At 50.0% G+C, this 63,000-nt stretch overlaps 4 protein-coding genes across 6 annotated transcripts; 1 reads left to right on the top strand and 3 right to left on the bottom strand.

Moving 5' to 3' along the window:
- Positions 1 to 16,331: 16,331 nt before the first annotated feature.
- Positions 16,332 to 22,097, bottom strand: LOC115915969 (sushi, nidogen and EGF-like domain-containing protein 1). Its single transcript, XM_030969668.1, is given in 7 exon segments — positions 16,332 to 16,613; positions 17,039 to 17,176; positions 17,324 to 17,536; positions 17,538 to 17,612; positions 18,080 to 18,210; positions 18,551 to 18,638; positions 21,948 to 22,097. Coding segments are annotated over 7 exon segments (1,077 nt in total).
- Positions 22,098 to 28,864: 6,767 nt separating this feature from the next.
- LOC115915968 lies at positions 28,865 to 31,194 on the top strand. 3 transcript variants are annotated; one of them, XM_030969666.1, is made up of 5 exons: positions 28,865 to 28,948; positions 29,036 to 29,079; positions 29,445 to 30,184; positions 30,625 to 30,691; positions 30,808 to 31,194. In XM_030969666.1, the coding sequence occupies exons 1-5, from the start codon at positions 28,940 to 28,942 to the stop codon at positions 30,875 to 30,877; spliced, it is 930 nt and encodes a 309-aa protein (XP_030825526.1). In that variant the 5' UTR covers positions 28,865 to 28,939; the 3' UTR covers positions 30,878 to 31,194. The 3 variants fall into 3 exon arrangements, with proteins under 3 accessions (XP_030825526.1, XP_030825525.1, XP_030825527.1); XM_030969665.1 differs by having other exon boundaries at positions 30,616 to 30,691; XM_030969667.1 differs by lacking the exon at positions 30,625 to 30,691.
- Positions 31,195 to 44,100: 12,906 nt separating this feature from the next.
- Positions 44,101 to 47,787, bottom strand: LOC115915967 (toll-like receptor 13). Its single transcript, XM_030969663.1, has 2 exons — positions 47,766 to 47,787; positions 44,101 to 47,314 (listed from the first exon to the last, which is right to left on the bottom strand). The coding sequence occupies exon 2, from the start codon at positions 47,290 to 47,292 to the stop codon at positions 44,101 to 44,103; it is 3,192 nt and encodes a 1,063-aa protein (XP_030825523.1). The 5' UTR covers positions 47,293 to 47,314; positions 47,766 to 47,787.
- Positions 47,788 to 59,383: 11,596 nt separating this feature from the next.
- LOC115915966 (histone H3-like centromeric protein A) lies at positions 59,384 to 62,859 on the bottom strand (the record flags this gene model as incomplete). The annotated part of the gene is made up of 4 exons (XM_030969662.1): positions 59,384 to 59,650; positions 60,673 to 60,750; positions 62,331 to 62,442; positions 62,785 to 62,859. Coding segments are annotated over 4 exons (532 nt in total), but the record flags the coding sequence as incomplete, so codon positions are not given.
- Positions 62,860 to 63,000: the final 141 nt, after the last annotated feature.

Genomic DNA, 63,000 nt, shown 5'->3' with positions numbered 1-63,000 from the left:
TGAGGACATTCATTTGATGAGAAATGCTGAAGCTCTGACTTTAGTTGCAAAGGTCACTGACTGACAGCTTGCAAAATTGTTAAGTCCAGTAGCAGCAGGAAAAGTGTGCTGTTGCTGTGTCTGTAAATGTCGTGTCCGCTACTGTTGGCATAAAAAGCATGAGCATAAGAAAAGATACCTGCATGGATAGAAAAGAAACAAAGAAGACATTTGTTGTCATTTCTGCACTAAGGAACAAGAAGAAGTAGGAAGCGCTAATTTCAGTGGCTAAGAGAGTATCATCCTTGGGCCAGTTCTCTTCAACATCTTTTGAACAAGCTGGACACAGTACTTGAAGGAATATAAAGCAAGTTTGCCAAAGACACTAAACTGGGAGTAGTTGTGAACTAACTCCTTTGAGGGCACAGAGACCTTGCAGAGAGATGGTGCCAAAGAGGAGACATGGGCAATTTTCGCTGCCCGGAAGTCTATGCACAAATGACAAAAGGGACGGGACTGCTGGGGACGGGACTGCTGGGGACGGCGTCTCAAGCTGTTGTATTTTCCGGCATCAGTCTGATGACATGCTGATGACAATGGGAAGCTGCCAGCAGCTGATGTCCCCAGCAGCAGACAAAGAACTTCATGTTACATCTTCCTTTCCAAGTTTTTTCACCAATCCCACAAAGCAAAAGCATCTTGACAGTGGTTCTATCCAATCGCTAGAAGCACACGTACCTGCGGTTAAAACAATGCTTGCTTCCTTCGAAGAAAAGACCTGCTTGTGAGCCTTAAGATACAATGCACAAAGCTCCATTCTTAAGCTTAGAACTTCCAAACATCCGGCTAGATCTACTTTGCTGTAGCTTTGGCAGTTCTTCTAGACAAGCCATTGATACACAGACCATTGTTCTATTTGCCCTTACTTTTCTACTTCTCATCTCATTTTTCTGCTGACAAACCTTATGACTACTGCTTAGCTTCAATGACAGTTCTGCTGTCTCTGAGGCCTGCCTTTTGCAGCTTTCCCAAAGCCCTCTGTTTTTGAGCATTCCCACAGGCAATCAGCAAGCAGATGGAGCTGAACAAGGGCACGTGCTGGATTCAGCACCGGCCACAGGGCAGTCCTGGTGTGTGTACAGACTAGGGAGCAAGAGGCTGCAGAGAAGCACTGCAGAAAGGGAGCCAGGCTCCTGGCCAATGGCAAGCTGAATGTGCATCAGCAGTGCCCTGGCAGCCAGGAGGGCCAAGCCTGTCCTGGGGTGCATCAGGCACAGCATCGCCAGCTGCGCAAGGGAGGGCATTGTCTTTGTTCTGCTCTGCTCTGCTCTGCTCTGCTCTGCTCTGCTCTAGGGCGACCTCACCGTGGTATTAGAAAGTCCTCAAATGAGGTCTACAAGGACAGGACTCCAAGAAATGGCATGCAGCTGAGTCAGGGAGGTTTAGGTCGGGTATCAGGAAAAAGTTTTTAACCAGAGGATGGCTGGGCACTGGAAGAGTCTCTCCAGGGAGCGGGCACAGCATCACGCCTGTCTGAGTTTTGGACATTGCTCTCAGGCATATGGTGTGATTCTCGAGCATGGTCCCATGCAGCGCCAAGAGTTGGACTTGATGATCCTGATGGGCCCCTTCCAATTCAACTGATTCGACCACTCGATGCTTCTGTCCTGGCCACTCAAGCCTGGTCTCATCAGATTTTGATCTGCTCTTGTTGCTCAGACTTTGTCACTACTGGCTAATGATGTTTCTCACAGAAGACCAAGTGCCTTTTCTCCATTTTCTCAAGACATTGGAACATGCACCCTAGAATCCTGAAAAAGTCTTTTCCTTGAAACAACACTGTCTCCTGCCCAGCAGTCTTTCCAGATCCTAAGGAGAAAGAAGGCAGAATGAGGGGACGTATTACAAGGAAGCATTGCCAAGTTTCTGGTTCTTTAGCTGTAGATTTGTACTTCCACTCTTCTTTTCTATGAAATCCTGCTTTTGTAGAACATCCCATTTTCTAGCAAGACACATTGCTTCAACTGAGCCCATCAGTCTCTGTGAAAATCTATTGTCAAAAGCACAAAACCTATGACTAGGCAGTGACAAGAGAGGGAAAAAAAGTGTATGAGAAGCAGCTGGGTGATACTAAAGTGAGACAAGAAGGAGGACAAGGAGGTGCTCCAGTTGACAGAGCAGAGAATCCCTCACAGTCCCTGGAGGACATCATGGTGAAGCACGTTGTCTCCCAGCAGTCCCTGGAGGAACGCATACCTCCACTGCAGCTCGTGGAGGGCTCCACGCCACAGAAGGTGAACGTGCCTTGAAGGAAGCTGCAGCTTGTGGAGGGAGGGCCAGAAAACCATCCTTGACCTCTTCTTTAGTGGAAGAGTACGTGCAAATGTTCAACAGCTGCTAACTGGAATCTATTCTCTTTCCACTTCTTGTCTTAGCTAAGTAAGAAGACAATCCAAGACTTAGAAGCCTAAATTCTTTCACTTGAGGCTCCCATGCTCTCTGCCATTCCCTTCAAATTTACTTTGCTATGAAGTAAAAGTCATGCTCAAGTTCTTAAGGCTTGATGTTCAGGCTTTTCAGAAAATAGGGAGTGCAAATCACTCTTGTCACTGTCATTTTTTTCATACAACGCAAAAAGTGAAATGACTGTTTTTGAAGGACTTACGGAAATCAAGTGGTAGAGGTGGTGCGACTGAAGAGTAGAATGAATCTGAAAAGAGAATCTCATGGAGCTACCTCAGCTGTGTACAAGTTTTTTACCAGGAACTCAAGACTTTTAAACAGACTTGAAACACAATAGTTATCTCTGGGAATATGTGCGTATGTATAGTACATTCATCTTTCAATCATTCTATCTGTTTTACAGTTATGAGTTAGGCTTTCAATTTGATGTGAAAAGAAATATTTGGGATTCCAATCATTTCCATTTCTGAAGCATTTCAGTTGTTGACAGTTTTTGCTGTCTCCTGAGGGCAGGATAATAGCCTTTGGACCAAGACTGAAACAAACTAGATGGAAAAAATGGTTTTCCTCATTCTTTTCTGTCTATTCTAACAGGCACAGCAGCAAGAGCACTGCTAGGAGTCTGAGTGGTCTTACCACTCCGGGATGACAAACTTGTAGTGGCTATGATTTGATTTGCACACATTTCTGATGCCGGTTGTTAGCTGTTGTGCAGCAAGATCTGGCAACTGTTTTCACAGGAGGACACTCCTCAATTGCTTCACTTGTCTCTGAAGCAGAGAACTGAGCTGGCACTCCATTTCTGAGATCTTGCTTTGCTAGCCCCCAAACCCATTTCCTTCAAATGCATTTTACTCTCAACCAAAGCACTTCATTCCTTCATGATGTCATCTCTTCTTCTTAATGTTCGAGGGATTGTTTTAGAACATATTCCGGGAAGCAGGTAGAACATCTGTCTTAAGTAGTATCCATCACTTGGCTTTGCTTCACGCATCATAACATCTGCAAGGAATGTCATTTCCAATCAATAGATGGGCTGGGGGAACAGCCCACAGCTTTAGCAACCTTTCTCCAATTCATTTTGCTTTAAAATTTAGCTCTTATCATTTCCAGTGTGTCTTTTTGAAAACAATCAACTATTTCTTACCTGTACCACAATGAAGAACAATCAACAGTGGCTGAGCATTGTACAACAATTCCAAGAAGAAGAATGGTCTGAGCCCACAGTACAGCACATGGAGTCTGTCATCAAGCCAGAGTCCTGCCGGCGTTTTCTCAGCCTGGAGAAGAGCAGACTCTGGGCAAATTGTTAGAGCATCTCCCAGGTAGCTGAAGACAGCCTAGCAGAAGGAGGTAGATGAGCTACACAGGGGCGCAGAGTGATAGGAAAAGTGTGGATGGCTTTAAATCCTCAAGAGTATATGTTTCCTTTGGATTTTGGGAAGAAATTCCTTGCCAGGAGGGTTGTGAGAGACTGCAACGTTGTGGGTGACCCATTCCTGGAAGTATTCAAGGCCAGCTTGAATGGGTCCTTGAGCTGAAGGCGGTCTAGTGGAAGGTGTCCCTGCCAATGACGGGGGGGTGAAATTAGGTGAATTGAAGGTCCCTTCCAAACCCAAACATTCTTTCATTCTATGTTAATATTCATTCTGTGCAGTAGCAGTAAGTAGTTGAAGATAGAAAGAACAGACTATTCATTCTGAGAAACTGCTATCCAAGGAGTTGAACTGTTTGGATCTCACATATATGTTCCATTAAGCATTACTACATCTAGTAACAGTCCTAGTGCTTTATCATACATGCAAATATTTTATCATTTTTAAGGTTTCTGACATTTGGGAATTTTCTCTCTCTTTCTTCCTTTCTCCCTTTCTCCCTTTCTCCCTTTTTCTCTTTCTCCCTTTCTCTTTCTTTCTCCCTTTCTTTCTCTCTTTCTCTCTTTTCTTTCTCTTTCTCTCTTTCTTTCTCTCTTAGTTTTTCTCTTTCTCTATTTCTTACTTTTCCCTCCTTCCATCACTTCCTTCCCCCACTTCCTTCCTTCCACTACATCCTTCCTTCTGCCACATCCTTCTGCCACTTCCTTCCTTCCCTCCCTCCACTTTGATGTTAATTTGAAAATTGTCAAATAGTTACAGTAAATTACTCTTCCTTAAATATAATTTTGAAGCTTAGAAATGAAGAAATAACAAAATTGTGTCAAAACAGTGCATTTAAAAGCGTTTTTAAAGTGAGAATTAGCTATTGAAGATTCAAAAATACAAAATTGAAATGATGGAATGGATGGTTTGAAGGGATATTCTTTGTATTTCTGTGATACAAATGAGGATCTCAATTTTTACACCTTCTAAAACACATCTTGAAAGTTCCTACTTTCAGCAACAAAAATATTTCCAAAACAAGGGAATTGATTGATGCAGATGAAAATATCATCTTCCAAATAGTCATCATCAGGTCCAAAGGATTACCCTGCTTTTACACAGTAAGCTTTATGGAGATTTCCATTCTCACACAAACCCAGAAGAATTTTTCAAATTACTAGAAAATCTTTAAAAGCAAATTAACCTTGGAGAAAAAAGATCAAAAAAGAGTAGGAAATTATATATGTCCACACTTGCTACATGTTGGTTACTAAATATTGGCTCTGGTTTGTGGGCGAGTACACTTCCCATTCACACACACAGATACACCTCTTCCCCCTGCACACTGATGTGTGATATTGGGTCTCAAAGAATGGACTATCATTTTCTCTTCAATAGGTTTTGGTTCTCAAAGTCAAGATGTATTTTTCTTGGATCTATTACCTGGATTGTTTACCTAGAAGGTAATGTGCTTGTGTCTACTCACACTGGGAAGGAGGGGACAGGCAGCACGGTGGTTTGAAAACAACTTGCAGCTTAACTAAGAAAGAGGGGTGCTTCTTGAAAAGTGCACCAAATGCAAGGTTCAGGGGCATAATTGGGGGATGTTTGCTCCGCTGACACAGTTTCTCCTTGCGAGACATAGTAGAAAACCTTTACGCTAAGATGCAGGTGATAGGAGACGCAGAAGACGGAGATACAGAACTCTCTGAAGATAAGCACCGGTCCCAGGCATCTTTTGGCAGAAGCCAGGCTCTGGAGTGCACCGCGACCGGCACAATGCTCTGTACATGAAGAAGCTGCTTCTTCACCTCCGGGAGACAGAGAGAGCGGCAGCTTCTGAGAGGCGAAGAACGAAGCCGCACAACACCAACATTGTGTGCGCAGCTTTCAAACTGAGAGAAGATAGTACCTTTCCACTCTCCTGCCTCCTAAACTCACATTACCATTTGTATGGAAGGGGTCCTTGGACAACTTTCTTTTGCTTCCTCCTAGTCCTTATGCAGCCCACTGTGGTAAATCTTACGTTTTCTTTTCGGCTCCAAGATTCAAAGAACTCCATGAACTTCTAGGGAAAGGTCGGGAGATATTTTCTGTGTTGGCATACTTTGTCTTTGCAAGACATAGTGGAAAAGCTTTTTGCTAAGATGTAGGTGACAAGAGACATGAAAGACGAAGATACGGAGCTCTCTGAAACTAAGCGCCTGTCCCGGGCGTCTTTTGGCAGAAGCCGCGCTCCGGAGCACACTGTGACTGGCACAATGCTTTGTGCGTGAAGAAGCTGCTTCTTCACCTCCAGGGAACTGAAAGAAGAAGCACAAGCTTAAGACACGATTGCCACAGTTGTGTACAGGTTTGGGTGCTCCAACTGGGTTAATAGTGCCATTCCTTATGCTGGTCAAGCTTTGACTATGCTTAATAAGTTGGGATGCTGGATGATCAAACAACTAAAGGTAAGGTTAGCTATTTTAAATCAGATGCTCACTGACATAGATACCATTAGACATGGCACACTGCAAAATAGAGCTTCTACTGATTTATTGTTGTTAGCACAAGGGCACGAGTGTGAGGATTTTGAAGAAGTGTGTTGTATGAACCTCTCTGACCATTCTGCAGTCATTCACAGGAAACTCAAACAACGACAAGATAACATGAAGAAATTGACTGGAAATAAGTTGGGTATGCATGAATGGTTTGAGGGATGGGAAAGAACTGGATGGTTGAAAGATCACGCAAAGGGAGCTTTGTTATTACTTGTAGTCATTATTATATTGCTTTGTTTTATTCCATGCGTCACAAAACTGGTGAGCCTCTTGGAACAAAATATGGTGGAAAGGGTCTGTTCGGTGCAAGAAGAAGAAGAAGAAGAGGGAATTGTAGCAATGTATCTGAACCACTTAGACTACAGGGTGCACCAGCCATCCAGCTTGGAACTGTTCTTATCAGAATTTTCTCAGGGCCCTCTGGAATTCATCAAGGTTACTAAGACATAAGTCTTAGTGCTAAAATAAGAAAGAAGCTGAGAAACCAAATTCCAAGACCACAAGAACTGGATAATGGGGGGCAGCAAAGCACCTGGACTGTAACCAAACACATCTTCTGAGAGGTGCACGCAGAATGTGTGGACAAGACAAAGGCACCAATAAGAAATGCGGGACTAGTGTGTGCAGACAGTTAGAATGTGTAAGTGCATCATGTCAACAATCAACGGCTTCTGCTTAATCCTCTTGGTCCGTTGTCCAGGAGTGTAGCAGTTCCTATGGACATGAACAAAGCTCCGTGGAGAATTTGAATGAGAGAATGAGACAGCATTTTTACTTCCTGACTTCTTGACCCCCTGCCCTAGAGCATAACCCTGTAACCCTATAGGTTAGGACTTTAACCCTTTGCCATTGGTTCAAACTCAATCCTTCTAAATCCTATAAAAGGGGCACATTTTAGCCCACTCCTCAGAACATGTGCTGACCGAGATTCCTTCACATACCTCTTCAATAAAGACATCTTCGTGGAACGCTCCGGCCCGTTCTCCTCTCTCTCGTCTGCTGATGCCTCTAGCCCTGGGCTGACAACTGCCTTAGCAAGCAAGCTGAAATCCTGAGCTGTAATCACTATAAGAGCTGATAACTATCCATGCTTGCTGGCAGGCAGCCCTGCGGCCACGGCCGGAGCTGAGCCTGGCTTCAGGCTCCTTGTTCCCCTGGGGACAAGGCTCCCGAGATAATAACGGCCATACCAGAGGCATATTGATACAGGATTCCTGAATTTCCCACAAGGGATACTTACTAAAAGGGCTCCAATTTTAATGATAAGAGTTACTGTCTAGATGATGATTATTGGGAATAGTTCTTTCAAATCCTTCCCTTGCTGACATCAGTAAGTTTCATCTTTTCCTGATTGTACTGGTGGCTATACATTAGTTATGAATAGAAGGGAATGAGTTTTAGGGACATGTTGCAAGGAAATAGATTGGTAGTTCTGCTTCCATTTCCATTGTCTAAGAAGAACTCCGATTAGTTTTGGACTTTTCATAGGCTTCTGACTAGATTAGCATTTGTCTTTGATTTACCCCATAAATTTTAGGCTACTAGGCTTGACCAATGAATTGAAAGGGGAAAGTCACAGAGCTTAGGTGGTTCCCTTTACAGCAACTTCTCAGTAGTAGGGAGATTTCTGTCCTCAGGTTTGTTACTTCAGCTAGCAGATTATGCTCACTCCAAAAGAAGGTGAGAAGTTTGCTTCCCTAAATGGTCCAATAATTCTTCCTGCTTCTTTGTGACTCTTTTGTATGACTGGATTTTGTATTACTGGAATTTGTTACAAAAAGTTGGATTAAATTGCATGCATCCGCTCTTGGGGGAAACAGAGTATTTTGTCAATAGCATCTAGTCTTTTATCAACCTAAGATTGTCTGAATGGACCAGACGCTTAAAACACAGTAATTCCTGCTAGTTCCAATTCCATTTTTAGGCTTGACAAACCGAATGGTAAACCTGCACCAGTAGGGAGGGACATTGAATTGGACTTTCTCCTTTTTAGAGAGAAGCTAATGAAAAAGTTTCACCAGAATCAGAGCAGGCTGTAAAGCAAGAAAAGCGTCATGAAAAGAGGCCAATCCAATCCTCTTAGTATTGCTAGTTGTGATTGGACATGAATGAAATGTGTCAACTCTGTGTTCCTGGGTATCACATCAGTAACAGGTACTTCAGCTGCTGTACTTCTCTCCTAAAGCTAAGAACAGAATCCAAAGAATTGTGATTCCATGGTCACAATTCACCCTGTGATGCTGACAGGTGAAAAAGGAGTGGAAGGTGTATGGGTAAATTAACTTGAATGGCCTATCTAAATCAGCGGCAACTGATTTCCTGAAGGCTTCAACAGGTTAGTTGCCCATGTTTTTATTGGGATTCTACTCTGTTGTAATGTGTTTTTATACTTTGTAATATTTTGAAGAAGTTTTGTTTTGTATCCCCATATTTTTCCCAAAGGGTTTATCCCAGACTGTACCCCCCTCCCTTTACCTGTGTAATCCCTCTCCCTGGATGAGATCATCCTCAAACCCTCACCCTGGCTCTCTGTCAATCACTCAGCATCCTATCCCTTCCATCTAGACGCTTCAGTCAAGGATGTCAAGTGATTAGCCAGAGGCTAGGGGTCAGCCCCCCAAGCCTTGCCCCATATGCTGTCCTAAATGTCTATCCCCCAGTACCCATCCTGTAGGGTCACTTATTGGTTAGTAAAATGTTATCTACTTTCAGTTTCCACCTCCCTTTAAATGTAACCTTGGCACATCTTCCAGGGCTCTCAGCAGCAGGTCCCCTAAGGTGCAGGAGCTCCCCAGAGCCCCTGAATAAAACCTTGGATTAACCCCTGCTAGGAGTTGGCCCTTTATCTTCTGCCGATGCCTCTAGTGTCTCTTCTGCTGCAAAGGCGACTAGCCTAGATGCCCTCAGTACCCTCAGGGCATGGGAGAATGTCTCCCTGCTGTCAGCCATGTCAGGGTCTGCCAACTCGGGACTGGCCAAGGGTTCCTGAGAGGCTCCCCAGAGGGACAGAGACAGCACTCCAAGTCACTTGGCTTTGCCTTGCCTCCAGTACCATGCCTAGTTTTCCTAGCCTACCCTACCCTAGCTTTGCTTGCTTGCCTATGTCTGCCTTGCCTAGCCCTACAAATAACTTCCTGGCTTTGCTTTGCCTTGTCTACCACTCTTTGCCTTGCCTTCCATGCCGGTAAGGCAATGCAAAGCAAGTGTAGGCAATTGTAGGCAAGTCAAGGGAGAGGTGTGCAAGACTGAAGCCGTGAGGGGAAAGCAAATGGAGTGGTAGGTGAGAGAAGTCCCAGAAGTTAGAGGCAAGGCTGGGCATAGGAAGTAATGGTAACAGGAAGGGCTAGGCAAGGCAAAGCCCTGTAGGAAAACTGTAGGCAGGTCAAATGTGGGGCATGGGTATGCAAGGGAATGCAAAGCAAGGGAGAATCAGCAGGGCAAGGCAAGGAAACTGTTGGGTTGCCAAAGCAAGGCAAGTGGCAGGTCCATTCAAAGATTGCTGGTACACAAAAGCAGCCTGGACAGACCGCTCTGTCCAGCCTTGATCTTGCATGGGCCATCTCTAATCTGCACTTAAGACACCTGGGTTGCCAGCTTTCCTTTGTATGCAAAAGAACTGTCATTCTGCTCCTGAAGCCCAAGGGTGAAAGATGAATTTTGTGTCCAAAATTCAAGACATGTAAGGATAGATGTCAGAAGAAAGCTGTCAGGACAGATAGGTGTGCCTGCACGTGACCTCCTCCAGGCTTCATCTCACATGCTCCTGAAACACTGGGGCCTTGAGAAAAAAAAGCCAGTGGAAGCCTGGAGAATCCTAGGAGAAGCAGGCAGGGCAATGCAAGCTGAAGAAATTCCACAAAAAGAGAGGTAGTGAATTCCAGGTCAGGGACTGGTAAGCAAGGTAATGCAAGGCAAGGAAGGGGTTCAAGGGCAAGGCAAGACAAGTGGTGGCTTTGCCAGGCAACAAAAAAGAGAGGGAGGCAAGGCAATAAGAGTCCTAGAAGGAGAAGGAAATGAAAGATTGGAGCTGGACAACTGGGAAGGAAAAGAAGGATAGGTGGGCAAGTCAGTGCAAGAAGTCAGCGCAAGGAGCCAGTGCAAATGCCAGTTGCCGAGGAGCTTATGTAACTGTTCAAGAATTGTAGGGCTGGGCAAGTTCAGGTGCTGAAACTTTAAGTGGTTAAGTCATGCCATACTAAAGTGACAGAGCAAATCAGTTGACCAACTTTCAACTGGACACCTCTGAGAACAGCAGCTTGACAGCAATGACACAGCCTAGCTGTATTTTCAAATCTTCCTAGCTGTATTCCAGAAAGAGAAAATGGACGCCTGCAATGGTTAAGATGTTTGGCATGAGAAAACAGCAAGAAATGTACCACAAAATACTTGAGCCAGATAAAGAGCGTTTTTCTAGTGAGAATTTTGCAGTTGTTCTTTCTTGTCTGTGCCTTTACTTTTCACAGAAGACGGAGGGCGTTTAATTATTATTGTTCTTTTGTTTTCTTTTGTTGGCCTCTCTCTTTCCACCTGCAATTAACAATTTTGCCTTTCTTTACTGGCTTCTTTTTCTTTACTTATAGAAGGTTACATGAGGTCCTCCAACTTTGTCATAAACATTCTCATACAGTGGAAAGAAGTAAAAGGTACATCTAAATGGATAATACAAACCCACAAAAACAGAGGTCTTGGCTGAGTGCCAATATGCACCTAGCCATAATAACCTTTGCTCTATGGTCCTTGTCTCCTATTGTCCTTTATTAATTTTTTTTAAATTTTCACAGGAGAGTGAACATGTTTTTCACAAAGTCACAACACCCATGCTGGACAACCAGGAGGCTCTTAAACAAATACTCTTCATCTTAAGCAAACTGCCTTGGAATGCTGCAATAGTTAATCCCTTCCAACAGTTACAGTGAAATCTGGGTTCCAAATAGGCAATTTTTTCCAGAACAAAAAGCTGCAAAGTGCACACAAAAGTGTGAAGCTGTGATGCCTCTGACTGTGGATCTCCCTATATCCCCTTTGCGAGGAGGCTCCGAGAGCAGTACCAGCAGTCCTGAGGGCCCAGCTCCCTCTGCAGGTGTGTGCCCCAGAGACAGTTCCCAGCCAGGCACCAGAGGCTGCCTGGAACCCGCACAGCAACAAAAGCTTTTTACAAGCCCCCCAAAAAAATTAAATCAACTCTTAATTAAAGTATCTTGAAGGGAACACCATCTGTAACACACCATACAGCATGTTATAAATGATCAGCCAGAAATCCAAATTAATAAATGCGAAAGATTTTATTTTCGCGACCAAAATATGGTCCTCAAAAACCCACAGCCAAAGAGACAGCGTTGAGCCTGGGATCGGCGCTGAGTGAACACAGATCCGACCTCTATCGCATCGGATCTCCCTCTGTTCACGCATGCCGCTTCCAGTGAGGCTGTTTTATACAGTTTTTTATGCCTGAGGCAGAGGTGCCCCCATTTCTTTTGTAATCCTGCATACGCATGAAAGTTTCTTTCACTGTGCAGGGCTGGACAATCGCTGTTTCCTGAGTAGTAGCAAGCGCTGATCATGTCAGGGGAAGTGACGTGTTCAGATGTATGTTTCTTGGTGACTTCAGTTATCTTGATTGATGGTATCTATCAAGTGATGATTGTTATGAACTGAATTTTGTTAAATTTTATATCAGTAGAAAAAAAAACTGAGTTACAACATCTATAAACCAGAGCTGCTGAGGCAGAGCTGCTGGGCAGAGTTACTTGTTATGTTAATTACAAGTCGTTAGAGTTAATAGTTCTCTTTGTATCACTTAACGACCCTAGCCAGGGCAGGGTGATAGCCCTCCTTCTGTATTGGTAAAACCCTGCCTAAGGCAAAGGTGTATCTCTCCCAGTCAGGCAGGGAAAAAGACATCAGAATATCCAGATTTTGAGAACCAGTGTACCATGGGACGTATTGAACTTATAAAAACCCCCCAAAACAACGAGCCAAATATAAAATTAAAGAATTAGAGTGATTTGTGGACGTGAGGAATGGAGTGCTAGACCTGAAGAGACGTTGAGAGACCTTTGTGTCCCTCACCCTGACTGGAGAAGTCGTCTGAGGTATTGACCTGGAGCCAGGAGCCCTGGAAAGCAGAAAAATTGGGGGTCCGCCCCTGCACTGATGTGAGGATTGGGCCCTCGGTTCTGCTCCTTGTGGACAAAGCTGCACACCCTCCTCCTCTGAGCCGCGCTGGGAGAAAGACGGAGACGGCCGCCCCGTCGAGCTTTCTAATCCTGAGTTGATCACTTTAAGAAAGGCGTTAGAAGGAGAAAAGTCTCCTGCCCTGTTGTGGTGTGCGGTGGTGGTGTTCTAAGTTGTATTACAGTCTGTTTTATAAGTTGTAGTTTTGATACTCAAAATGGTTCCAGCATTTCATAAGATGGTTCTGTCCCAGACTCCAGACTCCCTGCACCTGCTCCCTCATGCAGTTATCTGTCCGTCACAGGTTTCCATAGTAACTCCCGCCTTTTTGTATCAATTTTCATGTCCATCTATAATCCCCGTCTTGTTTTTCCCATTATCTCGATTTCCCCTCCCCTGTTACTTTGGCAACCCACCTGCCTGCCCACTCCCCAGCCCCAGAAACTTCCATCCAGGGCAGGAGGTGATTGGTGCAGGCGGGGTTGTCCCTCCTATGTTGTTCCCTCATTTGTTATTGTCTCATGCTCATCATTCTGTTCTGTAATATGATTTGTTTGCTGTGGCGCGCTCCTCCCTTCGGGGAAATCTATAACTGCTCGCCCCTGGGGGCGGATCTGTGGCAGTTCGCTGCAGTTTCCCTACTGATCTGTACGTTCCTCTCCTAAATAAACTCTCCCTGCTGCGACGAACTGCTGCCTCTCTGCCTTGTCCTTGCTGCTTTCGCTAGCTAGCTGCCGCTTCCCTGCCTTCCAGGGGGACGCAGTCCTTCACCCCTGCCGTGAAGGAGCTCCCCTAGCCAGCCGTTCGCCTCAGTCGCCCCCGCCGGAGCGGGGCTGAAGTGGCCACGCGGCTGGCCCAACCAGGCTGTGGCGCGCGTTTTGTGGACGTGCCGGGCTCAGCGACAGGCGCAGCAGCACTGCCCTGTTTTTATTTCAATGATCACCCTTGGGTGTCGCCTGATGGCCCCGGAGGCGGCCGTTCATCGCGCTGGCCACGTCTATTCATGGGTAACCTAGGCACTATTCTCCTGCTGCCTTCAGGAATTTCGAAATTCCGGAGTGGTTATCTGTCCCTGGACTGCTTGTGGTCAGAGACTCATTGGATTTTATAATTTTATAACATACATTCTCTCCTTGAGCATGAATTACTTTATAACATATATTACACTGCACATGGTTTTAAAATAGTTTCCCACTGAGTGTTTGAAAAGGTTTGAACAACTCTCTATCAGCCTTTTTCCTCCCAGCCCAGTTCAGCCCAGCCGCCGAAGCCCGGCCAGGCTCCTCCTGGCCACAACCGGGCTGGGCCGCTCCCCTCGGAGCCCGCTGCGGAGATGGTGCCGGCCCGGCCACACGGACCCGCCTGCGCCGGGGGCCAAGTGCGGCCCGGGCGGCCCAGCTCAGCCCTCGCAGCCGCTCCCGGCCCCCAAGGCACCAACTCTCTTCTCACAGCCCGGCACTCCCCAGGAAGGCTCCAGGGAGGCGCCCGTCAGGCGCTGCTGCGGCACCGGGAATCCCTGCGCTCTCTCGGCAGCGCCCCGAGGCCGCCGCTGTGTCCAGCTCCGCTCCAGGGCAGCGCGGCCGCTCCTCCTGCACAGCGGCCCTGCGGCTTCTGCGGCACCGCTGCGGCCTCGGGCAGCCGCTTCCAGCTCCCACAGCTCGCCCAGGGCCGCCCTTCCCACGGCGGAGCTGTGCCAGCGCTCCAAGCACCGAGAGGGGCTTGAAACCGCCTTGTTTAGGTTGAAAAACCTCAAGAGATCCTTCCGGCCCTCCTTATGGGCCCCCGAGGGACTCCAACCCTGAGGTATTCCCTCGGATCGGGACAAAATGCTGCCCCAGGGGAGGGACTTTGAACTCCCACCTCCGGCTGCTCCCTGCCCTAAAGATCCCGGGAGCTGCCCCGGTGCCGCAGATGGGGGTTTGGGACAGGGAGGCTCCCTCGGGCCCCGGTGCTAATGTTTAGCCCGGAGTCTCTCGCTGTTCCCGACTCCCGCACAGTCCCGGGTGACCGGGTTCCCCCCGCCCTGCGCCACAGGGCCCCGAGCCCATGGTCAGCAAAGGATCAGTGTCCATTCCCGACCCCTTGCGGGGACTCTGGCCATTCCCCACCCCGGCACAACCTGCAGCTCCCACCGCAGCTGCCCCGAGGCGGGCACCGGGGGTTCCGCTATGAGGCCCGGGTGCCTCCGACAGGGATGGAAAAGAGACCGGTTTATGAGGATTCCTCTGCAGACATCTCAGTGAAGGTCACCCTGGCCACCTCCTGAGCCATAAGGCCACAGACAAATTTCAGATACAGATACAGGGGAGGGAGGGAGGGAGGGAGGGAAGCCATGGGATAATCACAGTCCTGAAGACAGTGCCTGGGCTTGGTGTTGATACTATTTTACAGTCAGATAGCTGTGACTGTCTCTGAACATTAATTCTCATGCTCAGTCTATCCTTTCAGGTCTTTCTTGAAGTGGGTTGGAGGCTTTGGGGCTCTTGAGTGGTCACTTCTCCTCCCCACTAGATCAGTCTTTGGTCGACAGATCCTGCCCTTTCCTGCGCTGATGCTGTCTTTAGTTCGTTGTGTCTCCAGGGGCTAGAAAAAGGATGTTAGTGCCAGAAAAGTGGTGCCCTAGCCTCACATGGCCCCTTCCACGGTCACATCATGTTCTTGCTTCTTCACTGACAGTCCTTGGATGGCTCTCGGTGTTTGAGACATCTCCATCAGCCCCCTCTCTTCTGGGCTCCTCCCCATACCAATGATAAGCTGCTCCTAAGTAATCTTGGTGTCAGTTAATAAACAGATCTTTGAAAGTGTAACTAATTTAGAAAGTACTTAACCCCTTTGTCTTCACCAAAGATCTGTAAAAAAGGACAGGACTGGTGTAAAGCAAAATAGGGCTTAATATTGAATCACTTTAGAAATTTCTCTGCACCATCCCTGCACCCTGGACTGAAAAATATTTCTCACTAAAAATCTAGCACTGCATTAGTATCAATGACATCCTGCCCCCAAAAGGATAACTACAGATACTAATAATGAAAAGTTAGGCCACTCCAATATTAAACTAAAACTTACAGTGATTTAATAAAAGCATCCCAAATCTCTGACTCTAACAATAACCCCTAATCTAACTCTAACCTACCCAAACTGTAAGTCCTAGACCTACTCCTAACCAAACCACAGCCCTAACCCTAACCACTAACCCCTAACTGTAACCTCTAACCCTAACTGTAACACAAACCCTTTCCTTTACTCTGCCCTTGGTTTCAGTGTTGCGGTCCTTGGCTGGGCTGGTGGTGTCCAGGTCATGCTACACCTCTGTGCAACCCAGGTGTTGTCCAGGTGGAGTGCTCTATTGCAGCAGGTGTTATCCAGGTGGATCCACACCTGTGTGGAACTCAGGTGTTGTCCAGGTATAACACCATGTAGGAGTGTGTGAGCTAGGTGCTGTCCAGGTGTAGTGCATTTTGCATCAGGTGTTATCCAGACGTATCTATGCCACACATCTTTGTGACTCAGGTGTGTGTCTGTCACATCCATGTCCAACCCAGATGTTGTTGCCTCTCACTGACAATTTCCCTCCTCAGCTAATTCTGTCACCTTCATGGGAACAGATGGGGATGCATACACATTTCAGACATGACATCTGTGTTGCTGCCTACATGCATGTGTGTACACACAGCTGATACAGGTGTTGCTCAGTGGGTATTTATTGCTGTTTCCATCGTAATGCAGCCTTCGTGGGAGCACATCCTTCTGTGGGGGGTGGGGTGAGGGCAGTTAGGCAACCCCCCCTACCCCAAATGTTCCAGGTGTCACCTGCTCATGACCCGCAGACATACACCTGATCCTCTGTGGTCCTGGGGGGGTTGGGGGATACTGAGAGGGTCTTGTGGGGTGGCAACGGACTCCAGGAGGCCTCAGGGGTCTTTGAGAGGGTGCCAGGAGTCTCGGGGGGTCCCTCAGTGGCCTTGAAGTGGTCAACACGGAAAGCCCAGCGCCCCGGGACCCCCAGGTTGCTGCGGTGGCTGAGGCTCTGCACTGCGGGCGTGCGTGACCCTGGCACATTGTAGTAGTGGACATCATCTCCACTGTTGAACCCAGCCTGCAGGAGGGAAGATGAGGGAAGAGGGGGGAACATGAAGGGAGGGGAACAGGGGGATGGGAGAAGGTGGGGGGTAAATTTTGCCCAATTTCCCCGCTGAATTTTACTGTAAATGAGATTCATTTCACTCCAAATACACTTTGTTCCACCTAAAATACCTCTGATTTCAGACCAAATCTCCCTGGTTTCACTACAAATTCCCTTAATTCTACCCCAAATTCCCTTAAATGCTACTTAAAATCCTCCTAATTTCACCCCAATACCTTTAATTCCACCCAAATCTCCTTCATTCCACCCCAAAATGCTTTTCCCCCCTCAAGCCCAGAATCCCTCCTAGCCAAGTGTCCCCCCATCCCTTGGACTGTCCTCATCTGCACAGGGATGTCCCCATGCCCAGTGTCTCCTGTGCCTCTCTGTGTCTCCACCTGTGCAGGGATGCCCCCCAGGCCAGTGTGGGGATCCCCCTGGTTAGCAATGCCAGTTGTCCACTGCAAGTCTCCATAGTTGAGCAGGACAAAGCACGTGACACCATCTGAGGCCAGCACAGCCTGGAAGGTGTTCACCTGCAGAGGGACATTGTCACCATGTTACCATGACCCCCAGCTATGTCTCCATCCCTGTGTCCCCAAACCATCGGTGCCACCATGGTTAGGGACATCATGGTTGAAGGTCAAGATATTTGAGCCCCTCCACCTTGCCCCATATCCCACCTTGTCTGAGGCAGCCCCAAAATAGGCCACACGGTCCCAGGTGGCCACGAATGCCCAGGTCGGCTGTGGGGGTGGGTCCCCAGGTGGCACAGCAGGTGCCAGGTCCTGGGCCAGGCGTGCCAGCAGCTGGGGGTCCCGGCTCTGCCGGTAGAAGACATCTCCTCCCAGACGGGTGTCCACATCAGCCCAGTAAGGTGCCACAAAGGGGCTGGTGGCCTGGCAGTGGGAAGGGCTGGGGGGTGAACTCCGGGACCATTGTCCCAAAGGACACCACACCGTTGTTGTTCACCTGCAGGCAAAGGTCACCCATGGGGCACACCTGCGTGGCACCAACCACAGTGACCCTGCATGGTGGTCCCAGGTAAAGTGTCCCCAGTCACAGGGGTCTCAACTTCAGTCCCTGTCATGGTGGCCTCAACTGTGATGACCCCCAACCTCCAGTCAGTCAATGCAGAAGCTCCCAGTATGAGCCTGGGAGCCCCAGGGTCACCCCAGAATCTACCATTATAGGGCTGGAACCCCAAAACCACCTGAGGCTTCCATAGGTGTCCCCAATGTCTTCAGGGACCTCCATGAGTATCCCTGATGTCCCCAGGGGTCCCCACTCACCAACGTAATCAAGGAGGAGGAGGAAGAAGAGGTGACATCAACTCTGGTGGCTGCATCCAACTTGTCACCCTCCCCTTGGTGTCACCCTCCATCTGTGTTACCCACCAAATGCCACCTCCCCCATGTTCCCCTGGTCACATGACCCACATAGAGTGAGCGGTGGGCACGTCCAAAGAAGGAGAAGTTTTCCTGCAGGAAGATCTCAGGGCTCGTCCCATCATCCTCATGGTGGGTGGCCTCATCCCCCACCCCTGGTCCGAAGGGGTACAGGACCGTACCTGGGGACACACACCTGTCACACACCTGGGACACACACCCAGTGGCACACAGGATGCCACTTGGGGAACACACCCAATGGCACCTCGAACCTCCCAGTGTGGAGTTGGGACCTTCCAGTATGGGCCTGGGGTTCCCCATTTAGGTCAGGGACCCCCAGTGTCACCCCAGAACCTCCCAGTGTGGGCATGGGGCCTGCTGGTAGGAGACTGGGATGTCGCAGTATGGAGCTGGGATATCCCAGTATGGCGCTGAGACCTCCTGATGTGGGACTGGGACCTCCAGAACCTACTAGTATGGGGCTGGCACCTCCCCAGTATAAGCCTGGGACCCCAAACTCACCCAGGGGTCCCACAGGGGTCCCCAACGTCCTCAGGGGTCCCCACTCCTCTGCGTGGCTGAGGAGGAGGAGGATGACGACGGGAGAGACCTTCATATGTCCAGGCCTGGGGGAGTGTGAGGGGATGCCCTATCAACCATGTCCCCAGGTCCCCTGTGACCTCTTCATCTTCCCCATGTCCCCAGTGTCCCCATATCCCCCCATGCCCCTCCATGTCTCCTCCAATGTCCTCAGTGTTCACAGTGTCCCCCCCCATGTCCCCTTGTCCTTCCTATGCCCCTCATGCCCCCCCTCCATGTCCCCCCTCCATATCCCCATGTCTCCCCATGTGCCCCATGTCTCGCGTGTCCTCACTGGTCTCCCGAATTCCCCTGCGTCCACCATGTCCCACATGTGCCCCCATGTCCCATATGGCCCCATATCCCCCATGCCCACCACTGTCCCCACTCACTGCACTCCCATGGTCCCAGTCTGTCCCAGTGCAGTCACTGGAGCCACTTTATGCCCAGGGAGGAGACAGGCTGGGGGGTGGGGGATGACATGGGACACCCCCAGGTGGCACCACCCAGGGCCCCAGGCAGTTCCGTCTCTGCCCAGACTGCAACTGGGGGGGACTGGAATGGACTGGGATGGACTGGGGAGGACACTGAGGTGGGGGCTGGGATGTGCTGGGGGACACTGGGAAGGCTGGAGGGGACACTGGAGGGGGGCATTGAGTGTGACAAGGATGCATTGGGAAGCACTGGGGGCTACAGGAACATTCTCGAAGACACTGAGAATGTTGGAGGGGCACTGGGGAGGGAAACTGGGAGGGACTGAGATGCACTGGGAGGCACTGGGGGATGCTGGGACATACTGGTGGGGGGCACTGCAAGGCTTAAATGGGCACTGGGGGACACTGAGTGACACTGGGATGCAGGAGAAGCAACTGGGAGGGACTGGGACAAACTGGGAGGCATATGGGAACACCATGGGGAATAGTGGAGGAGGACTGGAATGCACTGAGAGGGACTGGGGACAATGGGGGTATACTGGGGCCAGCTGAGGGGGGCTGGAAGAGGCTGGAGGGGTGTCCTGGTTCAGGGCAAATTTGGGAGAGAAAAGCATTATACAGTCAACCCAGGACAGGGGAGTAGGGGGTTATACTGGGAGAGACTGGAGATACCGGGAGGCACATGGGGGGGACTGCGGGGTGGGTATTGGCATGTACTGGGAGGAACTGGGGATACTGGTGAGGGGTCCCCTCCAGGTGTGCCGCAGCACACACCTCCCCTGGTGGACTCGGATGTCCGGGAACCCCCTCCCCTCCCCCTCCCCGGCACCAAACATCCGGGTGCCCCCCCGCCCTTCCCTCCCCGTGGGACTCCGGCGTTGGGAAATATTGACCCACGGGGGGGCGGGGGAAGGGGGGACACGGAACAGCCCACGGCAGGACAGGGTGGAACCAGCCCCCCCCCCCTACTGCCTCCCAGCATATTCCCACACTCCTGTTTTCCCAGAATTCCCAAGATTTTATCCCGCATCACCCGCAAACGGCGTTTTCTGTCGGGTTTTATTTTGGGGGCGAAAGCATAGATCTGGTACTTATAAAAATCCGGGTTTTCCGGATCTGAGGCTGTTTGAGGCTGACGTCAGTGATAGGGCGCAGCTACCCAGATGAAATGTCAATTTTCCACATCACTGAATGGGAAGAAAGGCAAAATCGAGGGGGACTTTTTGGCAGTTTCCCCCGATTTAGGGTCTTTTCCCCCTTTTCTGGACTTGTTAGGCCCATTTTTTAACTCTTTCCCCTCTGTTGTTTGTCTCCCCAGTTTGAGAGGCTCTTCCCCCGTTTTTATTCACTTTTCCCTTGTTTTGGACTCCTCCCTCCCCCACCTTGTCTTGTGCTTCTCTGCCACTCCTCTTCCCCCCTTTGTGGGGGGCTCTTTCTCCCGTTTCTGGTGTCTTTTTTGTCTTTTTCGCTGTTTTTTGTGCTCTTGCTCACTTTTTAATATTTCTTTCCCCCATTTTGGGGTCCTTCACCCATTTTTGGTGTCTTTTCCCATCCCTTTGAGTTTTTATTCTAATTTGGGGGTTCTTCCCACCTTTTTCCTCCCTATTTACTCCTTTTTTGATCTCTTTTCCACTTGTCTCAGTTCTTTTCCTCTATTGGCTCCTTTCCTCATTTACAGGTCTCTTTTCCCATCTTTTGGGGTTATTTCCTGACCACGCCCCCCCACCCCTTCCCGTGCTCTTGCTCCTTTTTTTAGTCTCTTTTCCTGAATTTTGGGGTCCTTTCCCCAGTTTTGGCTCTTCCCCTTCTTTTTGGTCTCCTTTCCCATCTCTTTGGGGCTTTTTTCTCCCTTTTGGGGAACTCCTTTCCCCCTTTTTGGCCTCTTTTCCATCTTTTGAGCCTTCTTTCCCCTTTTTGGGGGGGATTCTTTCCCTCTTTTTTAGGCTATTTTCTCCCCTTTTTTGGCACTGTTCCCCCTAATGCCACCCCCAAGACACCCAAATCCACCTCCCCCAGTGTCCCCCTGGTGTCACCCACCTGGGTGATTGTGGATGTGACAGCCTGGTCACATCCAGATAGAGAGAAAGCTAGATAAGTTTTCCCAGAATTGGTCTGTGGAGCTGTAGGGAGCTGGAGACAAACAATGATAGCCAGATATTAAAACAGCCTGCAGGTGTTTTTTTTCTGTTTTTCTCATAAGATTGTTTACAAATGGATGTCTTGTTAATTATCCAATCAGGTGAAATGTATTGATTAAATGACCAATCAGGTGCCCACCCTACCCTGGGCACCTCCACCGTCACCCCCGCGGCGCCCAGTTCCACCAGAAATCCTAGGGTTTGGCTGATCCGAGGGTCGTGTGTGAGTCCATGATGGTCAACGGTCCCGGGAACTCCGCGGGCAGGGGGTGGGGACCCCGTTGAGCTGGAGAACACCGAATTAAGGGAAAAAAGGGGATTTGGGGTGATACAGGGGTGAAGGGTAGTTGGAGGAATCCAGGTGGAAAAGAAGGAGTTTATGGAAAAATTATGGGATGCATCAAGGCATGGTGGGGGTAGGATGAGTGACAACCCATGTTGGTGCTTCTCTGACATGAAATTGGAAGAATAAAGAGCAATTTTGGTCAAAATTATGGGGTGCGTCAATTTATGGATCTGTCTTAAGCACACAGGCTTCACTGGCAGGAAACTGGGAGCAGAATAGAACAATCTGGGGCAAAATTAAGGTAGGAATGTCCTGTGGTGCTGGTGGGATGGGACAACCCATGTGGACTCGTACCTGGTCTGAAATTAGGGAAAAAAATATTGATTTTTTAAAATTAAAATGAAGGTCAGAAGGACATTTAGGGTGACAACATGCAGTGGTGACAACATTTTTGGGTACCAGCCAGGATGGTGACAACTTACCCAGACCTTCCTGTTCTTCCGCATGGTGATGAGGCCGTGGGGGGTGAAGAGGTGAAGTGCCACTACTGCCGGCTGGTCCCCAACATCCCTGACCTCCCTCAGCAACTGGAACCACACAGGGTCCCAGGGGTCACACGCTGGCCTCCACATAGATGCCGGTGGCTAGGGTGGCCCTGGTGACGCCATCAAAGGTGACGAAGCAAGTGGCAGGGGACAGGGCACAGCGCCCCAGGTGTGTGATGCAGGTGTGGGTGCTGTCATGGAGGCCGCAGGTGTGGCTGAAGGGACAAGTGAAGGGGCAGCACTGGAAGCCCCCAGCCCCCCAGCAGGTGGAGGACTGGGAGCAGGAGGAGGTCAGGATGGTCTCAGTGATCTGTTTTCCATGGATAAAATGTGGAAAGTGAGGAAAAGTGGCCTAAAATGACCAAAAAATGGGGATGAGGTCTCATGTGAGGGAGGGAGGGAGGAAGGGGGCCCATGGCTCCCATATCCCCTATGTGCCTTCATATCCCCAATGGGTGCCTGTGGGGATCACTAACATGTCCCCAGCATGTGGCCATGTCCCCACACACCCCCATGTCCCCCATGGGGGGACTGGGACCTGCTGGGCAACACTGGGAACACGGGTGAAGACAGAGGGAGACACTGGGAAGGACTCTAAATTCCCCCACTAAGAAGCTGGGATGCATTGGGAGGCACTGTGGGGGGAACAGAGACAAATTTGGAGGGATTGGGAAGGCTGTGGGAGAGGTTTGGGGAGGACTCGAATACCTTGGGAGGGACTGTGGACAATACAGGGAATACTGGGGGAGACTGAAAGGGAGGACAGACCCTGAGCTCTCTCAACCCTGGGGTAAAGGGGGATCTGCTGGGGGATGCGTTTGGGGAAAGTGGGACACATGGGGATAAATGGTGATGTGGGGGATGCTGTGCTCTACTGGGAGGGACTGGGGACACTGTGGGAGGCACACTGAAGGCACAGGAACAGACTGGCCCTGTGTGCCGAAAGATGAGTCGACGAGGCAAACGTCCAGTCTGGATGAGCGACAAAGTTTTGAAGGAACTTAGAAATAAAAAAAAGATGTATCATCTTTTAAAGGAGGGACTGATTTCCCAGGAAGTATTAAGGGAGCTGCTAGGGCATGTAGAAAAAAAATCAGGGAAGCCAAAGCTCAGTTTGAACTTAACTTGGCAACTTCTGTTAAAAATAATAAAAAAAGTTTTTACAAATATATTAATGGTAAAAGGAAGGGTACAACCGACCTCTGTTCCTTATTGGATGAGGCAGGCTGTTGTATTGCATCAGGCAACCTAGTAACTAAAGATGAGGAAAAGGCGGAAATGCTTAATCCCTTCTTCGCCTCAGTCTTCAGTGGTTAGACAGCTTGTCCTCAAGACAAGTGTCCTCAGGGGTTGGTAGGTGGTGCCAGGGAGCAGAATGGTCCTCTTCTTATCCAAGAAGAGGCAGTCAGAGAACTGCTAGGACACGTGGATATTTATAAATCAATGGGACCAGGTGGGATCCATCCTAGGGTGATGAGGGAGCTGGCAGATGAGCTTACAAAGCTGCTCTCCATCATTTATCAAGAGTTGTGGCTCACTGACGAGGTTCCAGATGATTGGAAACTGGCCAATGTGACACCCATTTACAAAAAAGGTAGGAAGGATGATCCTCGTAATTACAGGCCAGTTAGCCTGGCCTCAGTACCAGGTGAGATAATGGAGCAGTTCATACTGAGTGCTATCACACAGCACTTACAGGATGGCCAGGTGTCACGGTTTGAGGCTGGCGCAATGCCAGTACCCCCCTGAAAATACATCCTCCCTGGTGTCTGCTGTGAGATGTGATCAGGAATAGAGCAAAGCAGGCTCCAACTTAGGAATAAAGAAGAGAAAACTTTATTAACCTACAACTATATGTAAAAAGAAACACACAGAAAGAATGAAAACCTTCCAAAAACATTTCTCCTCCCCCCACCAAATTTCCAATATATCCATCCCTCAGATCACCAACTCTCAAACCATCACCACCCTTTAGATAATCAATTCTCAGTTAATCAAGGAGTGAGGAGTCCCTCTTGTGCCATAGGCTTCCCCTGGAAACACAGTTGAGACCTTGAGTGTTTCCATGTCATCTATATATATATATATATATATATAATCCATGAATTACATACAGTTATAATACATTATAATATATCATAACATAATATAATTCATATAATATTATGCAACTTTATGCCATATTAAATTGTAAATTATTCTTTAATTGCATTATATAATTATATTTATAGTAATTTATATATATTCTATAATTTATAATTATATCTTAATAACTATAGTTATATATAATAGCAATATAGTGTGCTATATCAATCAATGCACTATTATATGAATAGACAATATATTTCATGTTTTTATAGTTCACATCTTTTGTATCTCCACATAAACTTTAAAATAATTTTATACTGAATTTTCACAGAATTTTTTATTAAAAAATGCAAATCAAGAATAATGATAATAACAACATAATTACACCAGAGTAGATAATACACTGAGTTTTCTATATAATTACAGTGGAGACTATATTATACATTCATATGGAACTATTGTAGTGAATGTATATTATTAATTTATCCACAACATATAAAAATATAAATAAGTATTGATAAGCAATTATTGTCCTATTAATCAATATTATGCTATGAAGTTACACTATTTAATATTATTATTAGCCAATTAAAATAGTACATATTTGGTATAAGATAAAATGTATTTATTAAAAATATATAAAATATCTAAAAATATCTAAAAGGAAAATTAAACAAAAAATATTTTAAAAGGATCAAAAATATTTTCAGAGGTTTTTTTAATGCTACAAAAAACCAAAATAGCCGTTTCTTGCCTCAAAACAGGTTAAAAAGAATGGGTATCTTCTCCTAGTAAAAAGAAAATAAACAAAAGAAAAAGAAAGAATTCTTGAGATTGTCAGGGGAAAAAAACAGGAAAATGAGATAAAAAAATTATTAAAACTTGGTGTATATATAAAAGCCCATCATAAGAGGTTTTTTCATTTAAAAAATAGGCAATTGGGGATGGTAGATTAAAAAAAATAATTCTGGTGATTTTTTCTGAAAAAAATTGAATTTAAGTGTTTTGGGGGGAAAATAGGGAATAATGAGGTTTGACTATGAATAAAAAATAGGATTAAAGGGGCCCTTCTGAAATAATACATGAAAAAGAGTTGCTTTTTTTTAAAAGGGGGATTTTGAAGGAAAATCAAGAGGGAAATGAGCAATTGGGATTTTAAGAATTAGAACAGAGTGAGCTTTTTCTTTAAAAATAGCTGAAACTTAAAACAGAATTCAAGAGGGTTTTTTTCTTAATGAATAAATTTTTAAAATAAAACTAAATACAAAAAAACGAAATGAGAAAATATTAAGGGAATAAAAAAGTTCTTTTAATTTAAAACACTATCTAAAAATTGAGTTGATAAAAGGTTTTAACGAAAATTAGAAAAAAGCCAGGAAAATAAGGAATAAAAGGGTTTTGTTATTTTTCCTTAAGAACCAACTGCTTTTATTAAAAAAGAGCAAATAAAAGGACTTTTTAATTTTCATTTAAAAAAACCTTTTAAAAATAGATCTTTTTTCCCTGGGGAAAAAAATACAATTCCAGCATATAGATCTTGTTGTTTTGTCCTGGTAAAACACTAAAACTAATCACTAGAATTTTAGCTAAAAAAAAACCACCAAAAAAAACCCCCAAAAAACAAACCAAAAAGTAAACAAAAATAACCAGGACAAAGTGCACTCTTTTTTGTTTTCTGTAGAAAGTGAGGGAAAAGGGATTTTTTTCCATGAAAATTAATGAGGCATTAATGAATAAAAGAAGATTATAAAGGCTTTTGGATTAAAAAAATATTTCAAAATGGGATTTTTGGTTAAACATAACAAATCTGTTGCTGAGAGGTTGTTGGAAAAATGCAGAATGAGGGAAGAAGGGAATTTTCAGGCAAAAACAAGCCCAGGGATTCAGGATTTCATCTTCTGTGCTAAAAAGTCTGGAAATAAGTAAAAAATCCAAGAAATTTGGGGATTTTGCATGGAAAACAGGGGTTTTATTTACCACAGAAGGGAAGGAGGAGCCATCAGATCCCATGTTGTGCCACCCCTGTAAAAAACACCAAAAATCACTAAAACCTGTTATTTTGTGGGAAAAATCCATGTGAGCCCGGAGGCTCCAGAAGCCTCAAGTCATCCCCAAATCACCCCAAAATGTCCTTTAATACCCCAAAATGCCTTTTTTCACCCCACGGAAACCTCCTGGGGCTTATTTTGGCCCCCACTGCCCCCAAATCCACCCCAAACTGTAAAAATTTTGTCCAAAATTCCCCAAGTTTGGATCAAAACTGTTTTTCTTCCCAAATTCTCCCACTTTGGGTCAAAATATTTTTTCTCCCAATCGCCCACTTTTGGTCAAAATGGAATTAAACAGAGATTAAATATCCCTCCCTCCATTGTGCTCCCCACCTTGAGGCCACATCAGATTCTCCATCTATATCAGATTCACTCCAAAATCAGATTAATTTTAACTAAAATCACCTGGATTCATGTCAAAATGGGGTCAAAATGCTGACACAGCCCTCCCACCAACCTCTGATGCCCACTCAATAACCCATTTCCACCAAATCCACACTAAAACTTCATGGAAAGAAAGAATTTTTCCCCAACTCCCCCCCCGCCCCCTTCAGTTTCCGTATATGGGCATTTTTTTGCCCAACATCCTCCAAACTTGGATCAAAATGGGGCTCAATATCCAGGAAAAACCTTCACTCACCTTGTCCCACACAAACCCTCCCAAATGCTCAATTTGGCCTCAAAAAGGGGAAGAAAAAAGCCACCAAATTTTGGGCATGATGAGGGAAAAAAACCCTGAAATTTGGAAGAAAAGTGCACAAAAAGGGCAAACCCCTGAGATTTGGGGGAAATAGGCTTTTTTTTTTAATGGGGGAAAAAAGTGTTTGAAACTCAACATTTTAGAAGAAAAATGATGGAACTTTTGTGGAAAAGAGGGAAAAAAGTCCTAAAACTAGGGAAGGGAAAGGGTAAAAAAATCTGAAATTTGGGCAGAAAAAATCCTAAATTTCTGCCTGTCACTAAACAATAAGGAAAACCAGGAATAAACAGGGAATGAAGCCTCCCCACTCTTACCTACTCACTGGCCCCTTGGCTCTTGAATTCCTGGGCTCCTGCAGACGCACAGTGTTTGTTCCAAAGTCACTCCTTTTATACCCAAATAAAAAATACTCAAGCCACAGCCAAACCATGCAGATTTGGGCAGATTCAGCAGAATTTCAGGATGGGGGTGAGGGACATGACCCACAGTTCCAGAGAATTTGGGAGCTGTCAGCTGGATCCTGTCACGGATGGGAAATGATGGCAGTGGAACCCACAGGACCTTTGATAGATGTGAGTGACAGGGATGTCGTGACAGGTGTGGGATCCACAGCAATCATCCCAAATTCCCTGAACTCCCAGAATCGTTGCCCCATGGTAGCCTCTGCCCCGTGACACCAGGGAAAGGACAGACCAAATCCCAACGTTTTTTACCCAAAATTAATGACCCAAGTCCCAGCGGGGAATTCCAGGGTATGGGAAATTCTGGCCCAAATGACTGAAAAAGCTGAAGAAAACACCTGGAGCCAGGAGAGACAATGACAAACGGGGAATTAAAGGGCTTTTGCCTTAAAATGAAGACATAAAAATGGGGAAACCCTGAACTCCACAGAGATGCTCAAAACTGTCCAGAGACAGAGACCCCACCCCCAAAGCCATCCAGGGACTCCCAAAACTACTTGGGGATCCCCCAAAACTACCCAGGGATCCCCTCAGCCCTCTGAACCTCCCAAACCACAAGGTCCCTGGGGGGCCATGGGGGTCCCTGGAAGGGTTTTGGGGCTCCTGATAAGTGACATGGAGAAGAGAAATTTTCAGTTGCCCTGAAGGTGCTGGATTGGAGCTTAAAGACTAACTGGCAAAAAAGCTGAAAGGATGTGAAGGTATGCACAGAGGATCACAAGCACAGCTGGAGCCAGTGGACAATTAGGTAATGAGGAATATAGTGGGGCTTTTGTCAGGCTACGTAACTGGACGTGCCCAAGGAAAACATTCAAGGAAAGGTCACATGTAATATGGAAGCATTCCGTGAATATGACCACCAGAGACCTGTTCATAGTCCCTCCAGGACCATACCCTGTGGCAAAGTTTCACCCCACACATCAGATTAAAGGAGAAATCCTTCAGTGTGTTCTGTGCAGATAAAGAACGCCTTTCTAATGCTTCAAATTGTGTTAGAAAGTTTATTTGCCAGCCAGTTTTGGTATCATTCCCTTGCACGGGCTTACGGATTTAAGGTGAGCTGAGAGAGTCCTGCTGGGCTTTGGGAGGGTTTGGAGTTCCTAGGGGAGATTTGCGGGGTCCATGGGGAGATTGGGGGTCTCTGTCAGCAGGATCCCAGCTCTCTGCCACTTTAACCACCCCGAGGGCCCCCCAAACCACATTGGGACTCCCTCGACCCTCCTGCGCCGCCAAATCCTTTCTAGGATGCCCAGAACCACACCAGCCGTCTTCCACCCCAAACCTTTCCCTGGGAATCCCAAACAACCTCTCTGAGACCCTCAAAACCAGCCCACTGACCCCCAGAACTCCCCGGGCATCTCTCAGCGCCCCCAGACCCGCAAACCCCTCCAGGGACCCCCATTTATACTCCAGGGCCTCCTTCAGCGCCTCCAAAGCCCCCAAACCCCTCCGTGCATGCCCAAAACCTCCCACGGACCCCTCCCCTGCCCTGCCCCGCCGCGCTCAGCGCCGCCGCTTCCCGCCTTCCCCCTCCCCCACCTCCCGCTGGCCGCAGCGCCCGCCCGTCCCTGCCCTGAACCAATCGGTGCCCGAGCTCGGAGCGCTGGGGGAAACCAAACGAGAGCGCGGGCGATGGAGCGGGTGAGGCCTGAGGGCTCCGGAGGGGACCGAGGGGGGTATTTGGGGGGTCGGGAGGGCCCCACGTCACTTCCCGCATATCTCCCGCAGAAGCTCAGCCTGGAGCAGCGAACGGAGCGCCTGGTGCAAAGGAGGTGGGAGAGCAGTCTAGCCTCAAGTGCCCCTCGGGATCCCCAAGTGCCCCCTGGAGGCCCCAGTCTGTTCCCCCGTTCCCTCAGTGTTGTCCCGGACTCCAAGTGCTCCCCAGACCCCCAAATGCCGCCCCAGACCTCTAAGCCCCTGCCAATTCCCTCCCGTGCCCCGGTGATCCCCAGGAACGCCTCGGGGACCCCCAGCTACCCCACCCGATCCCAGGTGATGCCCCAGACCCCCCATCGTGCCCATAAGTGCGTCCCGCAGCCCCTCAAACTTCACCCGAGACCACCAGTCCCGCGGGGTCAGTGCAGGGTCAGCATTTCGGGGGTCCTCGCCCCTCCCAACCTTCTCCTCCCCTCACCAGCCAGGCCCTGCTCAGGCCCCGCCCCCGCGGGCCGGAAGGGGTGAAGCCTCTGCTTGGCTCCGCCCCCTGCAGCTCCACCCTCGATGACCCCCTCGTCCAATGGCGCTTGAGGCGGTGCCAAGGGGAGGAGCCGGCGCTGGACACGCCCCCGGTGGGCAGGGCCCTGCTGGGCTCTGCTGCTCCCCGGGGTTCCCTGCAGGGAGTACCACCGGGGAGGTCATGTGACCCACCTGAGGCGCCATGGCCAATCGGGAGACACTTCTGCAAGCACCAGGGGGCGTCTTCACCCCACGCTGTGTCCCAGGAACCCTTGAAGCAGGATCCATGTAGGAGGCCGCCTGACTCCCACAAGACCCTATGGCCAATGAGGAGCAGCTCTCTGGATACCCTGCAGGGGGCACTATACTCACAGTCACGTGACTCCCACCATGCCCTGAGGCAAATCAGCCGCAGCTGCTGTGCTCCTCTGCACAAGGGGAAGGGGGCACCACCTGGTGGGAAGCAAGACTCCCATGAGCCTTTGCTGCAGGAGCCATTTTGGGGGTCAGATGACTGCCTCGGGGCTCTGTGGTGTGCCCCATATTGGAAGGATGCCCTGCGGCCTGCAAAGGAGGCGCTTCCGGAGCCCCTGCGCCAGGGAGGGCCCGGCTTGAGGTCACGTGACCCCCGTGAGGCCCCACAGCCAATCCGGAGCAGTGCACGTGATGCCCTCCAGGGGGTGCCATGGCAGGAGCCACTGGGTGAGGCACCGGAGCCTTTGAGGGTCATGGGGGCCACTTGAGGGTCACAGGGGTCGCCTGAGCATCATGGGGTCACTTGTGGGTCATGGGGATCACTTGTTGGCCAGGGAGTCACTCAAAGGCTGGGAGCTATTGAGGGTCCCTTTGTGGGGCTGGGGGGCATTTGTGGGTCAGAGGGGTCGCTGGTGGGCCTGGATGCGCCCTTTGGGGCCAGGGGGTCACTGGTGGGCCTAGAGGTGCCCCTGTGGGTAAGGTGGTCATTTGTGGGCCAGGGGCGGTCACTCATGGGGAAGGGGAGGGCAATTGTGGGTCAGGGGGCCACTTGAGGGGCTGAGGGGGCACTTGTGGATTGGGGAGACATTTCTAGCTCAGGAAGTCCCTTGTGGGGCTGGGGGAACACTTGTGGGACTGCCACCCCCTATGACATGCAGCCCCCCCAGGCCCTCTTGGGGACCCCCTCCTCTGGATGCTGCGATGCCACCGCCGGGCCGTAAGAGGACGCCTTCGGTAGGACATCCCTGCCCGCAAATTTCAGGGCTCTGCCCCTGTGCCTCCCTCAGGTCCCCGCCCCTGTGCCTCCCTCAGGTCCCCCTAACTCCCCATTTGCTCTCCTTCTCCCCCAGGGCCATCGAGACCCTCCTGGAATGCCCACCTGGGCACCCCCAACCCATGGTGGGGCCATTAAAGCAATGACACCCCAAAATTGCACCAGGGAGGTGGGGAGACCCCCAAAACTCCCTCCCTTACCTCCCCCACCTTTAGGATTCCCCCAAATCCCCTCTGCCCCGAAATGTCCCCAAGAGCATTTGGGGGCTTCTGGGGGCTCCAAAGCGGCTGTTGGTGGAGTGCTGGGTGTCTCTAGGGGGTCCGTGAGGGTCTGTGGGGTGTTTGGAGGGGCTCTGAGGCTGAGGAAGGGATTTGGGGAGTTTATCAGGAGCGCTGGGAATCGGGAGGGGTTGGGAGGGCACTGTGTGTCTTTAGGGCGTCTAGAAGAGGTCTATGGGATTTTTGGGGCGACTCCAGGAGTGTTGGGGAAAATCTGTGAAAGGTATTGGGGGTCCAGGAAGGGGGTGGGGGGGACCCTTGGGCTTTGGGGCGTCTTTAACGATCCGGAGGTCTGTGGGATGTTTTGGGGGGCCCAGGACAGCGTTGGGGGGTCTGTGGGGACTAGGAAGTCTATAGGGGCGCCTGGGGGTCTTATTGGGCGCATCGGGGCAGGGAACCCCCAAACCCGTGGGAGTGGGGCTCGCCTGTCTTCTTCACCTTCACACGGCCGACGTGGCGCCGGGGGCTTCTGGTGTCCCTCCGCCCCTGAGGGCGCTGTGGGGGTCATGGGGGCGTCACAAGCTCCTCCTGAGCCCCCAAAAATCCCTCGTGCCCCCCCCCCCCCATCACCGCCGCCCATTGGCCGCTGGTTCTGCGCCAGTTTACTCACTTCCTGGACTACATCTCCCGAAAGACCGCGGGGCTCTATAGGACGCCGATAGAGCCGGGACTGCGGTTCCCGTCATGCCCCGCGGCCCAGGAGAGGCCCGTCAGGGCCGGGACCGTCCCCTAAGCGCCGTCCCAGCTGCTCCCCAAGTTCTTCTCTGAACCGTGAGTGCGCCCCGGGGCCCCGTAAGTACCCCCAGTTTCTCTCTCCTGACCCCCAAGTGCCCCTCAGGGTCCCGAAGTTCGCCCGTCCCCTACTTGCCCCAAAAATGCCCCCTGTGTATGCCCTCGGACCCACAAGTGCTCTCCAGCTACCTCCCCGACCCCTAAGTGCCCCTCTAGACCCTTTAATGATCCCGCAAGCACCCCCAGCTGGCCTCCAAGCGCCCCTCGAGTGTCTCCTGGGAATTGGCGTGATGACGACGATGTAGAGAAAAACTCCGACCCTGTCACAGTATCAGCACCAGTTCAGCCTTTTAATAAAAATTTGAATCAAAACTGCAATTGCCGATGTGGGGGATGGACAAGTCCCCCAACTTTTTCGTGCCACTCCCATGGTCCCTCTTGGAGCCAGGGAAATTGTAGGAAAAACATTCCTGCGTGTTGCGCACATCAAAATTTCATGGGAATCGGGAGCAGGGTCTGTGTGGTGAGCTTCCTTGACAGGCACAGATAAATCCTGTCGGATGAAGAATAGGTTGAGAGGGCTTTGGGGACCTGGAGTATACACTCCTGTAGCCCCTCCCAAAACCCCAGAGACCCCCTCCATCCACTACAGACTCCCCGGTAGATCCCAAATACCCTCAGAACCCCCTCAAAATGCTCCATAGCTCTCCCTCCCCAAAGACCCTATAAACCCTCAGGTCCCTCCCAAATTTCCTGAGGCTCTCTAAAATAACCCATAGATCTGCCCACTCCCCCTGCACCCCCCAAAAGGGACTACCCCAGGTGGCCACAACTAGTCACAGACTGCCTGAGCCACTTTTTGGGCTGATATATAAGTATAAATCTAATACAGATATAAAATATAATACCAAAAGGGGCCTCCAGGAGAGCTGGGGAAGGTCTTTGTCAGGGGACAGGATGGAGGGTGAGGGTTTTCACCTGCCAGAGGGCAGGGTTAGATGGAATATCGGGAAGAAATTCCTCCCTGTGAGGATGGTGAGACCCTGGCACAGATTGTCCAGAGAAGCTGCAGCTGCTCCATCCCTGGAAGTGTCCAAGGCCAGGTTGGACAGGGCTTGGAGCAATCAGGGATCGTGGGAGACGTCCCTGCCCATGACAGGGGGTGGATTGAGATGACCTTTGAAGTCCCTTCCAACCCAAACCAGCCTGGGATTCTGAAAGTGGAGGAGGTTTGGGATGGGCGACCTTGGCTGACCCCAGGTGCTTCCCCGGGCTGCTCCATCATTCATGCTTCAGGAGGAGACAGCAAGAGAAAACCTGATGAGAAAACTCCTGGGGAAGATGGGTTGTGGGGGGTGAGTCCCTCAGGTGGAGGGTGCTGGGGCATGATTCATACACAACAGGCATCCCAGTGGGGGACAAGACAGGTTCAGCTTCTTGATCCAGCCTGTCCTGATCCCTCTGCAGAGCCTTTCTGCTCTCCAGCAGATCCTCACTCCCACAGAAGTTGGTGTCATTTGTGAACTTACTTACACTTCCACTTGAACCCCTTGTCCAGATCATCAGTAAAGATGTTAAACAGGACTCGATCTAGCATTGACTGCTGGAGTCACCCCCAAGTAATTGGGTGTTGTGGATAGAGTGGAAGCTTCAGACAAGCCCTGTCTTAGGCTAATATTTTTGGATACAGCTTGAATTAGGTGGCCTGAACTCAAACCACTGTGGCTCACAAGAGTGACAGATCAGGTATATATAAAATGAGATATTTATTGAATAGACAGGAGATAATAGAGAAAAGGTCTTGAACAGAGTCACTTACTACACAGTATAAAACAACAGTACTAGTTGATTACATAAAACGGTGCACAACATTAAGATACCTATATCAAAGCTAGGAAAGAAATACTATAGATTAGGAGTCAATGTAATTTACCACCAAACTGGCAAGAGTTTGCAAAGTGAGTCCTTTCACTCAACCCTTGAGAGAGTAACCACAAAACCAGCATCCCAGCTTTGAGGGAAAAGCCCCATACATTTCCAGGGAATGTGCAGAAGACTTCTACTTCATGAAAGTTTGGTGTAGCTTTAATAGATTGTAAAGTTTCTGTCAGAAATTCCAGCTTATCTTTGCACAATCTTGCTTCCACAGCCAGATATTTATATTCAGGTAGAAGTGTCACTTCCATGGCACCCAAATAACCACGAGACAAGTGGTGGTTAGTGATTTATTTCACCAGTTAGCAAGCTCTTGTGGCAGGGAACATGTCCTGCTAGACTAGCCCCAGCTGGATGTAGTTCCGTTCCCCACCACTCTCTGGGCTTGGGCATCAGCCAGTTTTTCATCCAGCAAACAGTTCTCCTGTCCAGTCCATGAGCCGCCAGCTTCTCCAGTGTCAAAGGCTTTACTGATGTCTATAAATATACATCCACCACCCTTCCCTCATCTACTGAGTGGGTCATTCTGTCATAGGACCTGCCTTTCCTAAACATGCACTGTCTGGGCCTGATCCCCTGGTTGTCCTGCACATGCTGTAGGATAGCACCCAGAATGATCTGCTCCATGGCCTTCCCCAGTGCAGGGGTTAAGCTGACACGACACGCGGAAAGCCTCTAAAACTCTAAAAGACAAAGTGAGTTAGAAAGTAGTTATGGTTTTTTTTTGGCCGGGCACATGCGGGATACTTCCACAAAGGCGTGTGCATCTACTCACTCAGCATTTTTTTTATCCTCTAAAATGTTACATATACATTAGGTTTTGCAATAAATTTTTGCATATTCATTTCCTGGCTCCATCTTGTCCTGCTCTGTATGCTAATTAACTTATCAGTCCCTTGCACCTGCGTATTTGTCTCTGGTGGTCATCTTGGGGGTCGCAGGGGGATGAAATGAGTGGTCTTCATCAGATTTGACCTTCTCACCCTGTCTTCTAGTGCATACTTACTGATCCTTTGGTTACATTCCAAGCCATAAGGTTGGTTTGATTTGGTTTGGGGGTCAGAGGAGCATTGTTGTCTTGATAGTCTTGTGACTTTGTCCTGTTTTGATGAACATCATCCTTCCCTTATCACACATCCTTGCATTCTTTTGTATTGCTCTCACACGGACACCGTCTTCCATTTACAGGCAGTTAGCACAGTAAAATGCAGAAAATATTAAGCAATATATATAATCGAAATATCTATTTCTAATCAATACTGCTCTAATTCCTAACATCATGTCTCAGATAGACCTGAAGCTCCCTGAATCCTCCTTCCAATCCTTCTCATAGAAGGGCGTCACATTTGCTAATTTTGAGTCAACAGGAACTCTTTCAGTTTACTAGAGCTGCTGAGAAATGAGTGAAATAGGCTTGGCTAGCTCCTTCTCCAGCTCCCTCAGGTGCATCTCATTTGTGCCCAGGGACTTGTGTGTGTGTGTCTCATTGGCAGAGCAGGTCACTGACTATTTCCTCCAGTCAGTGGATTCAGGGGCTTCACTCAGCTCCCTGTCACCAACTTCCAGCCCTGGGAGCTGAGCATCCTAGGACAACTGGGTTTGGTATTAAAGACTGAGCCTTTTCCTCCTCCCTGACACAGCACTGCCCTCTGCACCCAGCAAAGGATGGAGACTTCCCTGAACCCTCCTTTTGCTGCCAAGGGATTTACAGAAACTTTTCTTGCTAACTTCAATCACACTGGCCAAATTAAGTTCCAGTTTGGCTTTGGCCCTTCTAATTTTCTTGCTATATCATCTCACAAAATCCTTGTAATCTTCTAAGGTTTCTGCCTCTCCTTCCAGAGGTGACATATGCTCTTTTTTGCCCTGAGCTTCTGCCTAAGTTCTCTCTTTAACAAGACCAGTAATTTTCCCACACTGGCTTGTCTTATAGCACATGGGCACAGCTCCTGGAGCTTTAAAATTTCCTTTTTAAAAAATCTCTACCTTTCCTGGATTCCTTTTCCCTTCAGAACTGACTCCCAAGGGAATCTGTCAATCGATCTCCTAAAAAGGACAAAATGTGCCCTCCAGCAGTCCAAGGGGGCAGTTCTGCTGCTCCCTCCTTTCTACCCCCACAGTGGAAAACTCATTTTGTGGTTGCTCTGCCCAAGACACTCTTAATTACCACATCACACACCACTGGTGGAATCACAGAATCAGAGAATGATATAGGTTGGAAGGGACCTTAAAGAGCCTCTACTTCCAACCCTCCTGCCATGGCCAGGGACACATTCCACTAGATGAAGCTGCTGCAAGCCCTGTCCAAACTGGCCTTGGACACTTCAGTGATGGGGCAGCCACAGCTTCTCTGGGTAACCTGTGCCAGGACCTCACTACCCTCACAGGGAAGATTTTTTTCTAGAAGCTGATCTAAACCTGCTCTCTGTCAGGGGGAGCCATTCCACTGCATCCTGTCACTCCAGGCCCATCACCAAGATCCATGGCTGACACCAGTCCTGGAGCAGCTCCATGGAGATCCATTACTACAAGTGGTTGCTGTGGGCATGAACTGAAGCCTGTAGTAGATCCTGTTGCCATGGCAACCACTTGCTGTGTCATTCAGAGGGTCAGTTACCACAGCATTGGCCCAAGAAAAAATTTGGACCAAGTCTTGGCCCAGTTGTGATCCTGGAGTGCTGTGTGTTGGAGACTGAAATATTATAGTTTATGGCTCAAACATCTTCATGAAAAGCTTTTGCCTATTATAGTAAAACTGTTTTACAAAAGCTGCAGAGAACTGTTTTACAAAACCTTGCCCAGAATGGGGCCCTGATTCAGGGCCTACACTGCTTGCTGATAAAGATAAGAGAAAGTGACAACTCAAGGCTGAGGACATTAACAGAGCACAAGCCTAATGCCTTCTGAGTGGAGACTGCAGCCCCAGGGCTATCAGCTGCCAGACTCCAACAGACCCTCACATCAAAGTGGGGAAGGGGGGGGCGAGGACAGAGGTTTAGGGTGTGTGATGAAAAAGTCTCTGGTGAGAGGCAGTGAACACCCATCGTCTGCTGTGCAGAGGAGCTAAGTTGTGGGGCCCCTTCACCTTGGGAGAAGCTGCATCTGCATGAAGAACAGAGGAGTGTCATGGCCCATCAAAGGCCCCCTCCTGTTGGGCATCCGGTCAGGGGTCTGATGGCTTGACCTGGATGCCCAACCTTCCCAGAGAGAGGTCCTGCAAGAGACAACTTCCTAGGGGTCTCGGGCAGTCCTTCAGCCACAGGGTAATCTCAGCAAGGGGCAGACACCTCACCTCATAGCACGGATTTCAGCTCTGCCTTGTGAGGTGTACCCTGGCCAACACAGGGACAAAGAGACAGGAGTGCCGTATAGCAGTTCCACAGAGGTAGCCTTTATTCCAGCACCCTGCAAAGGAAGCTAGAAATGACAGCTCCCTCATGAACAGGGCAGAAACTGGGGGTTCTGTGGGGAAGAGCAGGGGTGGTACAGAGGGGGAAAAACAATCTATCCCAATCAATCTACATGGTATTCCCACCTGAGACACTTTAATCCTGGCAGCCCCATCCCACTGTCCGTTGTGATGCTCTTCGCTGGCTGGCTTTTGGATACGTGAGCATCCACAGGATGGACTTTCACAGCCAACTTCTCTACCCAGGCATCAGTGTATCGCAGCAATGGGCCTCCACCAGGTAATAATTAGCATTGACTCCATCATTCACAGAAGGCTGATCAATCTCTTTATTCCATTATTATTATAAAGAAACCCATTGCTTTTATAGACAGTTACAATATACCCAGACCTAATTGGTCCTCCAATCCAAACACCATCACTATTGACTAATTAAGAAACTACCCTTTGGTAAACAAATCTCCATAACACATGCCACATGTTCACAACAACAAGTGCAGCAAGTTAAGATAAGAATTGTTTCTCATTCTTTTCTCTGATCTTCTCACAGACTTTTCCCAGAAAAGCCTGGGAAAGTTGTCTGTTGCTCTCTGTGACCAGAGAGCTGCTGCCACAGCAATGTCTTGCCACAATTCAATAACCCAGATGGGTTTCCCTCTGTGCTGCCAATTGGTCTTTTTCCATTGTCCAGCCACCTCCTCAGAGCATTTGCTATTATGCATGAGTCAGTGACCATTTCTCTTATTCTGGACAGCTTTCAGCTCTGCAACCTGACTTGATCCACCTTGTCCCTCGGTAACTTCTGCAACTCACCACATAGGACTTCATGAGGCTGCCTTGTCTTTCCTGATGTATCCCTACAATATCCTCTCCTGAGGTAAGGTCTGCAAAGGATGCATGGGGCCACTGGGCCAGTCACAATGTGGTTTTACCCCTCATTCCCAGTCAGGATCACTTCAGCTTCCAATACAGTCAGCTGTTAGGATTCCTCTGTCATCCCAGAAATAGAGATGGATTCTACCCCTTCAGATATTGATGGCATCTGGGTACATCAGGTTCTGATGTCAAATAAAGCCTTGTACTCTTGTGGTCCTGCTGTATCTCCAATAGATCCAATGGTCCTTTTCCTCCACCTTGATGGAGCCAGGGCCCCTCTAGCTCTGATCATGGTACTTATTGTTCACTTGTAAATATGACCTGGAGGTCCTTTCAAGAGGATCAGAAGTAACATCAGCCCTTCTATTCTGTCTGAGGACTTGCCCCGTGGAAACTGGAGAAGATTTATACTTGATGAGTTTTCTGTGGTGGTGTTCTTCCTCTCAGCTCACCTGTGAGAAACAACTGCTCACTTTGAAAATTCAAAAAGGTTTATTAAACCTTAACAAAAATACAACAAAGGACTACATAAGAAAAAAGTTGCAGTGTTGGGAATTGCCCGCGTGCATACCACGTGGCTGGTTCCTCTTCAAGATGGATGCTCAGTCTTTTATACCCCTGGAGGTTGCATCAGTCAGCCCTGGCCCCTCCCAAAGTCTGTCAGTCAGCTCTTCTTTGTCATTTATTGGTGGAGACTGCTTTCTTGAAACTTGATTGGAGATCAGGTGTTGCCATGTTGCACCCCCTAAGCAGCAAGCTTTTCCATTCCCAACTGCTGCAGGTAAGGGACACATGTTCCCACCTTTTTACCTGGCCTAGACAACCCAGGCTGTCTGATGGTCACAACATGGCGGGGGGAGGGAACTATGGGGAGAATAGAGGACATCTAAACTAAAATAACATAACTATACATCACTAAATCTTTTCTTAATATTCACACAATAGTTATCTCTTAATTGTGAGAGCCAATCGTCTCATTATCCATCTATAATGTCACCCATGCTGCTGGGGCAGAGATGGATTTTCAATCCCGCTTCCTCATGTCCTCTCCATGGTCACACAGTTAAAACCACAGGTTACTGCATAGTGTGTCTCCCCTCTCCTGAGCAGGATTTTGCCTGCTCCCAGTAGCAGAGACTCTGGTACATACCAGCAGGGCATGGGACATTTCCTCTCTAGTTTGCTTGAGTCTTTCAAATCTGTCTTCAGTGTTGGACATTTTTTCCACAGCCAACGCATAGGTCGGTAGGGAGAAGAAACATGATCTTCATATTGCCAAAGCTGGGTGGAAGCTGTTGTTGCATTAGTCAAAGGCACAGGACCACGATCAGACTAAGAACGATTTATTGCTTAGATAACATCAGTCTCAAAGGCCCTGAGATTTGTAAGACAGCAAGCAGTTGGCCAAAGTCTAAGATGGTCACAAGTTCTTTGTTGCAAGACAGTATATAACTTTCTAATCCAATGGACAGTCGCCAGAGTATGTTTGTTTTTCTAACCTATCCCCTTTACTTCTCTCTACTGCAATGCGGATACTTTTGTCCAATAAGGTCTTATTACATATACACACATATGTCTCCATTACCGTATCTAAACTTTTAGCTTATTCTATACAATCACATTACTATATTATTGCACTATAAAACCCTTCATCATCTTATCTAATACAGTTTCTTACTTAAAGCATATTCTTGCTTATAACTATAGAAGCATAAGTTTATGATTTTTCTATTCAATGTCTGTGTACCTTGCTTTCACATCAATCTAGACTTCTTAGGCTGTAAATAAGCCCTCTTGAGTCTGTGAAGATTTCTATCTTTCCAATTCCCACAGTGGGTAGTCACCTGAAGCACTGTTTGCTTTCCTTCTTTCATCAACATCAGTGCCAGTGATGGTATACAACAATGGTAGGCTTCATACAAACTTCTGCCACATGGATTGTGTACCCTGGACCTCATCCGGATATTCCTCCTGTTGTGAGGACCCTGCTTTGTCTTCATCCCTCACTGAGCAAACTGATTTGGTCTGGGATTTCTTGTGTATAGGGACAACTGCTCCCAGCATATGTTGTGCCTGTGGTTCAGCTGCAACTGGATTGCCCACAGTGCCTGTAGCTCTGCCTTCCTCCTCCTCTCCCTGAGGGTGCTGTCTAGTGATGAACAGTGGCTGGTAAATAGTAGCCAGGGCCCAGCACATTGCATAACTTTGTGCCTCTCTGGAGTCACTGCAGCATTTTTCTTTCATAAATTTTATCACTTTACCATGGTCCTGTAGTTACCAGGGGTGAACTTCCAAACCACTGGAGCAGAGAAATCCTCCAAACACTGGCCCTTGTCCTCCCATATTTCATACCACTCCTGACTATTCTCCCTCAGGGAAGATCTCTGAATGGTCTTTACGAAAATTTCTTTTCTAATTTTAAACATGGTATGGGCCACATGGTATGGAAATTGCTTCACGCTGTGTTGCAGTGTGAAGCAATTTCATGTTTTAGCTATCCCAGTTCCTCCCAGGTATGGCAATACCTTCTCCCTTCCCCTCTCCCTGCCTCCTGCTGAGAGCTGTCCGTCAATCTCAGTAGGCCAGCAAGGCCGTCATCTGATAGGTGAAGTTCAAAAGATGCCTCTCAGCCCTGGGGACAATTGGGCCATCCAGGTGTCATTTGTCCCCTGAGCCTTCCCTCCCTCCTACCTGGTTGGTGACACACCGATCCCTTCCCTCCCCCTGCCCCCGGGCTTAAAAGCACACTGAGACCATGCAGTCGGGATTCTGTGGGGCTGTTACCAAGATTCAGAGATCTGTGACCCTGGAATAAACTCTGGATTAAACCCTCCGCAGAATCCGTCTCCTTTTCATCTTCACCTCACCCAAAGCTGTTCCATCAGAGGTAAAACCTGAGTTCCTACATGTCTGGACTTGTTCCAAGTGCCAGCTGCAATTTCCAGCTAGCCAAAAGGTGTCTCTGAGGTGAAACACCACAGCTGCCGCCTTTGGTCAAGCAGCTAGGGCCAGACGAGCCCAGGCATGTTCCATCTGGTAATATTGGGATATTATTCCGATAACACTGAGGAGACCTGGCAGACACAGCAACAAGAACAGGCTGGGAACTATTATTAATGGACTATTAATGGACTCCGCTCTAAGCAAGGGCAGGAGAGAAGCACTGAATACTTATCCCAAATGACCCTCACTGCCCTTGATGTTACCATGTCATAAACTGATATCCCAGAGTACAGCAACAAAGCAATCCTGATCCCTCTCCCTGCTCTGAAAAAGAACGTATGGTAGTACATACAAGGCATACAGGGTTAGGTACCACACCCACATGAACAGACCAAGAAACATTGTGACCACTGGCTCTGCACATAATGCAACAAAGGCTTAGATCGCATTTGTTTTCAAACAGCTCTAGACAGGTCTGTTGTTATCTCAACCCTTTGTGCCTCACATTGGGCAGCAATTAAGGCTGTCATGTTTTAAGAATAGTATTCCATACTTTAATGCTTATACTGAAACCACGCTGGCTCTTACTTCTCTGACCCCTCCAGCTGGAAGCACAAAAGGCAAAGATCACAGTTTAACATAAGAACGATTTACTGGAAACAGCAATGAAATAAGAAAACAGTGATGGAAACAATATTAATGACAACAGCTCATTAATAGACCATAATAAAACAAAGAATCTACACAGAAAGTCTGTGACAATACCAACTGTTTCTCCTCAAAGAAGGAGCCCCTTCCTCTCAGAAGCGAGGGAAAGAGTCCTTTTCCCTTACCCCTGGCAAATAGGATGGTATTGAATAACCTCCTAGAAATGCCCACAGCAACACCCCTCAGCTACTGCAAAAAAAAAACAAACCAAAAAACTCTATTTTAGCAACTCTGTCCTGGCTGAAACTAGAATGGCCATGCCGGCGGGGAGATTTCAAAGGGGTGTGGGAAGATGGATGCAAACAAGAGGAATGAGAAGCTCTGAAAGCAGAAATACCTCATGGGGAGTGACGAGAGAATGGGGCTATAAGCTTGCTTGGGGAAGGTTCAAGGGTAGACTCCTTAGACATCATAGCAGTGCTGGTTTGGCAACTCCTTTGTCTCTGCTGCATTGAAGAGGCTGAAACAGGGAGAAAAACTGCCCTAAAGGGGAGCAGGGAGGGTGATAAGCTTTGCCTCATCCCAGCCCAGCCTGGGAGTGACTCCTGGCACAGGGGCTGCTTCAAGAAGCTCCCCTTCCCTCCTCTTCCCCTCCACTCTTCTCTCTCCTGTCCTGGGGATACAGGGGGTGCGAAGATCCCAGGATGCCACCTGCACAGCTCCTGGCTAGCAGCAGATGTGACCCCAAGTTGTTACAGAGCCTGCAGAGCTGCAGGATGCCTCAGCCCGAGTGCCTGGGGCTGCTTATATTGGGGTGTCTAGGTGCCGCATCAGGGATGCTGATCTCTGTGTCCATTCTCTCCCAGCCCACATCACCAGAGCAGATCCTAGAGATATTGGCCAAGGGCAATAGAAACCAGTGAGCATCACACCAAGGCCAATGCCACCTCCTCCCACTCCCATGCCATCCTCCAGGTGAGTGCTTCTGGCTGTGGTATTGCTCCAATCAGTGCTGCAAATGAAGCTAGGAAGCTGCTGAGATAACATCCCAGAGCTGTCCTACTCAGCGCTGAGCTGGGAATTACATACCCCAGGACTCTTGACTGTCAAAGTGCTCCCCAGTTTCTTGGTGCAAACTTGCCAAGTAGATTTAAATTCCAGCCATGTACTTTCCTGAATTTGCAGGGCTGTTACATTTGCCTGGGCAGATGGAAGCTCTGGCTGTCACTTCAGCCTGTACCTAGTGCCTCATCCATTGCTACTAGTAGGGGAGTAATCCAGGTGTCTGGATGCTTTTCCAGAGCCTTGGAAACCCAACCAGCTGTACCATCCTCCACCACTAAACATGGGAGTTGCTGATTCTTTTCCATAACTCTGTCCCTTCCTTCCAGATCCTTTCCCTGGCTTTGCTCCTTGTATCATGTCCAAGTGTTTGGCTCATCCTCACAGCATGCCAGGTTCCTCTCCTAATCCTGCCCCATCTTCCAGTGTGATCCACTTACCCATTCCATGGGAAACACAGAGCCCTGGTCTACTTGCTCCAACCAACCTCCCCAGGGGCATGTGGAGCCATGGCTTCAGCCATCTCTGTCCTCGCAGATCCAGGTGGAGCAGTGGGACCAACCCCACTCTTGGCTTTGCTGGGAATCTGTGTGTGGCCAAGGTGAACCTGACTTACCCGGCAGACTTGGAGTGAGCCTAGGTCACCAAGGACTGCAGAGAGGGGCTGTGGGAGGGACCAGCATCAATTGCTCACTGCTGGCCCTTGACAGCATGATCCACCCACCAGAGGTAAGGGAAGGCTGTTCCCGGCCTGGCACTGCTGAGCTCTGGCTGTTTGGGTTCAGGCCTGGGAGGCACCTCCCCGAGCACCCCAGGGCTGATAAGCTGAGCAGAGCTTTGGTCTCTCGGGGCAGAGCAGGCAGAGCCACATCCTGCTCTGGAGCAGCAGCTGATGCTCTTGCGAAAGGGCTTCCCTGGGCAGCACAACCCAGTGATTGCAGCCATAAGCCCATGGTGCCGGCAGCTCGGACACCTGCAGCATCCTCTGGTTTGCCAGCCAAGCCAGGTACATCCTGCTGCTGGTGAGGATCAGGCGGGAGCGACGCAGGGACCTGCCTAGGGCTCGGGAGCTGCTGAGTTGGGGATCAGGACAGTGTGTGGCGGGATGGATTGGTGGGTGCCTCACGTAGGCCGCCGGAATTTCCCAGCCGTGGGGGTGCCGCTAGAGGCAGAAGCAGCTGCAGCAGTGTGTGTGCCCAGGATGACCAGCAGCAGACTGAGCTGCAGCAGCGTGTGCCCAGGTTGACCCAGATGTACAAGAGCTGCAGCTCCCACGTGCCAGGAAAAGGAACTGAATGATGAAGCATTTGCTGCATCTGAACATTGAGGTCCATCTTGCTTTCCCCTTCTCCTCCTTCCCCTTTTCCTCATTACTGTCATCCCAACTGCACATTGCCCAGAGGATAACCAGGGATTTTGGGACAAAAGCACATTTTTTTGATTGGGAATGTCCCTGGACATCCCTGTTACACCAGGGTAAGTCGCTCTAGAGCAGCTTCTCTCTCTCCCAGCAACCTTTCTCCTCCTCCCATGCCTCCTCCTCCTCTTCCTCCTCCTCCTTCTTGTTACCTTCATCCCCACTGTGTAGAACATATTCCCAAGAGAAAAGCCGGTGACTTTGGGGCAGAAAACTGCTTTTCTGAGCGGTAACCTCCACAGTGGTTCCAGTACTGTCAGGGCAGCCTCCCTCCCTGTCCCCCATCTTCCTCTCCTCGTTCTCCTCTTCCTCCTTGCTGCCATCAGCCCCACTCCACAGGACACCTTCCTCAGATAAAAAGCAGTGATTCTGGGGCAGAAGGTTTCTTTCCTGAGGGAGAACTTCCCCGGGTGTCCCAGATGTGGCAGGGCCTTCCTCCCTGTCCCCCCTCTCCCTCTCCTCCTCCTCCTCCCCCCCGCTCAGGGCACACCTGAGCTTTGCCCAGAAGAGGGGCTGTGCAGGGGGCTCAGAGGGCCAGCGCAGGTGTGTGCGCCGCAGCAGCACACGGCGCATGCGATGGAAGGCCGAGAGCTCGGCCTCAGGGATGTCCTCAAGGAAGATGAGGACAAGGACATCGCGCAGCTCATCGAAGAGGCGATAGCTGGCCATCTGGATCTCCAGTGAACACCACTCGCTGCGCAGGTACCCGCGGCTCACCACACACACCGTGTGCCGGCTGTTGTACACAGCGTCCACGATGTTGTCCACTATGGCGCGGCCGGGGCGAAAGTCACGGTGGTGCAGGCAGAGCCGCAAGGCTCCACGCTCCAGCTCAGGCACCAACTCCTCCAGCACCCACCGCTCATCCCCGGAGTTGTAGGACACAAAGGTGTCGTATGTGTAGCGCCGTTGCTCCCGCCGCCAGTGCCCACGTGCCCAGGCACGCAGTAGGAACAGCTGGTAGCGCAACCGCCAGTACCCACGGTGGTGCAGCAGTGGCAGCACCAGCAGCAGCAGCACAGCCGGTGCTGTCCCTGCAAACAGGTACCGCCCCATGTCCAGGTAGCACACAAACGTGTCAAAGCAGTGCAGGTATGTGGAGGCCCCACCCACCTCACCACATGTGTAGTTATACAGATAGACCACCTGCACCGGCCCACGTGCCAGCCAGGCAGGCAGCCAGGCATTGGCACAGCTGCAACTCAGTGGGCACTTGCGCAGGTCCAGATAGCGCAGGGCAGGGAGGTGGGTGGCCAGAGTCACATCCAATGTACGCAGCTCGTTCTTGGCCAGGCGCAGCTCCTTCAGTCGTGTCAGGTTGCCAAAGACCTCAGGGCCAAGGCTGCGCAGTCCTGCGCTCTCCAGGTTCAGGCTGCGCAGTTGGCTCAGGTTCTTGAAGATGCCGGCAGGCAGGTGGCCCATCCCGTTGCTGCTGTCAGCCAGCGTCAGGTACCGCAGCTGTGCCAGGTCATCGAAGGCATCAGCAGGGATGGCTGAGAGTGAGTTCTGTGACAGGTAGAGTGAGCGCAAGGCACTGAGGCCCTGGAAGAAGCGTTGTGGGACCACACGCATCCCATATGGCTGCTGCGCCTGCAGCTTCAGGTCATAGAGATTACGCAGGTAGCGGAAAGGTGGCAGCTGCCGCAGGTGTCGGCTCAGGTAGCGCAGCGCATTGGCACGCAGGTCCAGCACGCCCAGTGTCAGCTGCACCGGCTGGAATGCAGCCACCCTCACCTCCAGCAGCCGGTTGCGGTCCAGGTAAAGCCGGCAAAGCCGCGGGAGGCCCTGGAATGCCTTGGCTGCCAAGTGCCGCAGCTTGTTCCCGCCCAGGTCAAGGGTCTGCAGACGGTCAAGTCCCTTGAAGGTGCCAGGGAAGAGCACGGCCACACGGTTGTTGCGCAGGTTGAGGTCTTCCAGCTGGTGCAGATCAGCAAAGGAGCCAGGCAGGAGGTCAGTGAGCAGGTTGTTGTCAAGGCGCAGGTGCCTCAGGTTGCGGAGTCCACGCAGTGCTGCGCGGTGCAGCCGTGCCAGCCCATTCACATCCAGCCGCAGCTGCCGCAGTGCTGGTGCATTGTCAAAAGCACCCGCACCAGCCACTAGGATGCGGTTGAAGCGCAGGGACACATTGTGCAGCTGCTTCAGAACCGGGGTCCCATTGCACGATGGCAGCCGCTGCAGCAAGTTGTGCTCAGCCACCAGCTCGCGCAGTGCTGCATGCTGCTTCTGGTTCAGCAGCCACCCTATGCAGCCCAAATACCGCAGCCGATTGCCAGACACATCCAGGGCACCCAGCACTGGACACTTGGCCAGAGCCCTGTTGGGCATTGATGTAATGTTCATGCGCTGCAGCTGCAGCTTCTGCAGCCTCTGTCCTCTAAGCTGCTTGCACAGGTATTCTAGGCCACTTGTGTTCACCTGTAGCCCTGACACATCCACCTGACGTGGGGAGATTCCAGCCACGCGCAGCAGCTGCACTACGTCCAGCAGGTTCCCAGCCAGGTGCAGGTGTGTCAGGTTGTTCAGGCACAGGTGAGAGAGCAGGGCAGGGTCCGAGATGTTGTTGTAGGACAGGTCGAGCACACGCAGCCCTGGGGGTATCACCTCAGGAGTGGCCCCTGAAAGAGCTCCCAGGGAGTTGTTGCAGAGGTACAGGACCCTCAGTGTGGGCGGCAGCCCCGGGCCCAGTGTTGACAGCATGTTGTCACACAGGTCGAGCACGTCTAGGTGTGTCAGATTCCCCACAGCCATGGCCACAGGCTCCAGTGCGCTGAGCCGGCCACCCCGCAGCCAGAGCATGCTGAGTGCAGCCAGCGGCTGGAAAGCCCTCGGGGCCACCTTCTGTAGCGGATTGTGGTCCAGCCGCAGTGTGCTCAGGTTGCCCAGCCCGGTGAACACACCTGTGGCCAGCACTGAGATGTTGTTGTGGGCCAGGTCTAGGTGAGCCAGTGCTGACAGCCCTGAGAAAGCCCCTGGGGCCAGGAGTTCCAGCTGGTTGTGGGTCAGATCAAGGGTGTAGAGCTGCGGCAGGTGGGCAAAGGCACTGGGGGGCACCTGGCGCAAGATGTTGACAGAGAGGTTGAGGGATGTGGCAGTGGAGGGGAGGTCGCCCACTGCAGCCCTCACGGTGCTCAGGAAGCGCTGAATGCAGCGGAACAGCCCAGGGTCCCATGGTGCCTGGATGCAATTGTGGAAGCCGTAGGGAAAGACCCCTGCAGGCACCATCACCAGTGTCACCAGTGTCACCAGCGGTGGAGTGCACATCCTGACTCACCCTGGGGAGATCCTGGATGCAGTAGGAGAGAGAGAGAGGAGGTTGAGGCATGTGCTTGGTACCATAGAGACCCCCTTCAAGGCCCAGGGACTACACCTGGGGCTCAGGGATCCCCACCACCCTAGGGATCCCCCTCGCAACCCAGGGACCTCACCACCATCCCAAAGACCCTACTCAGGGCCCAGAGAACCCTCATCCACACCCCACCAGAACACCAGGATCCCCACTCTGCGTGCAAGAACTCCTTGTCCACACCCCAGGGACTCACACATACACTCCAGGGATTCCCTTCAGAGCCCAGAGACCCCCCTCCATCTATAGCCCAGGCAGACACACCCCAGGGACCCCCATCACAGCCCAGGGGCCTCCCCCAGGGCCAAAGAACCTCCACACACCCCAAGGACCCCTTGCCCCCCAGTCCCGAGGGATTTTGGGGACCCCTTGCTCCCCATCAAGTTCCCACCGTGCCACTGCCTCTGCTTTGGGTGATTTTGGGGTTAGAAACGGGAAGTTTGGGGTATCACTTTTTGTCACCACTGCCCCACCCACCTCCCTGTGACGTGGGTGGGGGAGGCCCCTGCCTGGACGGATTTAAAGGTCCCCGGGGGGCTGGCAGGGGTACAAGGTCACACAGCTGGGTCGCCCCCCTGGCAGGCTCCCGGAGTCTGGGGGGGATCCCTGGGACATCCAAGCCTCTTCCCTTCCCTCTCCCCCACCCCCGCGCCGTGCCGTCCCCCTGCTGCCACGTGCTGCTCTTTGTTCCTCTTCCCCTTCCTCAGACTGAACCACCTGGTTTTGGTTCCTTCGGGGGAAACACTGGGCTGTACTGGGTTATACTCTCTTATACTGGGGCTGTACTGGACTGTGTTGGTCTATACTGAGCTGAGATGGGTTGTGCTGAGTTACACTGGAGTGTACGGGGTGCTGCTGGGCCGTACGGCGCTGTACTGGCTTGTACTGCCCAGTACAACCTGGGACAGAGGCGCCGTCCAGGTGCTGTGCAGGGGGCGTGGCCTGGCCTTGGGGGCATGGCCTGGCTTGGGGGCATGGTCCGCGAAGCATCGGGGCGGGCCCTGTCGGGAGTGTGGGGGACTGGAGAGTGGGGGTCCATCAGGATGAGGGGGCATATTTGGGTCCGGAGGATTATAAGCCGGCTCGGGGGATTTGGGTACTGCAGGGACTGGGGTGCATGGGGGAATTATGGGGGTGTGGTGGGGGGCTGCAGGGACTGTGCTGTGCAGTGGCCGCAGCTGGTGATGCATAACCCTCAGCAAATGTGGGGTGAGTATCCCCCATCTTCCCCTCAGGCTGATGGGCTGGAGTTGGAGTACGAGATGGTGCTGACCAAAGGGGATTCCTTCTGGACACAGCACCTCTCAGCTGATGAGTTCAGTGCTGCTGTGACCAGGGGAAAGACATTGCGAGGGGGACTGGCGTGCATCGAGATCGGGGGGTATATGGGGGTATGGGGGTCTGAGGAGGCTTATTGGGGTCTAGAGGGTCTGGAGGGGCTGAAGGGATTGGTGTATATCAGGGTCTGTGGCTGTATAGGGAGTTATGGTGGTCTGGGGGGCTTCAGGGATTGGGGATGGGGAAGTATATGAGGGCCTGGAGGATTGTTTAGGCGTTTGGGGGGTTGGAAGGATTGGAGTGCATCAGTATGGGGAATATCACAGAATCACAGAATCACAGAATTTCTATGTTGGAAGAGACCTTTAAGATCATCAAGTCCAACCCATGTTCTAATACCTCAACTACATCATGGCACCAATATATTGGAGGTTATTGAGATCTGAGGAAGCTGAAGGGGTTGGGGTACAAAGGGGAATGATGGTGGGGCTGCAATGCAGGGGGCATCTGTGGATAGCCTGGTGGGTATTGGGGGTTTCATGGGGTGAACCTCTTTTCAGCCCTCTCCCCACCTTCTCCAGGCATCCTGGAAACAGACATCACCTTCCTCCTCGTCTTCATCGTCACCCTCATGTTATTCATCAGTGAGCAGCTGGGGGGAAAATCTGAGCTTCAAGGGGGCCTGGGGGGAGGCAGTGTTTTGAGAGATCCGGTGCTCACCCCCCCAGACCCCCCAGACCTGGTCTCGGGATGGCAGCTGCTCCACACCACCTGCAAGTTGTTCATGGTGGCTGCCAGCATGGAGTGTGAAGGGGGAGCTTGGGGGCTATGGGCAGGTTTGTGGGAGCCGGCAGCAGCTGTGAGGACTGGAGAAAATTGGGGTCTGGGGAAGTTATATGGGGATTTGGGGGATCTTCAGAGACTGGGAAGTGTCGAGGTCCAAGGGGCATATTGAGATTTGATAGGGCTGCGGGTTCTGGGTGCGTTTGCGGGGGGCTTTCACAGCAAAGTATAGGGGATATGGGGGAGCACAAGGGGACTTTGAAGTCATGGGAGGTAATGAGGGGCTTGGGGGAGTACAGGAGATGTGGGGGTGCACAGACCCTCCTGTGGGGGGTGTGATGAAGGGGGGTACCCAGCCCTCCCCATATCCCCATGCCAGCTGCTCCCCCCACCCCATCAGCTTCCTCATTTTCCTCATGCTCATCCTGCTGGGCAAGTGCTTTTCCATCACAGGTACTACGGAGGGTATGGGGAGGTGGCTGGGGGGCACAGGGGCAGCTGTGGGTCACTATGGGACAGTCAGGGGTTCCTATAGAGCATTTGGGGGGGAGGGTGGAGTAGTTTTGGGGTTCTCTATGGGGCACCCACAGGGTTGGTGCTTTCAGGGGCCACATCAGACTGGAGAGCTCCATCCAGCTCTCCATGTACATGACCCTATACAGGATCGCCCACATCACCCTGCTCACCTACAAGGCCCAAGTGACGCCCCTACACCCACTTGTATTTGTGCAGTTTAGAGAGGGTTTGTGGGTATTTGGGGGGTATTTTGGGATGCAGGGGCAGTTCTTTGACCACCATAAGGTGCTTTATAATTGTAAGGTTCAGGTGAGACCCATGTGCCCAGCTGTATTTGGGGAATATAGGAGGCATTTGGAGGGGTGTGGGGTATTTAGATGGTGTTTGGCTTTGTGGGGTTTATCTTTGGGGGGAGAGGCAGTTTTCTGACCCTGATCAGGTCAGGTACCCCTACAAGTCACCTGCTGGGCACAGGCTCATTGTGCTGCACTTCAGGGCCTTCAGCTGGTTATGCAATGCCATCGCCATCACTGTCACCATTGTCCTTGAGTACCGCTACTTCTACCTGCCCTTCCTGGGAATTTATGCCCTCTGGTGAGTCCTGGGGGCTACCTGGAGGACATCTGAGGTGTCTCACACAAGGGTCTCTCAAGGGGGTCTCATGAGGGTCTGACAGGGATGTCACAAGGGTCACTCTCATAGAAGTCTCAAAATGGTCTCACAGGCAGAAAACTCTTCAAGGAAAAATGCCACTCAGTTTCCACTGGGCAAGTCCTCAGGCAGAATTGAAGGGCTGATATTACTTCTGACCCTCTGGAAGGGATCTCCAGGTCATATTTACAAGAAGCGAGCAACAAGCACCATGATCAGAGCTAGAGGGGCTCTGGCTCCAGCCAGGTGTGGGAAAAGGACAGTGGGGTCAGTTGGACTGTGTGGATCCATGGCCTGGCACAGCAGAGCCACAGGAGCACGAGGCTTTAGTTGACATGGGTGCACAATGCACCCTGATGCCATCATGCAGGGGCAGAATCCATCTCTGTTTCTGGGATGACAGGGGGATCCCAACAGGGACTGTACTGCAAGCTGAAGTGCTCCTGACTGGGCATGAGTGTCAGAGAAACGCCATTGTTGCTGGCCTAGAGGCTCTGTGTATCCTTGGCACAGATCACCTCAGGAGAGGTATTTCAAAGACCCAAAAGGACACCACTGGGCTTTGGGAGAGCTGCTGTGGAGACAGAGGAAATTCAGACAGCTGAATCCCTTGCTTGGTCTTTCAGAGGACCCTTCTGCTGTGGGACTGCTGAGGGATGAAGAACAGCAGGTGCTGATGGCCGGCACAACAGTGTCCCATTGGCAACATGGCACCAACTGGGACTTCAGGACCCCATCCATGAACTGATCCGTGAACTGGAGAGCTGGGCGTGCTCAGCAAGACACGCTCACCCCTCAGTAGCCCCACATGACCCCTGCCTGAGTCCTGTGGAGAGTGGACACTGACAGTGGACTGTCATGGCCTGAATGAAGTCACACCATCACTGAGTGCTGCCATGCTGGACATGTTGGAACTTCAGTATGAGCTGGAGTCCAACGCAGCAAAGTGGTGCCACAGCAGAGGAAGCTTTTGAGAAGGGGGAGGAGATAATCCAGATCCTCCTGATGGCTGGTTTTGCCATAAAACAGAGTAAAGTCAAGGGACCTTGAAATTCAGTTTTTAAAAGTAAAATAGCAATATGGACATTGTCAGTTTCCAGTGGATGTGGTCAACAAAATAGCAGCAACATGCTTTTGAACAAATTAAAGAGGTGATTGTTCCTACAGTAGCTGTTGAACCAGTCAGGACAGGACAAGGTGTGGAAAACATGCTCCACACTGCAGCCAGGGATAATGGTCCACCCTGGAGCCTCTGGCAGAAGGAACCTGGGGAAGTTTGAGGACTACCCTATGGTTCTTGAGTCTGGGATACAAAGGATCTGAAGCCAGCTATACCCTTACACCACACTGCAGGTACTGGCAGCTTATGAGGAGGTTCCATCTGTTTCAGAAGTGATTGGCATCAAAGCACAGCTTCCACTGGCACCCGACTGCCAGTGCTGGGCTGGATGTTCCAAGGGAAAGGCACCTTGGAAGTCATTACGAACTGGCCCTGAGGCAAAGATTTCATATTATCATCAGAAGGGGAAGAGGTGAAGGTGGCACATGCTATGGAGGCCTTGACTACCAGAAAATGAAAAGCGTCACTCTTTCTTTACTGATGGTTCCTGCCATATTGTAGGGATGCATCAAAAAGGGAAAGCTGCTGTATGGAGTCCTACATGACAGCTTGTGGAAGTCACTGACGGACAAGGTGGATCCAGTCAGGTTACAGAGCATAAAGCTTAAAGCCATCTAGCTGGCTTTGGATATGGCTGAATGAGAGACGTGGCCAACACTCTGCCTCTGCACTGACTCATGGATCGTGGCAAATGCTCAGTGGAGCGGCTGGAACAATGGAAAAAGGGCAATTGGCAACACAAGGTAAACCCAGCTGGGCTGCTGGACCGGGGCAAGATGTCACTGCCCAATGGATAAGCTGGTTGTGAAAGTCCCTCCTGTGGATGCTCACGTGCCTAAGAGTCAGGCACTGAAGAGCATCACAACAATGGACAGGGGGATGGGGCTGCCAGGATTAAAGTGTCTCAGGGGGGTCTGGACTGGCCACACAAGGGTGAGTTATTTCTGGCTCAGTGATGCCTCCGGTAGCCAGTGTTTCAGGGGCAGATGAGACGTTGCCCAGGCAAGGTAAAGACCTTTCTGTCCTGGAATATTTTGTGTGGGAGCAGTCCTTGAATGGATCCAAATTTTGAGCTTGGCACCAAATTTAGGAAGTTGGGCTCTGAAAGTGAATGAAAGCACGTTTCCTTGGGAGGAGAAACACCTAGTCCTACTGTTGGTGCTGCATATGATTGTTGGCCCAGGAAACGAAAAGGCAAGCAAGACCTATCTCTCCAGGCACCTATTCTGTTGGAGAAATCGTCGGACATACTTATTAGTAGAGGTGGTTTCCAAATTCCTTATATGTGTTCCTGAAAGGGAATGACACTGTTTTTTCTTGTGACTAAACACTGTGACTAAATCACTAGTCACAGTGTTTTAGGATGAAAACATTTTGCTGGCCTTCATCTCCACCTGGCAGATGATCATCTGCAGCACCACCAGTCGGACATGGTGTTTCCCTTCACAAGAATAGGTACTGCCATTCACATTGAAGAACCTAGTTGCAGCATTTGGAGCTGAGTTCCAGTATTGAATACATCTCAGCTCTAGACATTGCTCTCACACCAAACAGACTAGGGCAGAAAAGTCCTGCTGGCATTTTCCTCCCCTCTTTCCACTTTATAATCTGTGATTAGCTGCTTTCCTTCCCATGTAAAAGCACTCTCATTCCATTTCAGGAGTCAAACACACAATTTTGTAAATCACCTGCAATGTTGAGTATGTCTAAGGATTGCTCCCAAACAAAGGCTCCAGAACAGCAAGGTCTTGCTGGCATGTCTCTCTACCAGGCAGATGATTATCTCTAGCACCAGCATTAGGACTGGGAGTTTCACTTTTCTAGGAAAGGTACTGTCATTCACTTTCAGGGCTCGGGTTCTGACATTTGGATTCAAGCTCCAATATTGAATGTCTAAGGATTGCTCCCACACAAAAAAATGTAAGAACAGAAAGCTGTTGCTGTTTTTTACCTTCACTTTGCCGTCATCTGAACACCACCAGCAGGATTATGTGTTTGCCTTCCCAAGGAAAGGTACTGTCATTCATGTTCAGGAGCACAGTTGCAGCATTTGGAGCCACACTCCAATACTGAATACTTCCAGTGATTATCTAACACAAAATGATCCAGGGCAGAAATATCTTTGTGACCTTTACCTCCCCTGGGAAGCATATCTGCACAAGAACAGTGGGTTATGTCCTTTCCTTCCCATGGAAAATCACTTTATTCCTCTTCAGGAGTCCACCACCTTACTTTGGAGACGACTCTCCAATATTAAATATATCCAAGGATTGCATCCACACAATATGTGTCAGGTCAGAAAATTGTTGCTGGATTCTACCTCCCCCAGGGCAGCATGTAATCTGCTCTTTGAACCCTGGGTCTAGGGTTTTTCCTTCCCCTGTAAAAGTGCTTCAGTCATCTTTAAGGAGCTCACCACTGAAATTTGGATACCACCTCCAGTACTGAAAACATCCAAGGATTGCTCTCACACAAAATGTGGACTGACAGGTCTTGCTGGCCTTTAACCTCCAATGGACAGAGCTCCTGAAATAAAATGAACGTGCTTTACCATGGGAAGGAAAGCGCGTAGCCCCAGTGGTTTAGGTGCTGATTACAGGCTACCCTAGGGGGATAAAGATTGGCAACAGCTTTCTGATCTGGCAGCTTTTGCATGAGAGTCATGTTTGGGCATATATAATATCGGAGATGGTATTCACATTTGAATGATGGGCTTCTGGATGAGAATGAGAGTTCCTTTCTATAGAAAGGAAAGCATGTAGCCCCAGTGTTTGCGGTGCTGATGAGATGCTGCACAGGGGAGGTAAAGGCCAGCCAAGACCTCTCTGTCATGGCACATTTTTGGTGGGGGCAAACCTTGGACATAATATTGGAAGTATTATTTAATCTGGGTAATGGGTAAAATCCCTGGTCATATTCAATTAATTGCACTTACAACTGAAAAGCATGTGTGATATAGAATGCATGTACTAAGTTACCATATTTATTAGCTTAAATAAAAGAAGTAACTCTACCCCGTGGGTTAAACTTGTTAATGTGTGAACCAAATTTGCTTCCTGCTGGCAGTGATTGCTCCTGCAGTAAGGATAAGCTGTCCTTTAATGGTTAACTTGATCCTCAGGGGGGGTGTGCTGGAATCATTACTGATATCATTCCTGGGTAGAAAAAACAGTACACGTCTCAGCAGCATCAGCCTGAACAGGTTACCCCTTAGTGGCTCAAGTTGTTTAATCATTCGGACTAATGACAAAATTCCTTTTTCCCACTCAGAATCTCTCTGTTCCATCTCTTTAAATGTGGTTGAGTTGAATAGTGAATATTTCTTTGGTCTTTCATGGTGTTAGGCCTTGACATTCTTCAGGAGGAATCTCAACTTCTACTTTATGAAGTACTTGCCCACTGCTCTTGCTGCTTCCCGTGTTTTCAGGGGAGTCTCTTGCAATTTGAGCTGTCCTCCATGGGTAGTGTGCTCCCTAATTTGAGCTATCAGTTCCGCAAAGTTTAGTACAGCAGCGATTGTAGATGTGGTACTGGTATTCAACTGCCTGTAATAAATCATAAGCCACAACTGTCTGTGCAGCTCTTTCATGAGCCAGACCCTAAGACTGGCTCAGTTGGTCTGAGCATGGTGCTCATAACACCACAGTTGTTGGTTCAATCTGTGTATGGCCCATTCACTTAACAGCTGGACTTGATGATCTTTGTGGGTCCTTTCAACTCAGAATATTCTGTGATCTGTGACATAAGGGCAATGCCAACAGCAAACATTGGCTAAACACTGGCAAGTTCTATGTGGCTGGAGTGTGTTAAAATGATCACTGGCCACTATCTCAGACAGGAGAAATAGGAGTGTGACTGAGTGATAGTACCTTTTTTCTTTTAATCTGTCACCACCCCATCAATGCCCAAGCACACAGGTGCTTATATTGTGGCTGTTAGGTTTGCAGTATTGGGTACTTCAACTGTTAGGGGGGCCAAATTGGTCAGAACTTCAGAAATTCCACTTCTCCCTGCAGTAAAAATCCAGCACGGGGACACACTAGCAGTCCTTGGATCAGGGATTGCAGGTGCCAGATGGAGTCAGCACAGTTTCTGGACTTCTTTTAGGGTTTGGGCTAATGTTCAAACATTAACATTGACTCACTGCCGTCAGACAGACGACAGATTTAAATATTCAGAACACCAAAACGCTAAATATTGTCATTGTGATCTTTGATTGTAAAGCAAGTAGTCAATATCCACTTCTCATCCAGGACCCATAAATTAACCTTAGCAGCTTGACAGATAACATGCGCTCCATTTACTAAAGTGATTTTAACTCTTGGTGTCTGGGTCATACACCCAGCTTCTTGGCATCCTGCTTCATTAGTACTGAATGTTGTGCTCCTGTATCTATTAGAAATGTAAGTAATCGCTGACAAGAACCAACTGGAATCTGGATGTATGGGTCATTAGTATGTATGTATTGATAGGGTTCCACTTGTTGCATTGCAGTCTCACTTGGCTTGTGCCTGGAATGCTTTTGTAAATCAGCCACCTGAATGGCTCTTGCACAATACAGGGTGAATTGGTAGCTTGCTTAAGCATCACCTTTGCTATTTCTTTCAGTTTTCATCTTTTCTCCTTTGCTTCCTGGAACTGTTTCTGCAACTGTTCATTTCTCAGTAACAGGGATAAATCAGGTTTCCTCTCTCAGGTCTTGTTTCTCTCTTCTATAATTTTCCCTATTCAAATTCTAAAATAATTGTCTTTCCTTACACTCTGCTGAAGCAAGTAGGGTCTTAAGATGGTCTTTCTCAGTCATAAGTTTATCCACTTGTATTCTCAGTTTTTCTCCTGTCTCCATCTCAGAAGCCAGTCACCACTTTGATACCTCATTTTCTGTTTAAGTCTTATTTTTGGTGAGCCTCCTTAAATGTTTGCAGCTGCCAGCCCCAACTCACTGAGGATGGCGAAAGTTGTTTCTAAGACTCCAATTACCAACTTTAGCCTGTGGTGCCATAGTAATTATAGGTCTCTCAAGAGTTCAAACTCCCACATCAACATCTTTATCCTGCTTATGGCAAGGGAGTGTAACTTTCCTTTTCCCCAGGCACTCCATTCCAGGCACTACATTCTCCAGAACAGCAGTGGATAATTTATCACTTCTCAAGAAATTCCTTTCTGCGAGCCTTTCACTCAAACTGCATTGCATCATGCACTGGGACCCCGCTGCTCCCTTTTGGGCAGTCCACTTCCTTGCTGCTATTCCAATCTCCTGATTGTTGTTCTGTTTACTAATTGTTAAGTGAAACCCATCCTTCTGCCATAGCTAATTAGCCCTGAAGATCTCTCTCCCCACGTTAAGGATCTTTTCTCTTGTCTTTCTCTCTGTGGGATTAACACTTGCTTCAAGTGATCCTGAAATTCTGCCGCAGTGTTTTATCATGTCCAGCAAAACTCGGACCATGGGAGCCACATACTTGGATAACCACTGATGCGGGTGAAGGCTGTCCTGGAACATCTGTCATTCATCAGTTGCAAAAACGGTGCCTTCTGTACACTCTCTGTCCCATGATCTATGCTTGGGGTCTTGATCCTAAGCCAATCACTCCTCTCTAATGGATCCAACCTCCTGCTCAATAGGTGGCACTCTGAGATATTTTTTCTGGTCACCCACCATTAAAAATACTGGGTCTCTGCCTCAGACAAATGATTCAATCACCCCTTGCGAGAGGCACTCTCCAAACATATCCAGTTTCCAATAAGTACATAAGTCTCCTATACTTTTCCTGGAACTTTGCTATCTTGGTTGCTGTGTACCACACTGTTTTAGTAAGAGTGTGCAGACCCTGACTACCACAGAAGGTTTCATCTTGAATTTGGGGTTTGTGATAGATGAGTAATGGAATGATTGAGTCTCACAATTAATAGAAAAATATCATGTATATAGGTTAAGAAAAGTTTTATAGATTTATAGTTGTGTTGTACCGCCTCACATGGTTATCAAGGGACAGATGGAGTTGGGGCATCTGGGAGGGGAAGCTTGTCGCTATGGAGACATCTGACTTCCAATCAGGATTTGAGGAAGAGATCTTCACCACTTGACAGCGAAGAAGGGGTTGATGGACAGAACTTTGGGAGGGGTTAAAGGGTTAAAAAAGGGAAAACCTCCATTGTGAGAGGGCTGAGCACATGGCGGGGAAAATCTTTTGCTCCCAGTGCCGTAACCTTTTTTCTTTATTCAGTCTTCTGTTGTATTTTTGATAAGGTTTAATAAACCTTCCTAAACTATGAAAAGTGAGTAGCTATTTCTCACAGGGTTGTAATGTGATTTCCTCATCATCAGATGTGTTGCTGCTTATAGGATTGTTAGAGAGTGGGCTTTAGTCAAAGCAATGTTCAGTCCTGTCCACAATTTGTCAACTTTCTTTGGAAGTTCAGTTACAAAAATATTCCCCACCAAGCTCAGCACCAGCTTGTCTGGGTAAAAAAGAGGGTTGAGAGGACCCCAGAACTGGAGGTAGCCCAAACCAGGTGGGTGGGGGCTGGGCTGGGATTTTAGAGGGGATATTTGTGGTCCCTGAGGTTTGGGGGGCTCAGAGGGTACCCCAAGGATGGGAGGGATGGGCAGGTTTGAGGGGATTTGGAGTCCCAGGGTAGGTTTTGGGTTCTGAGGCTCAGGAGAGGTCTCCAAGGCATGAGGACGGGGAGGTTGGGGTCCCAGGGCAGGGTTTGGGTTGGGGGGGGTCCGTTCTGGGGTCCCTCCCGCATCCTCCGGTGCAGGTGTGGCCACTGCTGGTGCAGCGCCCCCTGCCGGTGCAGCGCCCCCGAGGGCCCCGCCCCTCCCCGCTCAGCAGCGCCCCGAGCGGCAGCAGCGGGAACAGCAGTCTGGGAGCGCCCAGAACCCCTGCAGCTCCGCCCCCTCCAGGTGTGCCCCCCCAAGCCCACTCCCCATAGAGAGGACCCCGTTGAAGCCCCACCCCCAGAGCCCCACCCATGGACGGGAGACCTCCAGAGCCCCACCCTCACGGGGGTACTAAGCCCTGCTCCCCACAGGCAACCTTACCCACGTTCAAACCACCGCTAAGCACCACCCCCAAAGCCCTGACCTCCATTCAAAAAGCAAATCCCTTAAGTGCCACCCCTTAGACAACCCCCCATCACCACTATACACGGAACCCCTTAGGTCCCAAGACCTTCCTGGCCCCCATCCCAGGTGCCCTCACCTAAAATACTCTCAGAGCCCCCCCTCTGTGTGGGTTCTCCTCCCCTCCAGAGTTCCCCCCTAGGGTGCCTCACCCCCAAATCCCCTCCACCCTCCCCAGCAACAGCACCTAAGGGTCACAAACATTTATTGATTTATTGGGGTGCAGCAAAACTGGGAGGGTCTCCACTAGGGTGGAGGTCCTGGGTAGGTTTCCCTGGGATTGGCATTCTGGTGAGGGGAGTTCCAGGGGGATCATGGGTAGGAGTCCTCAATAATCTGAGGGTCCTGGACTAAAGAAGGGGACCTCCACCCTGAGCTGGGTCCCTGAAGGGGTTGTTGAGGATCCTGAGGTTGGGGTCCAATAGGGGGGAGTCTATGGGGTGAGCCCACATGGGGGTTCTTGGGGAGGTGGATCCCAAATCAGATTATGTCAGGATGTGGCCCCAGCTTGGGTGACCCCATGGTGAGGGTCTCAGCATGATGGTCTCATAGGAGGTCCCAGTAAGACTAGGGGTGTGAGATTGTCAAGAGAGAGCCCCAGGGTGGGGGTCTTGGTACAGGAGCCTGGGTGGTTGAGTCTGTGCAGGGGCTCTGGGGGGTCCCCATTCAGATGCCCTCCCTCGGGTCCCCGCAGGCGCCAGGCCAGCTGCAGATCCTTGGGGAACAGGGTGACTCGGTGGGCGTGCAGCGAGCACATGTAGGCATCTTCCAGCAGCCGCACCATGAAGGCCTCTGCTGCCTGTGTACCAAAACCTGAGCTGAGGCGGGGGGGTCCCCAAAGCCCCCCAGCATGCCCCAACCCCCACAGCTCCCCCCAGGGGCAGAGTGTTGCAGACATCTTTTTGTGAAAACCCTTTTCTTGGTATTTTTTCTTCCTGAGAAGCTGAGAGGCTTCAGGAACAAAATTTAAACAATGGTTATCTGCTGCTGTGGAATGCAACAGGTCCATCTGTGGTTGGTCTCATCTGCCTGTTTGTAATTAATGGCCAATCACAGCAGAGCTGACTCGGACAGAGAGTCTGATGCAGCTGCCTTTGTTATCATTCTTTCTTTTCTATTCTTAGCTAGCCTTCTGAGATGAAACCTTTTTCTTCTATTCCTTTTAGTATAGTTTTAATGTTATATATATATAATAAAACAATAAGTCTTCTGAACATGAAGTCAACATTCTCGTCTCTTCCCTCACCTGAAAACCCCTGTGAACATTGTCACAGCAGAGACCCCCCCAGAACACACACCCAGAGGGCAAGGTTTCTCCAAACCTACCCCAGGGGCGACTGGGAGGAACCAAAACACCCTGTGCCTGTAAATGTGTGAGGAGGCACCAACACCCAGTGACCCATTCCAAATCCCTGACAGACCCGGGGGATAAGAGACCCCCCCGCACCACCCAGAGGTCTCCCAGAGACCCTGTCAACGTCCATAGAACCCTGTCCCAGAACTCATAGACCCACCCCAGCCAATAGACACCCTGCTAGACTGCCCCTCAGCTCCCATCACACACACCCAACAAACCTCTCAGCCTCATCCAAGCACTCAAACAGATCTTCCTGGACCTCCCCGGCCCCCCAGACACACCCCCAGCACCCACAGACACCCTCTGCAGCATCCACAGAACCTGGAAACCTTCTCACCACCCATTAGATCCCCCTCAGCCCCCTCCCCACCCCCCTAAGTCCCTGGATACCCCTGCAGGACCCATAGGACCCCTCCAGCCCCTCTGTGACCTCCCTCCACCACGCCTGGGCCCCCCGAGCCCACCTCCTGCAGCGCCAGCAAGGCCATGCTCTGCCAGCGGTAATCGACCCCGCGGGTGAAGAGCAGGCAGATCTCCCGCACCTGCGGCAGGGAGGGCACAGGGAGGGGAGCACATGGGGGCAGCGGGGTCACAGGGAGTGCGGGGCCATTGGGACAACATGGAGGGGATATGGGGGCATTGGGGACATCCAGAGCTGGGGCCAACACCATGGCGACACCCTGGAGGCGTGGAGACACTGCCCTGGGGACATCCCAGGGACCTGGGGACACCCTTGTTGTCATCCTGGAGACGCTTTGGGGGCACCCCAGGGAGAGGAACACTGGGGACAGGAACACCTGGGTGTCACCATGATATTTTCTGGAAAATCCCTTCGCCAGGATTTTTCTCCTGAGAAGCTGAGAAGGCTCAGAAAAGAAATGTAAACAATAATTATCTGATTGCTTGGAATGTGGTCTGGAGGTTGCTTACCAACAGGTGCATCTTTGATTGGTGCCATGTGAGTTGTTTTTAATTAATGACCAATCCCAGTCCAGCTGTAGGGGGACTTTGGTCAGTCATGGGTTTTTATTATTCATTCTTTTCCAGCGTTCTTTCTGTATCCGTTCTCTATAGTTTAATATAGTTTTAGTATATCATTTTCTTTTAATATAATACCATAAAATGATAAATCAGCCTTCTGAGAACTTGAAGTCAAATTCTCATCTCTCACCTCGTCCTGGATACCTTCACAACACCACCACACCTGGAGATACACTGGGGAGCGGAGATGTGGGAACACCATGATGGGGACACCCTGGGATCTCCCAGGTGGGAGGCAGGGGGGAAGCACCACTCTGGAAACATTTTGGGAACACCCTTGGCCATGGGAACATGGGGACACTCCCCTGGGGACACCCTGATGGGACAGGGGGGACAGTGCCAGCACGGCAGGAGGGGCACAGGGAACACCCAATCCATGCAGCCTCTGAAGGTGGCAGCACACAAGGATGTCTGGAACCACAGAAGGACTTTGGGGGATATGCAAGGATGTTGGGGGAGGACAGGCCCACCATGTCACAAGGACAGGGAGGAAGGTGGTGGTCCTGAGGAGTCCCAGGGGGTGATCTGGGGTTCTGGGGGGTAACTTGGTGGGTCTGTAGGGGGTTGGAGGGTCCCAATGGTTTTTGGGATGGGGTCTAAGGGGAGGTTGGAGGGTTCCAGGTTGGATTTCAGGGGGCCCAGGGTGGATTTGAGGTTGGATTTTAAGGGGTCCTAGGGATCATTTGAAGGGTTCCAGTGGGTATTTGGGAGAGTCCTATGGGGAGCTGAAGGGTCCCAGGGTGGATTTGAAGGCTCTGGGGGAGGTTGCAGGGTCTGAGAGGGTTGATCTGGGGTGTCCTGGGATGGATTTGGGGATCCCAGGAAAGTGGACAGAAAGGGGACCCAGAGTGGTTTGGAAGACCCCAGACAAATGTTGGAGGTTCTGGGATGAAACTGGGGGGATCCTGGAGGGGTTTGGGGGTCCCAAAGTAGATTTTATGGGTATCTGAGATGATCTGTGTTGTTGCAGGGGAGTTTGGGAGTCCATCGGGGGTGCTGGGGAGGTTCCATGGGGGAACTTGGGGTGTCTGAGGATTTTAGGGTGCAGGAGTGTTCATTTTGGGATGTGGGGGCTTCTCACCAGGTGGGCGAAGGGGCCGGGGTGCAGCAGCAGGGACCTGCTCTGGTACCTGCAGATCTCCTGCAATGCCTGCTGACCTGGGCAGTGCCCTGGGGAGGCATTGGATGGGGATCTGTGGGGGCTTTAGGGGATCTATTTAGCCGGGGGCACAGATGGGGGGCTCTGAAGGAACTAGGAGATCTATAGGGCCTGTCAGAACACAGGGGGCTATAGGGGATCTATGGGGGGCTATAGGGGCCGGGGGGGACAGGGGTAAGCTGTGGGGGTTATAAGGGATCTGTAAGGTCTGGGGGGACATTGCGGATATGAGGGATCCATAGGGAGCTACAGTGATGGCCAATATAGGGGAGTTATAGGGGACAGAGATTATGGGGGTTTATGAGGAACAGGGTATAGGGAGGAGGCTGTAGCAATGTATCTGAACAACTTAGGCCTCAGTGTGCTCCAGCCATACCGCTTGTAACTGTTCATATCAGAATTTTCTCGGGGCACTGTGGAATTCATCAAGGATACTAAGACATAAACTGTGCTGAAATAAGAACAAAGAAGCTGAGAAAGGGCACACCAGGCTTGCAAGAACTGGATAGCAGAGGACTGTAGAAGACCTGCACGGTAACCAATCACAGACACTGAGAAATGGAGGCAGAGAACAACGGAATAAGACAACGGC

This window comes from Camarhynchus parvulus, unplaced genomic scaffold, assembly GCF_901933205.1.
Source record: "Camarhynchus parvulus unplaced genomic scaffold, STF_HiC, whole genome shotgun sequence".
NCBI lineage: Eukaryota > Metazoa > Chordata > Aves > Passeriformes > Thraupidae > Camarhynchus > Camarhynchus parvulus.
This window is presented reverse-complemented; position numbering and strand designations above follow the sequence as displayed.

Bases quoted from the DNA above. Each gene is read 5' to 3' on its own strand.
- LOC115915967 (XM_030969663.1), bottom strand. From the start codon at position 47,292: ATGTGCACTCCACCGCTGGTGACACTGGTGACACTGGTGATGGTGCCT.
- LOC115915968 (XM_030969665.1), top strand. The intron at 30,185-30,615 runs GTGAGGCACCGG...TATGACATGCAG, and splicing joins GCCATGGCAGGAGCCACTGG to CCCCCCCAGGCCCTCTTGGG. The intron at 30,692-30,807 runs GTAGGACATCCC...CTTCTCCCCCAG, and splicing joins GCCGTAAGAGGACGCCTTCG to GGCCATCGAGACCCTCCTGG.